Below are 70606 nucleotides of genomic sequence, written 5' to 3'. Positions count from 1 at the left end.
AAAATAAATTCCATATGGTTCAAGAATATTAATATAATTGTTCTGTTAGCCTGTATCTCTATTTTTATCATAATTCAAACATGATATCCAGTGACTGAGATGATCTGTGTATGACCGTTAAAGCCTTTAGACAGAGTGAAGCAGCAAACACTTTTTGTTTATATACAGATATATTCTGTGTATACCTGTGTGGCCTTGGAGTCCCTCTCCACGATCCTCTCCTTGATCAGTTTGATCAGTGGGGTGATGTTGTAAAACTCAGCCTCCTCCAGGACACCTTGTAACAGAAGAAACACACAACTCAGCTGCTGTGTGAGTGCTACAGCGCCGACTTACATGCTGTCAGATGAACTCAAGAACCCGTTCATCGAAACCACCCGTCATGTTACAAATGTGTTCATTTAAAAAGATTTTAAATTGGATACCATTTAAGTATCAGTGATATGTTGGTATTATGGTGGATACAAATGTTTTCATACAAGTGAAATGTCATGTTTTGGTTAAATTTGCATTCATACTACCACCACTTTGAGTGGCAGAAGCTGGATGTTTCAACCATTGATCCATTACTTTAAGCTAACAATTTTGACTGTTTATTCAGTAATTTTGGCTATTTCCAATATTTATACATTACTTTTAGTAACTATTTCAACCATTTATCATCAAGCTAACAATTTCAACTGTTTGCCATTTATTCATTGGCTACCATTTATCCACTATTTTTAGCTAACAATTTCAACTGATAATCCAGTACTTTTAGCTATTTAAACCATTTATCCATTACTTTTAGCTAACATTTAGGTAACTTTTCTATCCATTTATCCATTAAGCTAACAATTTCAACTGTCTCCATTACTATTATTAATCATTTCTAAATTCGCTATGTATTTCAACAATGTATCCATTACTTTTAGCTAACAATTTCAACTGTTTATCCATTAATTACTTTTAACGGTTTCTCTTTGTTACTCTGCTTGCTTGCTAACTTTTCTCGCATTCTTAGTTGCAGTTTGTCATGTTCAGGTGTTATGGTGATTCAATATGTGGAGATATATATATATATATATTTTTTTTAAAATCAATTTGTAATTTCTATCGCAGCAAATTACTTGAACTACTACACTTTCCATGTAAGTGCAGTAGCAGTAATAGCCTAACACTGGTTGAGAATCACTGCTGTAGCATACAACATTATTTATTAATCCTAGACAGAGTATTTTCACATTTACTTAAATAGAAAATATGGTGGTAAAAGAACTGACGTTACATGAGGCAGCGTGGGGGGAATTTGATTATTTACACCTGCCCAAAAATGAAACAAACTCATGCACCCAGCATCCATCATATGCATTATGAGACCTTCTTCAGCCAGCTCCTTGTTGTAGACCAGCTTTCCGTGCCGCAAGTAGTTGAGGATGGGACCGAAGTAGGTGGGATCTCTGTCGATCACATACGCTCCCGTCTCATCCTGTTACAGAGGAGGAACAGACAGAAAGTACACTGTCCATTAACACCTTTATCACATCAGGAACTGTTTTCACACTATGACACCGAGTCACTTTGAGCTCTTTCCTTGTGTTGTCACTAATGAACCACAGAGGGTTTTTGATGAACTAAACTAGTGATGTTCAATGCAATCTTAGTTATTCTATATAAGCAGTATTTTGTCACTTAAATATAACTTTTTAGTGGTCATGAGTAATTAAATGCTGTTTTTCCATGTACAGTATTTCTCAAACTTGAATTGTGCTACTACTTTTCCTTCCAACTGACCTTTTCTGTAATATATTAAGTATTTTTAGATACTCACTGGGGAATAACATCCTGGCTGGCTATTTTCATCTTGGCAGAGGACTTTGTCTCCAAAATATAAGTCTCCTGTACAGCGGAGGTTCTGTTGATGTTATAAGGATGTGATGCTTTTGTAGTTTTTGAGAAAAAAACTTATATCTTTAGAATTACCTGATTGATAAAATGTTTTTTGCAATATTTTTGTGTACAAAGGTACAACAACTCCCAGTAGTCAGATAGAAAAGTAACTTTTCCCAGCCCTGATTATAAAAAGTTCTGTGTTTCCCCTCCTTTTCCATTAAACCCTGATGCTTCCTGCTGCAAACACTGCTATTTGCTTTTCCCTTGAGAGCTTCCTGCCACAACAACAGCCTTTTGCAGCTGGACACAGAAGTTCTGGTTACTGTCACTCCAGAGTAGTTGTTGGTGACTTTATTATCCCACGTGTCCTTCTTCTGTCCCACTTCCAGGCTACTTCTGCTAAGCCAGCCTGGCTGTTAGCGTTACGTCATGACTACATACTGCCCCTCCAGCATACACACACACACACACACCACCCCCCTGCTGTTCCTTGTGATGATTGCTTGAAGCAGAGACCCCTTTTAGAGCTGAATTCACAAAAGAGCTAGTGCTTGAGAAATGCATACAGGCCTTTAGGAGATTCAAGCAGAGAGATACAGAAGGGGAAAAGAGCAGGAATTGTTGGGAAAATGAAAGAGGATGTTAAGAACTTTGGTCACATCTGCTGATTATGTGTCATTAAAACAGTTCAGTGGGTTACCTCTGTCGAGAGAGAAGCAAACTGGACAGGCAGATTTGAGAAATATTACATCTTTTTTGGGCAAAGTTTTTCACGCAATTATTTCCTACTGACACACAGGGTCACAAAAGTGTTTCCTTAACCAACCACCAACATTTGGCTGGTGGCATGTACATTCATATTTCAGTCAAAGACCAAAGAAATTGTTCAGCTTGATAAAGAGAACCTGCTCGATTCACATGACTGATTCTTTTTATGGCTGTTTGCTGAAGCAGCAATGGACAACCTTACCCTCCAGCAGCATCTTGTACAGAAGCATGTTATTGCTTTTGTTACTGGGTCCTCTAATCCCAACCTCAACGACTAAATGCACACAAAACATTTCTAATAAAAAAAATCTGACATTCCAGAGTCCAGTTTGGTGGTGTGTTTTGACTGCTGTAGATAGACGTGTTTGGGATTTTGTGCTTTCAGATATCTGAAGGGCTTAACTGGACTTTCAGGTTGTTCATGCAAATCCCAGTTTGTTCGTTTGGATCTGCAGCTACCCTCGATTTGAGAGTTCCTGATCTATTGTCCAACTGGACTGTAAACAAAAGAGCTGGCTTACAGTCAAGTTTACAGTTTGCTATCAGGTCAGTCTCTACCTCCTCCTCACCTCCTGTATGGAGGTAGAAGCTTTTTAGGTCACTCTGAGGCCCAAACCTGTGGAAGTGGTTTGTTCAACCCTGAGCCCTTAGGAATGTGTTTGCTAGGAGAAGCCTGATGCCTGTGCTTCGAGCAGCCTGGGCCAATATTATCATTGACTCTGTTTTTTCCTCCTCACACTTCTTTTGTGTAAAAGTGAGAGCTGCACCAATGGGGCTCTGAGGTGTTAATGGGGTATCAAGGACGTTGTCCCTCTCAATGCTCTTGCAGAACCACCCCAAAGTTAATTACCTCACCAGCATTTAAGATGTTTATTATTGATGACAGCAGCTGAGGTGGTGTGTGACTCAGGTGTTAGCTTAGCTCCGGCTATGCTGAGAAGCGAGTTTGAAGATAAATCCACTTAATCCCAAAAGTTGAAAAAATAAACTCCTCTCGCCGGTAAACTGCTCTGGATCAGAGCAGAATCGGGTGTTTAATCCTCCAGAAGATGAAAACAGCAGCAGCAGCAACACAGGACTCTTCAGCTCTGCTCCCTAGCTCTCTCCTATAGAGCTGGCTGGCGCTCAGCAGGCGTCAGTCAGCAACCAGCAGCTCTGTTGCCTGGTCCCGCCCCACAATACATACAAATTTTTCACCCTTAGCTTAGCTTAGCCAAGTCCCAACTGGCGCTTGCAAGAAAAACATGGCGGACCTCAGGATATTTAGTGGGTGAAGTCTCAGATAGAGGCATGGATGGGGGGGCGGTACAATTTCAATGAAGCCCCAAGTGATGTAACAGGGGGCATCAAATCTGAATGGCTTGTTGAATCATGTTGTCTTATTTCACAGTTTGTGTGTTAGTAGGCACATCAGAGACCCAAATATATACAAACAAGCACTGAAAAAGTGAGTTTTTTATAATATGGCCCTTTAAATTGAGTTAATACTTAGGCTAAGTGGATATTTACGCATCAGATCTTACATAGAGATTAGTTGCTACGAAATATTAACACCCAGTAACTGGGTTGCATAGCTAACGGGATTAACTGACAAATCTAACATTAGTTTGGTTATATTTGATCTTAGACTTAACAGTAAAACAGATAATACGGAATATGGACGACACATCTGACCCTGCATGTGATGAAATGCTATTTAATAATGATGCACACTTGGAAGATTTGAAATTATTTTTCACAAAAATTAAACTAATCTACCACAAATAAAGAAAAAAAAAACATTTCACAGCTTTGTTCTCGTCAACATCACTAACTCTCTTCATTCACTCTCTAGCTCGCTGGACCAACGCTGCTCTCTCTCTCTTCTTTTGCTCGGGAGGAGGGGCCAACTTTGAATGCTGCATGTTTACAAACACCAACCAAAAAATCCTGCACATTATACCTTTAATAAGAGCTTCAGAAGAGCTTTATGCAGAAACATTGTAATGGATTAACAAATAGTTAGTGCACTATAATCCTGAAAATAGACAGTTGAGTCTGAGAATAGGTTTGTTCCTTTAACAGTGAGAAGAAATTAATGAATGATTGACGGTGTGTTGTCAGCCCAATCTATATGGGGAAGAATCTCTTTCATGTCTTTGGGTCCAGCCAATCTTTGCTGGCATAGCGTGACAGGAGCTTCTGATGAGTTCAGTCACGCAGGAGGCGTTCCCAATGTGAGACATGAAGCGAATACAATGAACAAAGACACCTAGATACAAGCACGTCATTACCGCAAGATGAGGGAAGAATTAAGAGGAGAAAGAGACGAGCGGGAGACGGACCTGGAGAGATCGACGGAGGAGAAAGAGAGCAGGGTTGAAAGAAACAGTGTGATAAATAACTTCCTATTAGAAATGAAACGTAGATACACAAAGAAGCGAAGAGCGATTCTGCCGTCAAGACGGAAGATGAAGACGCGTGAGGTTTCTGTGTGTGATGGAGAGGATGGAGGGGAAGGGATATGAAGACTAGGAGGCAGCTGGTATAGACACAGCACTGTGTGTGCCTGCACTGAAAATCACAGTGATTAGAGTGTGTAGAGGCTGTGACTGCAGCACAGAGTATAAATGGTTTCACCCACACACACACACACCCCATCCTAAATGAGCGGAGCTGCAGTAGAGGACAGACTAACGCCTCGTCAACGTGACTTGACTTGACAGTGTGGGCTTGACAACACCAAGGAAAAGCTTCCTGAATGTGTCAGAGCCATAGTTTCTCTCACACACACACATACACACAATTACTAGTTATTCATTATGACAGGCATTGCAGCCGTAGGACAATGACTTCTAAAAAATTTGGTCAACTTGCTCAATCACTGATTGTATATTTTTTTACATTCTCCATTGAATGCAGTCTGCACGCCTTTTCACGCCACCGTCTTCTCTTGCTCTCATCTTCTGCTGCCTCTACGTACTACAGATTCAGTACTGCAGTACTGTATCACGGAAATTAAAAATACAGCAAAAACACAGCATTTACTCTTTTTCTCAGGAAATTCCCCTTAGATTTCCCCACAGGTTTCTCTGACTTCCCCATACAGAATGATTGTATCATGCACATATTCTGCATCTGCTTGTTGTGACAGTTGACGGAAGCTTTATGATGCTTACGGACTGAAAAACTCAACCAGGAAGCCATGGTGTATGACTCTCACCATTAACCCAAAATAAAAATTCTATATGTCCAATGCAATGCACAAACTGAGTCTGTAAAGATGTTCCCATGTACATATGACATTTTACTAGATTCAATGTATAGCTGGAGCGTGCTCACAAGATCATCTTTTTCTGTTACTGAGAGGACAGGAACACTGGTTGGTGAGTTAATGTTTTACAGAACGTGTGTTCAGGGAAATAGGATGTGACTCCACAACATCTCTCTGTAGAGGTGAGTACATCCCACAGGCTATCATCACCAATAGCCAAACAAAAGCCCCGTTCACCTCTAAACACGCACACACACACACACACACACACACGCTCGCCTGCATTCTGCTGTTTGCTTGAGCATGTGTCAACACTGTGGCTCAACTAACATTGCAAAATCTGTTGTGTATCCTGTTTAACTTCTGCAGCTTTTATTTGAAATTATTTATCACTCAAGAGGTAGATTTAAGAGAAAGAAGAACAACTGTTTGATTTTTTTGTTGATTTAACACAAAACCTACACATCAGTCACATTTCATCTATAGACATCGATCAATCCAGGCTTGGCTTACTCTTATGTCGGGCTCAGACTACAGGAATTTTAAAATCCTAACCGATTTTTTTAATTGGGTTGCTTCAGAGACATAAGGAGAAACTTCTCTCTAATCTCAAACACGCACACACTACAAGATTTGAAAATAACGGTGCATCACACACTACAAGATATTATTAAGATTATTGTACCAGAAGGAGCAACGCACCACCTCATGTGATCTCACATGATCTCATGAGGAAGCAGATGTAAACAAAATGAGAAAAAACTGAAGCAGAAGGCTAAACGAATGTAGATGAAAAAATGTTTGTGTAGACGTGGTCAACACGTGTTGTCTGTTCTTCAGCGAGAACTGGAGGTGAGATTTTAACTGTAAGTTTTAATATCTGTCAACAGTAGTATGCTAGCTAACGTTAGCCTCAAGGGCTAGAATGTTCACCGTTGCTTGGCAACACCATCTCCTTGTAGACTTGTCTCTCTCATCGGCTATTGTGGTCCCGCTCGGAAAGTAGTGACGTAATCATCCAGATTTTAAATCCTAAATATCAAACAAGTTTGAAATGATCAGGGTGGCCCTGATGAGTCTGTGAGCAGCTCTGGAGGTTTAAGATTGGATCTATAAACCACTCACATTACCAGATAATCTGGGCCGAACATCAGTACCAACCAAACTCCCAGACCAGATTTCTCCACCGATTGTCGGGAGGGGTATAAAACCCAAAACTCCTGAAGTCTGGGATGGCCACCTCCTAAAGGGGGCAGGAACGGTGAGAAAACTCTAGATGTGAGTGCAATCAGTAGGGCTGTAGTCTGCTGGTCGACTGATTAGTCAATATGCTCTCGTCTGACTAAATTCTCATTGGTCGAATAATCTCTGTGTTATTTTCATAAGGAGAAAAGTTCTACATCAATAGCTTTCCAGGAGTAATACATTATTTCCTGCGGCGGGAGGGACACACTAACAAATTACCTGTGAAAACCTGTGTATTCAAAACACCCCCGTTGTTTTCACAACTTTGAACTCGCCCAACCTCATGGAGACTGCTGGGTCTAACTGTACTCAACGTTTACTGAATCTGTGTTTCTCCATAATGACACAACGAGAACCCCCGCCAGGCCAAAAAAAATGTTTTTTATTATTTGATATGGAAATCGATATGGGAATCTCTGTGCAGCACTGTTCCGGTATGTGAGTCAACCTCTGTTGTTGCCTGGGAAACTATTGGTAGCGTGGCTCCATTAAGGAGTATGTTAGCATAGTGAGCGGGGCAGAGGAAAAGGTTAGTAGTAAGTTTTCAGTCTGGCAGTAAATGTACAGTACAGACTACAGTGTGTCAGTTAATAAATGCTAAAAAGTCACGTCTGTTGTTTCCCCAAATGCTGGAAAAGTAAAGGGAGTTAGCTCCAAAGTTAGCAACAATGGGTTAGCTAACCTGAAGACACAAAAACAGAGAAATACAGAACAGAGAAATGTGTGGCTGACGAGTTTACTGCGCACTCTGTCCCGTTACACCCCCCCCCCCGCGACTAATCGATTATTTGAAGATTACGTCCGATTTTAGTCGACCAAGATTTTCTTTGGTTGACTACAGCCCTAGCAATCAGCCTACTTTATTATCCCCGACATCACAGATGGTCTGGCTGAACTACTGACTTCTCAGTGTTTGTGACATTTTTGATGTCACAGCAGCTCCGCACCTATAAACGCATTTCATTTCATGTGGTTCTGCTCCTTGCTGAGTGAATAAAAACACTTTTGCAGATGTGAAAAAGTCCCCAAACCTAAAGCCCTACTGAAAAAAAGTCTTGTTAGTGAAATTCTCTCTTGATAGGTTTCATCTCTTATGAAAATCTTTTTTTTTCCAAAAAGACAACCACCTGCTACAACCTATATTACTTCAATCCAGTAGATGTAGTGATACTGTAATACTGAAACTGTGGTGATGAATAGCAGCATTTTCATGTTTTTCCTAAGAAAGGTGTGTACATTGCATACAAGGTCTATTTGTGTAGCCCAGACAAGTCTAATTTGTGTATCTTGATGGAAACAGAAACAAGTTCACACAACTCTGTACTATTTATTCAAATGAGAACTTTGGCTCTAGCGGGGTTTTTTTTATGATTTTTTTTTTTTATGATCCCTGGTCGCTGCCAATGCCTCTCTTAGCACAGATAAGGTAATAAAGCGAGTTCGGGCATGTGGTAGAATCCATGCTGACGCTGTGAAATTGGACAGAGAGTCTTACAGAATTTTAAAGTGAAACACAGCAGAAAATGTGTCCAGATAATCTGAGTCACAGCATTGGGTCATTCAAAACTCATCTGCATGATCCCTGTGATATTTAATATGCGTAATTCATAATCTGTGGTAATACGATTATGTGGTTATCATCTGCGACCGGCCGCCATGATACACCTGTTCAGTTAACATCACCTTGGTGTCAAAGCTTCATAATGTAATTGGCTTGGGACGGCGTGAGGTCAGATTGGGTTGTATGAATGGCAGAAAGCCCTGGGTTTGGTTTGGTGAGGGGGTAGGGCAGCTGAAGTGCCGTAATCTCATTAAAACAGTCGAACACAGCCAGACAGTGTGTGTGTGTGTGTGTGTGTGTGTGTGTGTGTGTGTGTGTGTGTGTTTAAGAACAGCCAAGAACCCCTGAGAAGAGACACGCTAACGCCAGAGGATTAGAGAGGGACTCCAGCGCGGATAAAATCAGCTTCTCTACTGAGTGAGACAAGAAAACCAAAGGCTGGACTGCTCCTCTGTGTCATTCAGCTTCAGGTTGTTCTGTGTACGAAAACAACCGGAGCAAAGGCTGGTTTTCAGCCTGGTGTCTGCTGGGTTGGACCCTTCACAGACACTTCCATATGCACTTCAGGCTTTTAAAGACCATAATATTAAAGTCCCCCTTCACTCAAAAATATGTTTTGCTTTTTGTGATGCCACGTTGATGTTTTATCTTCACTGTGCAGTTTGACACTAGAGGTCTGTTTTCACATCCATCTGCTGAAGGGGCAAACGTTTCTCTGTACTCACTTTATATCTGACATCACATCTAGTTTGGCCAATCGTGATCCAGTATGTGACTTATACAAGCATGATGTGGAGCCGTTGGAGCACAAATGAGGCAAAATGAAAGAGACGAAGTAGATGTAATTTTAAGATTTTTAAATAGGTTATTGAACTTTTTCGTGGGGAAAAAAAAATTATGTCAAAAATCATGTCTGGACGGGATCTTTAACTTTGTTTATATGTGGTGTACCACGTCACATATCATCGCACTCGTATAACCAGGAGAGAAATAAACTACACTTACTGTGAAATGTTTTCTCTAATAAAAAAAACAATGTTGCATCTTTTCGCAAAAATTTAAAAGACACTGATTCTCCCCCTTCACCCCCACCCGGCTGAACTCAATCTGTTGTATCATTCATGCTTGTGTGCACCCACAGCTGTTATGCTCAGTGGTCTGACTGATTCAGTCCGTATTCATCATGAGGCTTTTGAGGGTAAACCTGCCGAATGAAAACAATTACTTTGAACTTGGTGTCACTGATTTCATTTTTCCACAATAATTATTCACGTGACTTACATACATATACATACATATACATATATATACATACATATACATACATATCCAACCAAACAACATTTACTTTGGGCTACTGGATTGCAGCTTTGCATATATCTGACAACTTCATTAATATTTTTTGCTCAGTCAAATATGTGGTCCTCCAGTGACCAACATTTTGGTTGTGACTTTGAAAATGAGAGTCTGTGTGTAGAATACAAAGGGATTACTGCTTGTGCCAGCAGTGAGGGAGCTTCAACATCTAGGTAATGACATAAGTACACAAAGGAACAACAGACCAGGCAGTATATGATAAATATCTCTATGATCAACTGGCAGACAAAAACACGTCTCTCTGGAAGGGAAATATTTGCATTTCAAAAGCCTTCCTATAGTGTACCATCTATTTTAGCATACAGAGCCGTTTCTTGCATGTGTGTAGGGCCCAGAACGCGACTGCTAGGGGGGTCCCGGTGTGCCAACGTATTTTTTATCTCCTCAAATATAAATTGACACTTTTGGTAACTATAACCCAGTAGAGAAAAGAGTCCCATAAATGTTCCTATTATTTAGTATTATTTTCTGTTTTATGAGAAAATGACAGAGAGTAAGTTAACTCATCTGCGTGTCAGACTGATTTTGTTATTAGTTTAACATTGGTTAGAAAGTTCCTGTTGGAGGAAATATGTTAAGTCCCGTCCTTCCCTGCACTAGACGGTGAGGAAAAAGGTGATGAGAGCGGATGCAAAGAAGAGTGTGGAGTGAGTGTGAAACTCTGTGGGTAAATGTAAAACCAAGTCTTGAGGACAGAAGACAAATGGAGTGACTGAGTGACCAATCCAGGCGCCTCCGAGTCATGTGTTAAAGGACCAGTTTGTAAGATTTAGTGGCATCTAGCGGAACGGACTTGACAGAAATGGAATATAATATTCAGAAGTATGTTTTCATTAGTGTATAATCCCATGAAAATAAGAATTGTTGTGTTTTGGTTACCTTAGAATGAGCCCTTTATATCTACAGAGGGAGCAGGTCCCTTTCCACGGAGCCCACCATGTTGCACCACCATGTTTCTACAGTGGCCCAGAATGGACAAACCAAAAAGTGGTTGAATTGGTTTGAGTTATGTCTGTTATTGGTTTTAAAAATTCCAGCATCATTTTATTTTCTTACAACAGAAAAGATTTAATACAATCTTCTACTGAGCCTACCCTCTGGCTCCAGCTACTGGTTGAGTCCTTTACTTTTCTTCAACTCCTCCCTACGAACGTACACACTGGTTCGTTTAACTAGGTGTTGCAGGGGTTACGTAACCAAGCATTGTCAGCGGTCTTGCCATTATCATTATCAGTCATGCGATTGGCCAGCAGCTGTCCTACGATGACATCATTGATGACTTTGCTTCTAAAAAATCTTCAAAGTTTTGAAGATGGTGATGATGATCTTAACAATGCACTAAGTTCCTTAAATTAAAATAGGAAGCATTTGGTCTCATTTATATGCGTATAGAATATAATGCAAACAAGATATTGCACAGAGCCCTGAAAAAGCTAGAAACGGCCTTGACTGCATAAATACTAAATCCTGACTCAGATAGCTGTGTGACATGCCTGACAAAAAGCAGCTTTGGTGCTCCTCGCCTGTCTTGCTCATAAGTCACAACTCTCAGAGGATTCAGCTCCTTGCCTACAGCTCAGTTCCCGTTTTTAGGATGACAGCAGTGTGATGGAGCCAGGGAAACAAAAATTAAGTCTCTCCGTGTCTCTCTGGACTCAACTCAAAGAGTTTGTGATAGAGAGCGGATATCAAAGACGCAGACGAGAAAAGGACAAACATGGGTTAGGCATTCAGAGTGAGTCAGCTGCCGAGAGTGAGAATGACGAGAGGACGGGATAATGATGATGACGACAGGGATGGAAAGAGCGAGGATGAAGAGAGGAAAGAGATGTAGGTGCGTGTGTTTGTATGCGTGTGAGACACAGGGAGATACAGTGTGTGACTGTGTGTCTTCGGGCGGTGCAGAGGGAGCTCCTGTCAGGTCGCGGTTGAAGGTCACATGGGAATATTCTTTCCACAGAGCCTGCCGGTGCAGCAGGGGAACAGTCGCTGCTGCTGTGGAGCTGAAACCTCCAAACTCTGCTCCTCTGCAAGGTCACATGACTCTGTTTAAAACCCTCCGCTGGATAACGTCCAAGGGACACGATGGTGAAGTTAAACACAGTTTGTACTGTGGTTCAGTATCTCTGGGTGTGTTATGGGCGACGCTGCATATAAATGAGCAGGATGGTTTTACAGTATTAAAGGATTTTTCTATGATTTCTGCCAAAATGTGATGAAGTACCAACATTTACTGGGATTGAATTTTAAACAGACTTTCTTATTTGGTTATTTTATCCATAAACAATCCCTCAACTGATTAGAGTTACAACGATTAGTCAAGAAAATTAAACTTTTTTGATAATTGATTAATCGTTAGTAATGTAATCGTAATAAAAAATATCAAAATTCTCTACTTTTTTAAATGTGTAGATTTCCTGGTTTCTTTATTCTTCTCTGACAGACACTTCGGGTTGTGGACGGTCATTCAGGACAAAAGAAGACATCAGAGAACGTCACCTTGGGCTTTGGGAAGCAGTGACTGACATTTTTCACCATTTTCTGACATTTTATAGACAAAACTAATCAATTAATTGAGAAAATAATCAACAGATTAATCAATAATGAAAACAGTCGTTAATTGCAGCCCAACAACCACTTTCAAATAACCTTACAAGAGCTGCAACTAAAGATTATTTACATTTTCATTAATCCTTCCACTGTTTCATCTATCAATGATCAGGAAATAGTGAAAATGGCCGTCACAAGTCCCCAGAGCTCATGATGACGTCCTCAGATGTCTTGTGTAGTCTGACCATTAGTCAAAAATTCAGTTTCCTGTCTTAGAAGAGTAAGAAAACCAGACAATATTCACATTTGAGAAGCTGAGACAAGTGATTTTTTAAAAAATAATTTAAACAATCGTTTGAATTTTAAAAGCTGCCGCAGATTAACTGTCTGTCGATTGATTAATCAAATAATTGTCGCAGCTCTAAACTTTATTATATTGTGTGTCCTGGTTTAACACGCTGACCATGTAATTACAACATCAGGGGCCTTTATTGAATGTAATCCCCTTCTCTCTCTCTCTCTTACCTGATTTCCTGTCTGTCATACAACACCCAAAAAACACATACGTATCGACATAGTGGTATAAAATCGCATGTGCTGCCTTCCTGAGGCGGATTTCTCAGTGACATTTTGAAGATGAGAGGTTTTCGCCCAAAAGCAACCAAATGTCAACAGACAGTGGACTCCAGGCTGTGAGGAAGACCTACCCCGCTCTCTCTGTCACATGCATACATATCAAAGGCCGCAGCATAATAGAAATCTGCATCATTTATGAGTCTTGCCAGCCCTTACAGTGCGCTCAGACTACATGTGACTGGGAGACACATAATACATCTCTCTCCTCATAAGATGCCAGCTGTACAGCTACTGACTGTGCAGCTCCCTGCAGAAGAGGAGGCACGTGTTCATCCATCTGACCTGAGCTACATTCACACCACAAAACGATGCTGAGACACACACTCACACACACACACACACACACACACACACAAGAGAAAGAGCGAGTGGGAGCGCTTCATGCTGCACATACTGCATATCAGCTGGTCATTAGGCAACTCCACGCCCGCTCTGAAGCTGCAGGCGTGCATTTCCGGGAGCGGAGTTGTAGTAATAGGTTTTGTTGATGGCACACAGATGACAACAGATACATATTGTCGGTGCCTTTAAGCCTATGGTGATACATTAGAAGATATCTCTGGATAAATTACTCATTTTCTATCACAATCGGCTTTACTTCATGCCAAGACCTGCACACATATTATAATCCTTTTAGTCATGTTTGGGCAAATCCACCCTTCATACCACAGCAATGCCTTTGAAAATAAATCGTGTTAAGGTTTTTTTTTTTTAGACATATCAAACTATAGTTTGACCGCTTTTGAGTGTATAAAAAAACACAACAATGTTCCTAGTCACTGTGAACTCACTACTGGGAGCCACAGAAAAACTATGGGTCACTACAGGAATGTTATAAAATGTTATTGTGATTTTTCACCAGCTTTGTCTCAGTGTAAAACTGACAGAAGGTTCAGTTTCACATGCCCTTCAGGTTAGGCCACTACCAGCCTCCTCCTCCTTCTTCCATGACTGTACTCACTAATGAATATTACATGCAGACTAATGTACTGACAGATGTCCTAACTCGACTGCCCAGAGGAAAAGCAAAGCAGCGTCTAAGTCAGTGGTTCCCAACCTAGTCCGATCGTCAGAAGATTAATCAGCAACTATTTTGATAATCGAATAATTGTTTTAGTCATTTTTTAAGCAAAAATGGAAAAAAAGCTGGTTCCAGCTTTTCAAATCTGATGATTTAATGCTTTTCTGTGTTGAACATGATGATAAACTGAATATCTTCGGGTTTTGAACTGTTAATCAGACAAAACCTTGGACTGTGCGGAACTTTAACAGATCTTTTTCACTACTTTCTGACATGTTATGGACAAAATGATTGACAGATGAATCAAGACAATACTCAGTAACTTAACTGGTAGACAAAGTAACATGAGGAGGGGTCCCAGTTGCACTTTGCTTTATTTTAAGGGGTCACAGGACAATGGGAGTCACTGCTCTCAGTCACATAGAGCAGTGGTTCTCAAACTTTTTCACATCAAGGACCCCTAAATAGACACAAATTAGACCACGTACCCCCATTTGATAAGATCTTTGCTTTTAGATGTTTTATTACAGAAAGCTTATGAACCCCATGACCAGAGTAGTCAAACATTCTGTCATTGTGTTACTTATGGATTGAATTATAATGAAAATGAATTTTTCCCCTTTTTGCTGGGGACCACCTCAAGGACCTAGGGGGGGTCCCCGGACCCCACTTTGAGAACCACTGACGTAGAAGAAGGCCAAATCATCATCAGTAAGTGCCACAGACACGTGCAAAGCTCCGGTTATAACATTGTTATGGTTGTATTTGTCATCCAACTGGCCGGACTCACCGTGTCAGAGTGCAGGTCCTGCTGCTGGCACAGCCGGTACAGGAATGAAGTTTGCTCTTTTAGGAGCGTCTGTCGCGTCGTGAGGAACACGGTGCCGCCGACGTTCAGCCGGACCCACTTTCCGTTACTCCCCCCGCTGGGGTTGATGACCGAGCCGTTACCGATGCTCTGCGGCGCCGTCCCGCCGGGCTCGGTCGGGCTGGCGGTAGCGGAGGTCGCGCTCTCTCCCGCCTCGCTGTCTTTGTTGTTGTTGTTATTGTTGTTGTTGTTGTTGCTATTATTGTTGTGGTGGCGGCAGCCGTGGTGTGTCGGCAGCGCAGCGACGTCCGCCGGTTCCCGCTGGTCGTCCGCTGTCGTTGCCATTTGGAAAACCGCCGCTTTGACACACAGTGAAGACGTCCGTGTATCCGCTGCTGCCTCGGCTTTTTCTCTCCTCCGTCACCCGCCGAGCACGCTCCGCCCCGCACACCCGCACAACTCACACCAGCCATGAAGGTGCAGCAAGTGAGACATACTACATCCGAGAAATACTCTCACAATAAAGGCTGGGTCCCCTTCATAGCTGACAATTTACTCATACATGAGGTTAAAATGTGGAGTATTATTATCATGACCGGATTAACTTTCTGGGGGCCTTGCGGGCCCCTATTTGCCCCAGGATCCTCCTACTATGTACAGAATCAGAACCTGTTTATTAGACGAGTCTGCAGCATACAAGGCATGTGTCTATGTGTTTGCTCCCACAAAAGCAACATGGAAGAATAAAAGTAGAACATAATAATAATGATGAAATAAACAAAGTAGTAATAAAAGTAAATGAAAATGTTAAATTTTAAAAATGTAAAATCTATTTACAGAATTGAATAATAATAGTTGGGATATAAAATTTGAAATGAAGTATTGACTGTACAAAGGAAATATGAACTGTGCTATGGACAAATAAAGGGAGTGTATGAAGTATATGAATGTGACATGTACAAATAATTAAATTATGTAACAGTGGAGGTTGAATGCAATGCACAGTGTAAAGTCCAAGTTGATGAAATATATAAAAGTGACAAGTGCAGAGATTAAATGAGGGATGTGAAATGTAAAGTCCAGTTTGATAACAGAACAGTTCAGCTAACAGCTTTTAAAAAGCAGTACGAGTAATGAGGTAATGTAATTAAGCACTTCATTTTGTTTTATGCACCATGTCAGCACAAGATAAACTGAAATAATAAACCTGTTAAAACTAGATTCCGGCCGTTCCATAACACAGAGCCTCAATTTTAGGTAATAATGCTAGAGGCCCTATCATTTCAATTCATATTGCAATTTAGTGGTGCATACAGTATTAACAAACCACCCATTAGCACTTAATCATATTACCACAAATTGATTGCAACAATGGTGACCCCAGAGCTTTTGGGCCCCCTAATGGTCTGGGGCCCTGGGACAATCCAAGCTTGAGTTTTATCAGATATTTAAGAAGTCTATACGTTGTTATGTGGCTCATTTGTTCAGGTAACCCAACACCCAAAGACTGGACTTTCAAAAATACATTATAGTTTCAGACAATCATTTAATTCTAGTTCTTGCTTGACATATCGTTTATTACTGTCACAAATAACTAATTCTGTTTCATACTATTTACAGTGAATTAGGTTAATGGTTTAAATGCAGGTGGAGTTATCAGGCCACAATGGTGGAAAAAATATTCTGCAAATCAAAAAGTACACATGTCCCCTCCTACAAAGTACCAAAGTTAATTATATGTTTCAGTGGGAATGATGGAGAACCACATCTGTCATACAATCAAATGTTGTGTCAGTAAACTGTATTATACTGAAGTTATGAATGTCTGGTTTGTTTTGTTTTTTTTAGCAATTCTTTTATTTTGAAAGCTAAATTTGCCCAACTTCCGGTTTTGGTCTAGTTCTCATTTGTAGACTTGATAAAGACCAAAAGAACTGGGTTTTGTAGTTTTTAGCTGTTACATGGATTTAAAGAAGGTAGCGTCGGTCTGTCTGTTGGTCATTCAGCCTACTTTGGTCCAGACTGAAATATCTCTATAGCTATTTGATGCTTTGCCATGAAACTTTGTACAGACATTCATGGTTCCCAGAGGATGAAGCCTACTGACTCTGGTGATCCCCTGACTTTTCCTCTTGCATCACCAGCAGGCTGACTGATGTGCCTGAGTGCAGCCTCACTGAGGCTGTAGACTTTTAACCTTGTTGTAAAACTTCTCTGATTGCTTGAGCGGCGTAAACGCACCACAGTTTATAACATTCAAACACTTTATTACTGTTAATATTTACATAAAGTCTGTCAAATAATAGAAGTTCACACCGTGTAAACCTGAGTCAACATTGCATAGAACCTAAGACAAATAAATTAATACCCCCAACAAAATGTCTAAAATCGAACACAGTCTGAAAACATGTCTAATTAGTCAATTATCCTCATGTTAATTAAGAATGGACCCTCATCATACTGTCACTGTTTGCAGTGTTCTGGTTCGGTGGTGAAACAAGCATATTTATTTAGAAATGCGTTTTTAGGATGGTGTATTCATGGATTAGTAAATAACTTAGAAACAAACAGTAAACCTGGTGTCTATCTACCTCAGACTGACATGAATCATGAATAAATGACTTTAATGTAATTACACTAAATTTAAATTCAGTCAGACAATACACTTGACAATGGGGACATGAGGTTAACTAGACTGTCCCATGTCAAGACCAGCTGCAGTTCTGATGATGCACTGTGTCTGGGAATTAAAACTACTCGTATTTTAATATTTTTTCACCAAAGTAGAGGGACGTTTGTATAATATTTTATATTCAGTGTTGTGACAAAACATTTCAGGATTCCTGATTTGAACAGAAACAGTATCTTCCACCTCTGTCTCTCAGGGCCGGCACAGTGTGGGCCTCATGGTGACGAAGGTAAAGTTGTAGCTGTGTGGGAGACCCTGATGAGTGGTGAGGTTGAAGGATTGCCATGAGAACGGATGCAGACCCCCCTGCGTCGTAGGGCCATTTATTGCCTCCGTGACCAGCTGGAGAGCCATCTGGTAGTCCGTCACCTGTACCATGAGAGAAATGAGGAGGGAGGCGCAAGGGAGGGAGGGAAGGAGGGAGGGAGGGTTTTTGTGTTTGACGAATGTGGGTTCCATGACATTTTTAAACTGCTGATCATTTGACCTTTTCCATGCCAGAAATAAAAAGGATTCAGTGTTTTCCCTCTGTTTTTTGTTTTTTTTGTGGAAAGGCCTCTGAAGAAAGCCCCAGGCTAACAAACATGTCCATGTTAGCAGCTCTTTCAGATAGGGTAACTGAGTGTGCACATTATGAACTCTGGCATCTTTGAGTGAAGAATTTTAGTAATTTGTAGCCAGGTTCCCACAAAATTTTGTATAGACATTCACGGTTCCCAGAGGACGACTCCAACTGACTTTGATGATCCCCTGACTTTTCCTCTGGTACCAAAATAAGTTTCAATTGTGGTTTTGAGTGAAATGTCACAGAAACTACTAGATGGATTGCCATAAATGTGGTACAGACATTCACATCCCCCTAACCTCTTACCTTAGTGTCATAGCAACCCCCTGGGCGTGGTCTCCTTGGTCTTAGGTCGTTACGGCAACAGATGGTTTTACATGGATGGCCCTTGGAATAGGGATCTCTCCTGTAGTCTGAAACAGAACCAGTTTGACCTTACAGTCTGAAAACAGCCACAATATCCTGAACAGCACCAGAAAAATGAACTGTTTGAGTTGTCAGTCACATCTCTGAGAAGTTCGAAAGGCCTTTGAGTTCAGGAAAATATATAAAATGACTACTCTTCAGAAATGCTGAAATATCAGAAATTCAAAGTCCCTCAAAAGAAAAAAAAGAACAAACTGATCCTTCTTAATTTTCAGTATATTAGCAAAAGTCAACCTTCATGTTGAGGAATGAAGGAGTTAATGTTGAACCTACTGTTGTATCTCATGATGTGTTTGAGGGAGCTGAGGTCAGACACCTTCGCCTGGTCCCTGCGCAGGATTTTGGCTCGGGGACAGAGGTCATAGGAGAAGTCTTCTCCGTGTCTCCTCCACATCACGCCGTACCCACTCAGATTGTAGATTTCAACATGAAATGGTATATTGTAGGACGGCCAATACCCTATCAAATGTGGCAAACTGAAGGTAAAGGTTGTCCAGACACATTATTACCTTGAACAGCCATCCTGGTCAACACTGAAAAATCTATAGAAACAGACAATATGTCTTTGTTTCTTACCTCTTCGTAAAGCTTCGGTCTGGTCCGAGTGTATCACCTTCCTGGGAATCTGCTCCACAATGGTCAGAGCTCCATTCCTGATGCTGTGACCCAGAGAAACCCTGCTCAGGTCCACCACCATGTACTGACTGTTATATGTACCTGAAATACAGGAAGATAAACACCTTGCTCAACAGCATGTAAGAAACCCTGAATGAGTGAATGAGAAGACAATGTTGCTAGAAGATATTTTCTTTCGCATAATTTTCCTTTTGACCCACCTTTCTGACTGCTGCTTTAACAGATTAAACAGATGGACTACCACAACAAGGATACTTATCCACATTGGATTTGAAGGTCAGCATCACTTTACGCTAAAAGGACATACCTAAACAATGGTGGCTTTGCATGTTTTAACCCTTTAACTACAGATTACATCTTTTTTTACATATCTGTTTACCATTTTCAAACACACACTGTTAGTTGTTTAGCAAGTGTTTGCACTAAAAGCAACTTGCAGAGAGCTAAAGCTTTCTTTAAACCATCGCAGCAAACAATTTGTGTCATAGTTACACCATCATTGTGTGCTACTGTAGGTGCAAGCAGGGTTCATTTTCAAAACTCTTCTGACTGGCACTTTCACTCTGACAGCTGAGAACTGACAGTAAGCTGCTGAAAAGCAGCTGCGTTGTCAGAAAGGACATCCAGAAGATAAACAAGCAAACCTAGAAGTTGTGCTTCCATAACTCACATAAATAGTTTAATAAAATTTTTAGGCATTGCTCTCCAGATGGCAATATCAGGTAAGTCAGTCAGCCGGTTGGTCTGTCATTCGGTCAGTCAGTGCACCACTTTTGGTCCAGCCTGAAATATCTCAACAACTATTAGATGGATTGCTGTGTAATTTTGTACTGACATTCATGGTCCCCAGAGGATGAATCCCTCTGACTTTGGTGATCCCTTGACTTTTCCTGTTGTGCCACCAGCAGGTCAGAGTTTTCACTTATCCTTTGAAATATCTCAAAAAGTTTGTGCAGACGTTCATGTTTCCCAGATGATGTATCCAATGACTTTGTCACTTGACTTTTCCTCTTGCACCACCAGGAGGGTGTTTTTGAGTTAAATGTCTCAATAACTATTGAACAGATTGGCTTGAAATTTGGCACAAACGTACATGTTCCCCACAGGATGAATTGTAATCACTTTAGTGATCTAGTGGCATCATCAGGTCAGAATTTTCATTTGGCCTGTACATTGGTTTAAGACCAAATACTCAGCTGTACTTTGTGTTTAATGCTAATCAGCAAATGTTAGCATGCTAACACACCAAACTAAGATGGTGAACATGGTCAGCACCTGCTACATCAGCATGTTAGCACTGTAATTACATGTTAGCATGCAAGTACAGCCTCACAGAGCCTATAGTGTAGCTGAAGACTTGTTGATCAGCAGAACGGTCGACACATCCTTGCCCACACCAACAGGTAAAGTTAGACTGTCTACATTACCACCAATGGTAAAGTAACTTATGAAACCAGCAGTGTAGTGTTCAGTGTGACGGATTATATATCTACACACCAAGTCTTTGCAAGTACATTGAAACTGTATTGACATAAACTCCTGACTACCAAAGGAAGGCAAATCATTATAAAACTTAAAGTGACATTTGACAAATGAGCATTTAATATAAAACTCATATGATTTGGGCCAAAACATGCAAAAGCACCACAATGATTAAAGACCATTGTTTGGAAGTCTCTCTCCTCTTACAGACTTCATTGCTATCAGAACTAAAGTGGTTTTACAACAGACTCATCAATCTAACTCCAGCTGCATCTGCTTCTTGCAAATTAGATGGCTGGCACAGGAAAAATAACATGCACAGTCTTGCATGTGCCTTGGGGATCTGGAACTAGCGGAAGAAACACAGTAAACTTCTGGCTCAGGAGTTTATACTGACTTGCACGATAAAGCCCCAACTTAACCGTGAATGAAATGAAGACAGAGGAAAAAGTAAAGGCTCTTGTATTTACTGCCTACAGTTTGGAAGATATGAGAGCAGAGTCTGCTGGGTCACCAGAGGACTTTCAGTCTCAAGAACACTCTGTCCTGTTGTCCTCTGCCCTCCCATAGCAACATGATGTGAAAGATCAAAGCAGCTGCCCAATTAACAAACACAAGTGTTGTGCAATGAGAAGGATTGGTCTAATTTGAGAGTCTGATGAATCTCTTTGGAAATTTGTCTGTGAATTTTTACATATCCAGAGTTTTAATCCCAAACAAATGTAATCATTCAAACCCTTCTGCAAGTCTCATTTTCTTCTAATCTGCTCTTATTTCTATTATTTCTCTGTTCTGTCCCATTTTTTCTATCACTCAAATAGAAGTTAGTTTACTTGAGTTAAACTATTAAAGTAAAAATACAAAAGTAATTTTTTTCACTTAATCTGAGTAACATTTAGTACATTAAGATCTTCATTAAAGGGCAAGCATGGCATTATGACTGTAACTGCTGCAACCAACCCATCCTAATGATGCACTGATGATAAAAAGTAGTGACTATCTTTTTTATCTGAAAGGTCTTAAGAGGGAAGTGGGGTTCAAAGTAAATTTAAATGGAATATACTAGCGTAATCACATTCCTGGGTGGTGTATTTTTGTGTTGTATCTTACAGATTCAGTTCAATTTAAGAATCAAATTTCTTACATATTTATTTGAAAAGTGCGTAACCTTCATTCACTAACAAAAACCCCCTCCTTCACAACCCTCTCAACAGCATCTCACCTGAGTTGTATTTGGAGAAGATGCGCGCCCACTCCTCTCCGCTGTGCGCCAAGCTGTTGGCCAGGCGGACTCTCTGCCAGGCCAGCAGGCTGTGAGGGCTGAGCCGCGAGAACAGAGAGACGTTGAAGACACTGTTGGAGGTCTGAGTCATCAGCAGGCCGCTCCCCAGCAGGTAGAAATCATCGAGAGACATCAGGAAGCCTGGAGAGGGAGGAGGAGGAGGAGGAGGAGGAGGAGGAGGGAGTGGTGGTCATTTAGAAGCCAAGGTTAACAGCAGTGAGTGTAGGAGGATATTTTAGGACAAATATTGAAAATATAATATTTGAGCAGGGTGGGAAAAGTAAACAGTTGAGATTAGATATTTTCTTATCGTCAACTGTAACCCACAGCTTGTGTAACTATTTATCAGTGGTGGAATTTATACTCAACTGTTGTTTTCAAGCTACATTTTGAAGTACTTGTACTTTATCTGAACATTTCCAAATCAAACTTCTACTGCACCACATCAGAGGAAAATATTGTATTTTTTATGCTTTACTGGTTGTTTTGCAGATTATGATTTTTCAAAAACATATCAATGGGATGCTTGAAAATGTGCATGAAAGTACTAAATAAAATATTAGCTGCTTACATATTACATATCTTCCAGTATCGTGTTGGGTGCTTGCTAGCAGGTTTTTAATACTTCAGATTGCTGCTGTTTCTCAGTCCAATTTTGGTATGTTTTAAGGCTGTATTTTTATTTTCTCTTATATTATAATTTTATTATTTTATATAGACTAATGGGAGGCTGTGACAGATCTGTCTGTCTCACTTGTTTTTATGTTGCTGCCTGTCCTGGTACGAGGTTCTCCTGGTAAAATAAATATTAAACAAATAAAATAATTAATGAATAATGATAATGCAATAGCCCTAAGAGGAACTATTGTGCATAATGAGTGCTCTTACTTTTGAGAAATAAGTAAATTTTGCTGCCATTATTTTCTTACTTTTACTCAAGCAAAAATGTAAAGATCACTGCTATTAAGGTATTTAGAAGTATTAATAGCAGTACTGTGAAGACAATTACTGCCATTGTTGTCATTTCAGCCAATAATACTGTTATTAGTACTATTCATACTACTATTACTATTATACCTGCTGCTATAACTATTACAAATTACAGGGACAGAGATTTCCTTCTACTTCTTTTAATACCACTGCTACTACTAAAACATTACCATTAGAGCTGCAACGATTAGTTGAATTTGTCAATCAACAGAAGATGAATTGGCAACTCTGATTAAAATTTGATCAATCATTTATACCAAAAAAATCACTAATTCCAGTTTCAAGAAAATAATTGGTTACAGCCCTAATTAAAACGACTACTTCTGCTGCTGCTACTCTGCAGTTAATAATGAGTATACAACACTGCTGCTGCTATCAATAATAAACTCATAAGCAGAGGAATATTTTCACCACTACTACTACAAAAAGTATTTGTGAGTGTATTTCATCTTTTCTGTTGGCCCTGACCTGCTGTGTATGCTAAATGTTTCACATTGTCAGAGAAAAAGCAGCTTAAGAAGGCTGCAGAGGTCACACACTACCTCCGCTGGCAGGAGTGTATTTCATCTCTTCATTTTAATATAGTGAAGTGATATCCTTGGCCTGCCAGTCTCTAAAAATAGTACTTTAAACCACTTGTGTTGTGATAGCAATGGAGCCTGTAAGAGGATTTTTATGGCCCACACCACTCGGCAAATCTTTGTCGACAAAATTACTCAGCCTCCTCTGACTTGACAGTGAGGGAATACATTTCATCATGGTTCTGTTTGGGTGCACACACACACACACTCTGGGGTGGATGTTTCCTCGTCACTGACTAAGCTGTGTGCTTAGCAGAAGAATTACTTTCAGTAGAGACTGTTCATTGAGGATTTGGGTTAAGTCCTGCATGCCAGTGTTGATATTTTCCAAGATGAAAACGAAACCATGTGGATTAAGGACAAGCAGGTCACCTCAGCTCAGGGTTTCTTCCAAGAAAGTTGTGACTTTACGTTGAGGAACTCTGTACTGTTGAAAATTCAGGTCATGTCCTGAGAAAAGACAGTTTTGGCTGTCAAAACATCTAACAAGCTATAAATCTCACTTTTGCCAATTTTACTTTTGCCATGAGGTTCTTGTACAAGAAAGGCTCATGTGTGATATTGTACTTTGTGTGTATGGGAGTGTGTGTGTGTACCAGGGTAGCTGCTGAACGACATCTTTCCGGTGGCGGTGTGCATGTCAGACACCCTGAAGTCCCAGTGTTTGTAGATACGCATGGTGGCTGCATAAGTATACCAGCTAGAGTGGCCAAACAGCAGGTTCTCAAAGCCTGGCAGCACCTGAGACACAGAAAAAGAGAGGATGGGTTGTGGTGAGGGATGTGTGTGTGTGTGTGTGTGTGTGTCTGAAGGGGGAAGTAATAAAAAGGTTCTTCTTATTGGTCGGGCCATGTATGCTGTTTGTTTTTAAAAAAAAATCACCCTCAGTATCTCTTATCTGGATTTTTGCATGTGTTGAAGAGATGTTAGCCATGCTAGCGGTGTGTCTCTATGGACGCCAACATAGGACAGAAATATTTCAACAACTGTTGGATGGATTGCCATGAAATTTGGTTCAAATCCATTAAGTCAAGATGATGAATCTCAGTGACTTTGGTGATTCCCTGACTTTAGCACCATGAAGTTTACATTAGTGTTTTTATCTCAACAGCTATTGTATGGATTGTCATGTTCCCCTAATTTTCACACTTAAAATTGTAATCACTTTGTGGATGTTCTGACATTTTCTCTAGCACCATCATCAGCTCGAACTCACAGAACTATATTTCATATAAGGATCGAAATCACAATCCAGACTCTTTGTCTTTTGTAGTTCTGCGATGGTGGAATGAGGTAACCAGCTCTACATGGTGTGCTGACTCCCTTGGTGTATTCAAGAAACACCTGAAAACTCAGCTCTTCTGTAAACACCTCAACACTTGAGCCCTTTTAACTTTTTAGTACTTTGTTTCCAAAGATACCACGTATGCGATGCTGAATTACAGTGAAATGTTTTTAAAATTATGCACAAGACATCTAGTATTTTCCATTCCTTGTAATGGTGCAGCCATTAAAACTTTGTTTCAGATATGAATATTTCACTCAGTACTGGTAAATGTGATAACTTTTTGTTTAATGTTGGGGCTACTTAAGGGAAAATTAAATATAACAATAAAATAAAATCTCAATGTACTCAAAGGACAATAAAATCTCATAAAATGATAATGTGGAGTTTCTGTTGATTTGTGACACAAAAGGACAGATGGTATTGACTCACTGACACATTTAAGAGGAGGGAACCCATGCACAAGGATCTACAAGAAAACCAGTTAGGCCTACGTAGAGGTTTTCCAAGCTTGCTCACAGCTTGAGCTAAATGAGCTTGGCCTAACCTTTATGAGAGCAGTGCAGTGGCCCATTCCTGGCATTCTGAAAGCACTGGTCCCTGTGGAGGAGTTGGAGCGAGGTGTCAGAGCTGGGACGAGGTCCAACAGGTCACCGACACCGTTCAGGAACTGGACCGCAAACGCTGATAGAGGCTGGGCAGGGAAGGAGGGCAGAGTGGCAGAGATGAATGAAACGATACTGTGACAACTCTCTCACCATCTCTCCAACACACACACACACATACACACATACACACATACACATTCACACACCTCTCTGTGTTTGCTTTTGGCCCATTGTGCAGCTCCGGCGTGGAGCCCGTCCAGCTGGGCCAGGATCAGTCCCAGATGCTTCCACAGAGGGTCGCTGTTCCTCCGCTGTTTCACCTGCTCTCTGGCCCACTGGTCTTGTTTGCTGCAGATCATTAGGAGAACAGAGAGACACTTTGGACTGTTTCTCTGTGTGATGCGTGCAATCTGTTAACTTCTCAAATCTGCTACCAGATCTTACTATAAAATGAACCTAAAAATTACAACAAACACTGCATGCATAAATTCCATTTTTGCATTTAGTATAAACTAATGTCAAGACAGATGAGAGTGGTGAAGTTGATAATAGTTCACATTCAATACCTTAAGATTTTACTATTTCTATGACAAACAAACATAAAAAAAAATTGTAAATATTCCAAGAAACCTATATAGTCATGTGAAAAAGCCTCTGAAAAAGCATGTGAGACATATATATCAAGAGTGAACTAGATAAAATATCTGGCAGCATACGTGGTTTTAATCTTAGTTTAATCTAAGCCATAAAGATGAACAGAGAGTAAGACTGCACCTTAAAAACCTTTTCAGGGGATTCAGAACCTTCTCATCTTTTATCAGCTGAGGATACATGTTGGAGTAGTGACTGAACATCTGTCTGCGTTGGAGAAAGAATGACAGTATTCAGTATGTGTCAGCCACTTACAACAGCCTTGTTGAGTGATATTTATATTTTCAGAGATAGGTATATTATAAGCTACACAGTCAAAATTGTAATCAGAAATGTCACATAATTATTAACATAGTTAAAATAAAAATAGTCTTTTGTGTAACATTGTATGATAGTATACAACAGGTGCCACATTTTAAAGGGCTCTTTCAGTTTTTTGCTAGTATTCCCACAATTAATGTTACTGCATGCTTTCTTGGGTGTTTTAATTTAGAATTGACTGTTTTTAAGGAAAGTAACACAGTATACAGTCAGAATTCTTAACATTTATAATATATTATAATACACTGATACAAGTCAGCTACTTGGTAATGATCTGAAAGACTTTAATATGATAATTTAGAAAGTCGTTTGTGTCGGTTTTCTCTGCCCTGCATTGCAAGGTCATTGAGTGTAATAATTTGTAGAGATAAATAGAAGTTATTCTTTATTTTCCATGGAAAATAAAGAAAACATCTCATGTTGAAGAAAAAGGAATACATAAAATATGCTTGTTCGTATGCAAAATCTGAGACACCACTGATCGTTCAAAATGTATTATATTATAACTGCTGCACTTGACCATGGAAAATGATGCTGATTCACCCAGACAAAGACGTCATTATTCATGGTAGATGAATCAGGTGAGTTCGACTGTTGATAGTAAACTAGTGACTGACTCTGTAGACTCAAAGACCTGAGGCACGTATTGGACTACTCGCCCAGCAGTGAGGTAGCCTTCCAGGTAGCCAGCGAGGAAGAAGGTAGTCTCATCTTCCTGTGTGATTCCTCCGTAACCGGCACAGATCTCCAAGACGCCCCATCCAGAGAGGAGCAGAGTGTCATTGAAGTAACCGTAGGCTCCCCCCTCTGTCTCCATCACCCCCTCCTTCAGGATCACACTTTTCTGGGCAGCATCCCAGGACACGGTGGCCTCTTGGAACTCTACCATTCAAGGAGGATGGACAGGGTTACAGGGCTGAGGTTGGATAACACACATTATGTAAGATAACGACATGACACCAATAGAAGGAACTATTGGGAGTGTTTTTACATTCTTGTTGCTTCGTTCAGTAGACAAATGAATATTTATCTTTATAGACTATCACAAGGATTCACATTGATTATAGGTGTAGTTACTTGGACATAGTACAGCTATTATAATTTTCTATTTGAAACAGAATCTGATTTATTGAACGGGTACGTTGACACACACAAGGGAACATAGATGGTTTGCTCCCAGTAAACATAAAGTATATACAGTATACAATTTCTTTAATATACTGTATATTGATGTTTAATTTTGAAGTATATATTCTAATCACTATCTGTCATTTTCAATATGACAGAATATGAAAAATGCTTTAAAAAATAAAAATTTACATTGCAATAATATAGTCTGTGTAAGACAGAACAGAATAGAAACAACATAGAACAGACAGAACAAACAAAAAATAGCATTTTATAAAATGTAATATGGGAATGGTTGCCACCATGCTGTTTCCATATAAACAAACAACCTTTCTTTTTTAGCAGTAGGTTCAACTCAATCATTATGGATTCAAAATTAGTTTCCGTCATGTTCAGATACACCACACCACCGTTACTCACGGTAAGTTTGCACCGATGCAGCCAAAGTCAGCAGTATGCACAGTTTCATGCTCTGCTTCTCCATGTCAGCTGATAATTTCCTGCAAATTTCTGCCTCTCATGAATTTCAATAAATAAAAATGTCTTATTACGGTCACTTCTGTATTGAGAGCGACGATGATGTCGTGCGATTCCGCCGGTTGCTGATTTTTTTAGTGGGCTGAAACATTTTTCGTAAACATAATTAACGCGAATAATCCCTGTATAAAGTTCTTCCTCCACGAGAGAAAAAGAATCATTCACCCCAGATGGGACTCGAACCCACAATCCCTGGCTTAGGAGGCCAGTGCCTTATCCATTAGGCCACTGGGGCTTGATGAGAAAGAGGCGTGGTCGTTGTTATTTATATCTACACATCTAAAGTACTTAATACATCTCAGTTTTAGCTGTACATTTAGCATCCTTATCGCACAGGACATTGCAAGACATTGCTTTTGACAAGTAAAGTTCCAGAAACAATATTTACTTCATTTTTTCTGAATACACAACAAGAGCATGATAATAAACCATTGAAAAGGCCGAGTGACGCGATCACCATGGTGATGCGCCTACGTTTCAAGGATGGTTCTACTATCTCTCCCACATAGGGGTATTTATGTTATTCAAATGCCACAGTGATAATTAAAATATGCATACAACGCCCTAAATAGAGCATTAAAGCAATAAAGTATACCTTAAATTTCTTAGATTATGTCATATTATGCAAACCCTTCCAACTGCTGTATAGTTTCACCGTGCAATAAATGAGAGTTGCCTATTTTAGACAAATGGAACTTTCACACTTGCGCAGTAGCAAGCATGGTTTTGTTTGGAGAGAAAAGAAATTCAACCACCACGTTAAGACGTTTAATAAATAGTCTGTATGGAGGTAAATATATTAGCTATATATTTTCAGTGACACTACAACCACTAACCCACCTGTGAGGCAGTCGACAGTTTCAATTAAATGTCAGGTATGAGTAGAACTCACAGCGAGTTTGTATTAGGTAACTAGCATTAGCATTAGCTCGGTATGTTAATAACGATAAACACATAACTGTGGCTGCCTGATACTGATTAGTATATCTAAAGAAATACTAATGCTGCCATTGGTTTACCATCTGTTATCCAGGATCTTAAAAAATCACTGAAGATGCCTCTTTTTGGAAACACATTCAGCCCGAAGAAGATTCCTCCTCGTAAATGTGCATCTTTGTCCAGCCTTCACGCGGTGAGTTTAGAGAACAACTGATGGTACTAAAGACATTATGAAGTGCACTGATGGGAAGCCAATACCCTCATCTCCTATTTGAACTCTTATTAAACCTACTCTGATGACTCGAGGACATATGCAGAGAATAAACAAAAGCTAATTAACGACGTTGAAGTTAGCTTCCGACTCGAGGTTGAGGGGAAAGTTAAAGGAAACATAAATAATTATATTTAGTGGCGGACTTTTTCACCACTTACACTTTTGAAAAAGTTTTAGACATCGTAGCAAAAGCCGTAAGCCAGTTTAAACCCACTTTCAGATTCATGAAACCTTTGTTTTGCTTATGAAAAATGAAAAAGGGGCGATTTCACTGCTTTTCCCCCATCCAGACCACATTAGACCAGGTCCAGATAAAAACTACTATATCTAGACCTTTCAAATCTGGACTAGATTAACATGGAGACTCCAGATACTCATTAAAACACAGGCTCAGATTTGTGAAACCTTTCTATTTGTGAAAAATAAAAAAAGGGCGATTTCATTGATAATTCTGGTCAGTTTAAGGAAAGGTGAGACTTTTTGATTGATTTATTGAAATTATTTATTGACAATATAAAAGTTATATGATATATATAAATAAATGAATAATATATGGACAGCCTCAACCAGGAGGCATAATTTCTTTGTACAGTAGCTGTCGAAAGGATAAAACACAATAAAGCTTAAGTACTTATTTCCATTGTGGTCCTTTGGGTGCAGGTGTGTGTTTGACTGTTAGTATGTAAGTGAGTATATGAGCCAATAAATATAAGTAAATGTGTGTGTGAGCTTAATCTATACTTAAATAAGTCAAAATCAATTGGACTTAAAAACCATATGTTCTCTTAACCCAGACACAATTACTCTAGGAATGCATGAACAACAATCTTTTTCTATTCAAAAGAAAAATTAGAGTGAGTAAAGAAAATGTACTATATATATATATATATATATATATATATATATATATATATATATATATATATATATATATATATTGTGATTGTATTTCAAAAGGTAAAAATAACTTTCTACCTTTGTTTCTAAGACAGGGAATCGTGCTGTGAATTTCCAGTTGCAATATCAGTGAAGTCACCCTTTTTTCATTTTTCACTTTTCACAAATAGATTAATGGTTTCACAAATCTGAAACTGTGTTTTAATGAGTCTCTAGTCCAGATTTGACAAGTGCTAATATAGTGTTTTGTGATCTAGACCTGGGTGTATTCCAGAAAGCAGGTTTAGTGAAAACTCTGAGTTTTTAACCCCGAGATGAGGGAAACTTTGGGTTTTCAGTTCCAGAAAGAGAAGTAACAAAAACTTGGGGTCAGTTACCTCAGTAACTGACTCTGTGAAGCTAACCTGCTCACTGGCAGGTTAATGTACAATATATAATCTCAGTTTAAATCTAAAAAATCAGTATGAAGCTTTAGACACATGGGATCAATGAGTAATTATCTCTATCACTCATGATGTGATTGGTCGCACTAATGAAACATCATTCCTATAATATTGGAGATTATATGTTAATACATCTGAGCAGGTTGGAGCAGCATTGCTGAAAGTTGTTGAGCAAAGATACAAATTGATGTCTAAAATTTTAAATTTAAATTTAAATGATGAATTAATGGACAACACTGAATAAAACTATATTGTATAAAAAGATAAATGTGCACCGTCCACATACACATGCATTAATATCTCTACGTCCACTGGATTAAAATGGAGGCTCCGCCTTTTATTTACCTGTTGCCATAGTAACTCATAGTATTGGAGCTCTATTGATGATGGCTTTTTTCTTTCATCATGAACACGCTTAAATCAGAGTAAACATACTCAGAGTTGATTGAACTGACTCTGATGGAACCGAAAACTCTGAGTTTCCCATCTCGGGGTTCATCAACTCAGAGTTCAAGGTTAGACTCAGTTTGATAAACCTGTTTTTTTCTGTAACGGACCCTTGGTCTAGTGTGGTCTGGATGGGGGAAAAAAACAGTGAAATCGCCCTTTTTTCTCATTTTTCATAAGCAAAATAAAGTTTTCACAAATCTGAAAGTGGGTTTAAACAGCTTTAAGGCTTTTGCTACAATGTCTAACACTCTTTCATAAGTGTAAGTAATAAAAAAAAACAGAATCTGCTGCTTTATATCAATATTTATGTTTCCCTTGACTTTTTCCTTAACCTTGAATCAGAAGCTAACTTCAGCATCGTAGCAAATTAGTGTTTTGAGACTGCTGAGATGTGGATTGTGCATAAGGGGCTGCAGCTTGACATCATGGTGGCTACTAGTATTGTGCGTTTGGCAAACATGCAGACTTATCTGTTTTCTTTTCCTGTCTCATCCCTTTTAGTTGGATCGCTCAACAAGGGAAGTAGAGCTGGGCCTCGAGTATGGACCTCCTGTAATGAACATTGGAGGCCAGAGTTGGAAATTTGAAGAAGGACAGTGGATAACAGGTAATGACTTCCATCATGTTGAACACAGACCGGTGCAGTGGCTGTGTCTGCAGATTAAGTGCAGAGAACTTTTTTTGCTCTCATGTGTGTTGCAATATCTGCTGGATAACTGCCTCCAAATGTCCCAACATTCATGTGATTTTTTTTCTGCATTTGTTAAAACCAGAATCTGGTGGGAATGGGTCCAGTAGAGAATTGCAGCGGCTCAAGAAAAGAAATGTACAGCTGGAGGAGGAGAACAACCTCCTGAAACTAAAGATTGAAATTCTCCTGGACATGGTGAGAACTGAGCACACATTTGAATTTATTAAAGATGTAATATCTGCATACATTGAGGCAAGAAAGTTTGTTTGCAACATAGGTTTAGCCCAACACTGCTTGGCTTTGTTATAAAAGCTTGCTTACAACATGTTAATTATACCCTTAATTACTAGTGTACGTGATGTAATTTACTGTCTTACCAAAGCTGTTGTACCTGTATTTAATATTTCTCCTCTAGCTGACAGAGACTACAGTAGATAACCACATGATGGGGAAAGAAGTGGAGGAGATAAAGACTCAACATCGAAGGAAAAAATGACAAATCTGATTTGATGCCTTCATCATAGGAAATGTTCTTAAAGGGAGTTTGTTGTTGTAAAAAAGGTCTTACTTTGTTTTCTTTTCAGCACAGAGATAAAATAAAGGTCTCTTAATTTTCTCAAAGATGAGGACTGTTGTGTTACAGGTTGTTTGGCTTCAGCTGTAGAGCAAAAGTACAGCTGAATCACTTAAGGAACTACTTTTATCTGCTCTATAGCATTTGTTGAAGTACATCACCCTAAACATGAACAATCTGTGAACATCTTTGTTCAATATACACATTTTCTTTTTTATATTTCTTTGTATTTACTGTATTTTCTATTGAGATTAAAAGTAAAATCCATCACAGGGAAACAGGTGTTTTTCTTGTTTTTTTCATTCACAGTTTTTAGAACATTACATTAATCCTTTTTGTATATAAATCTCTTTTTGAGTTGTAACCAGGGACACATTCACAAAAGGACAGAAACTTGAAGACTACCCAAGATAAAAGCTTAGTTTTTAGAATAGAACAGAATAGTCCATCTCCACACAATATTTGAGCTGTGATGTTGAAAATCTAGTAGTTATACTGTATGTTGCCTCATGGTCCACATATAAAACCATGTATATAACCCTTGTAATCTTAAAGTTTATTCTTGAACTTGGGAAAAGTAGTTTCAGTTGCATCATGAGTTGCTTTTTTTTTTAGGGCTACAACTAACAATTATTTTCATCATCAATTAATCTGCTGATTATTTTCTTAATGGACAAATCTATAAAATGTCACAAAATAGTGAAAAATGCCTGTTATAATATCTTAGAGCTCATGGTTGCATCTTCAAATAACTTGTCTTGTCTGATCAGAAGTCGAAACTCCAAAGATGTTCAGTTTACTATCATATATGACAAAGAAAAGCCTCAAGTCATCACGTTTGAGAAGCTTAAACCAACAAATTATTGGTGTTTTTGCTTTAAAAAAGTGACTGAAACTATTATAACATATTTCTATCCCTCGTGGTATGTAGTTTGTTTGTTTTTCCGTCTATTTATAGAAACCATCACTTACAGCATGTGACATGAAGATAATAACAGAAACACTTTGGCATCAGAATGAAATAAAGATAACAGCATGACTTCACAGTGTCACTGAGAGGCTAAAGGACTGCATTTTCAAATCGATGTTGAAATTCCATTTTATTCATTTATCAATGTATTTTTGAATGATGTACTTATTGACTATTTTATGTTGTTTTTGTAAATCCCTCTTTAATTTGAATGATTTATTGATGGATAATTATTTCATTTGTAAATTCTTTTTATAATTCCTCTTTTTATTACCCATTAAAATATCAAATAATGAATTGCTTTGTAATTTAGTCTCTATTTATGGATACATTAATTGATTTGTAAACCAATTTATTAATTCCTGTTTTTATTGTACTATTAGTTATTAATTAATGATATGCTTTATTACTATATCCATGATAGTTGTGGTCCTCCATACAAAATACTTTCTAAATTCAGTCATGAAAAGTTTAAACGATGGGCGAGACCTTGACAACTTGGATTTATGGATGTTAACTTTTTTTGGCTCATTTTCTCAAAACTCTGAACACAAATTCTAAACACAAAACCACAAACACAAAATGCATAACTACAAAGTTTTTGCATCAAAATGACACACACACACACACACACACACACACACACACACACACACACACACACACACACACATGCCATCACATGAATAGGTCTTTTTACCAACTAAAAACACACGGATGTGCTCAACACAAAACACTACTATGAATATCTTATCAGTAGGTTTATGGCTTTCAGTGTTACACTGTAGACGGTTGTAAAAGGTGAACATACACAAATGCAATACAGTAACCTTTTTTTTCCTCCCCAAAATGCTGTATTTTGGAACACTTGTCTTTTGTTTGTCACACAACAGGAGAAAACCAGAAAAAACGCATAAGCGTTGCTTTTCACAGGAACGCAAGAGGTTTTAATTTTGTATGTCGTGCCAAATGTAGAGAACTGTGTGCAGTGTTTTGCAGAAAGTGTGATTTAGAATTGAAAACTGAGTGTAAACCAGAAATTATGATTGCAATTTTGCAAACTTGGTTTAGGGATTTGCTGAGTTTCAGGTTTCAGTGACTGCGTTTCAAGTTCCAATTTCAGTGAGTAGGCAATTGTGAAAAACTTTGAAGTATTCCTGTCAATGAAAGGTACCGCCTTGTATGCGTCATATTTTACTGTCTTTAGCTAATTGGTGGATATACCTGTCAATCAAATTCTCAGTGAAACGATTGGTTGAAGGTTTCTAACCAGGCATGCGCAGATAGGTGCTAGTGAATGCGGTGCAGCGACGTATGTGCTGCCGACAGCGGGAGACACGAAGCCGCTTGTAGCCTTTTCTTCTGTCGACTGTTCAACCTGTACGACTGTCAAATTATTCAGCGGTATAATAGTGTAGATAAGCTGTATAAACGTGACTCTTCATAATGCCACGGGGCGGTAAGTATCATTGTTCAAAATAATGTAATGTTCATTTTTTTAAGCAAGCTAGCCCTAGCTAGCAAACTGTTAGCTCAGGTCGTACGAATTCCTGTTGAACTCTCACATGCTTAGCTTTTAGCGTGCTAACCGGTTAGCAGAGCGGGGGAATTGTATTGACGACCCGGGAAAGCCCGTAAATGTGCCAATGGGGGTTCACTTATGTTCTTACCTGAACACAGCTGTCATTTTAGCCGCTTAAACGGTTTGAATTATTAGATTTTTAACCGTCTACGTTTAACCGCCATGTGCACAAGAGGTCCTTCAGCTCACTTCTAACATATTTATAATCATTTATTTTAAGTCCTGGCATATGGCGGTTATTACTGTCACCAGATACGTTCACAAATACTTGTATCAAATGTTCACTAGCTCCGTATTTGGCTGTATTTGTCTTCACTTGTAATGACACTTACGTTACCTCACCCAGTTAACGTCATGTGTGACTCATCTCCAACCAACCACACACACACACACATACGATCTCTGCGTATTTTCACTCTCTGCAACAGCGCTTTGAGTGATGAGACTATAAATACAAGTCTGAACTGACCTGACCTGAACTGTATTGTATGTATGTATTGTATCTAACATCACATCACTTCAAACGCTGACCTCAGAAATGACTGTGGTGTTTAGTTCAGGCCTCTCATTAACAGCTAAAAAGCTTCATTATGGTGTTTTTTATTTTATTATTGGCTACTTTATTGAATCATGTTGTGTTGTTTAGGTGTAGCTGTTATTGTGTGCAAAGTTCAAGAACAGTTAGCTGATTTGACAACTTTGACAATTGTGTTGCAGGGAAAAAGGGCCACAAGGGCAGAGGAAAGCAGTTCAGCAATCCTGAGGAGATTGACCGACAGATGAAAGCACAGAGAGAGCTGGTGAGTGAAAGACCTTTGTGGCAGACAATGGGTGCGCCTTCAAACCTGCTCTGATGTGATTGTCTGTGTATGTTCATTGTTGTTATGTGGGCCTTTTTACTACTGATGTCATTTCACTCGCTACTGTTGTTCCTTTCACTGTAATTTGTACAGAACTTTGGACAACTCCAGTTGTTTTTAAATGTGTCATATAAATTGACTTGACTGTGTTAACAGGAGGCAAATGCTGGTGTAGAGAAGGAGAGCTCTGAGGATTCAGAGGAAGAGAGCAGCAGTGATGAAGAATCTGAGGTGAGTGAGGACAACGATATATTATTGTCTGAGCAGTGGAACTACTTGGTCTATTTTATTGGTATTGGGTGCATATTGGAGAGAATTTTTAAGTGAATTATAAGCTTTTGGGTGATTTTAGGATATCCCCTGTAAGGAAGTATAACTTGCTACTCTTTTGGACCTGCTTTCCCTTAAACCGCCTTTGTGCCAAAGTAAGAGTAGAGAGAGAGCAATACTGTGGTGCCCTAAGTCCAATTGTTAAAATTTCTATACAGTAAAAAAGGTTTGAGGCCACTGTTTGAGATTGATTTGCCATTTGGCATGTCACTGCACAGATGTAAACAATAAAATAAATGATAACTGATTCATGTCATGGCATACTGGGAGACTTGAATAGAAAGGAGCCATGGTTAAGGTTATTAGTAACACCTGTGCTTTTCTACACATGAGGAAAAATATCTGAAGATAACCTGTTATTTGAACTGATGGCTGGACTCATCTTTCTGTCTCACTGATGTTAAAAAGGTGTTTGTTTTTGCACACAGTCCAAGAGGAGGAGCGGAGTGGAGGGGCTTATAGAAATTGAGAATCCCAACCGTGTGTCTCAGAAGAGCAAGAAGGTGTCTGAAGTAGACGTCTCCGCTCCCAGAGAGCTGTCCCGCAGAGAGAGGTGGGTGTGTCTCAGTCACTCAGAAAAGGGATGTTTAATTTGTTATATTACTTTATGTGGCCTCTGAAATTATACAATGCTATCAACCCTGGTTGCTGGCAACAGGTTGTTTTTTCTTTTGACTAAGTATCACATTATCTTGTGTTCTGTCGGTCAGAGAAGAGATAGAGAAGCAGAAATCAAAAGAACGCTACATGAAGCTCCATCTTGAGGGGAAGACTGATCAGGCCAAGGCTGACCTGGCCAGACTCGCCATCATCAAGAAACAGAGGGAGGATGCTGCCAAGAAGAGAGACGAACTCAGGAAAGGTGAGAAGATGCAAAAATGGCCACAGAACAATTCTGGTAGAGGTCAAACAAACAACGACACAAGATTTGTCATTTTTTAAAAGCAGCTAACATTACACACATCAGAAAGCAATCGCATCATCATCAAAATCTTATAGCACAGCTTTTGGCTGTCTTCAGTTCAGTAGTTCATTCTGTGCTGGTTCTGTTCAGTACAATAATTAGGCCTGTGTAAGCATGAATCCACTTATCTGCAACACAGTAATTGCATCATGTTTTTCTTTCAACCAGCAGGTAATATACTGTATGACAATAGGGCTTTAATCACCCGTGAGGGAAGCTCCATTGCAAAATATGTCATAAAAGATTTGTTTTTACATGTACAGGACAGCTACTGTATGAACACTCTGACCTGACTTGTAGGGCAAGAAAATACACATGTGTTTAGTTAAGAAAAGAAGGTGGGAACCTCTTACAAACAGTAATGATGTCATATCTTGGCATCATGTAAGATTTGCCTTTTTATGAGGTTGTTTGTGTATGTTCTCCTCATAATTTTAATGTCTAACAGAAGACTTTATGACTCCAAGAAATTATTTGTCTTTGAATTTTATGGAAAGTTCTACTGTTTTGAAACTCAAAGCCTCACACTTTTCTCTTTGTTTCTCTTTTTTTACCAGAAAAAGAAGCCGAAGAAGCCAAAGCAAAGCGCTAGTCCTCCACTTCAAGGCTTCAACATGCACATCAGTCTCAGAGTGATGGAGAAAGATGGGAATAAGGAGATCTGGAGAACATGGAGGGAACCAATACGAGTGGCGTCAGATCAGGGGTGCTCCTGAGCTCCTGTCCCTCATTTTAAATCAGAGGGGCGTGGGTCTTCATGACGGTGTGGTCAGGACAGGGAAAACGGGTGAAGCAAAGCAAGATGAAGAGGAATGCAACATTTGGGATGCCTCTGATTTTGTTTAAAATTCCTCTCGAAGTTTCAAGAGGAGACAATCGCAGGTTTTCCAAGTGCTTCAGAGCCTCTTTACTCTTAATCACCCACCAGGGTTTTAATTCTAAAGCTGCTGAAGTTATTTCCATTCCTTTTGATTCATACATTTTTACAAGGTTACTTATTACAAGTTTACTTATTGACTGAACAGGTATCACAAGGAGCGTGCATGAGGATTTTTCTTGGGTGCTTTACTTTTTCTTCTATCTATCCTGTTTTTGTAAAAAGGCAAACCAGAGACAGATGGAGAAAAGAACAATATTTAGAAGATAAACTGATATATAGGAAATATACGATGTAGATTAGTATTTTGTTCTGGATTAAAAATGGCATGCGGCACCGCAGCTACATCTTTCATGAATGTAGTTGTGTGGATATAAGATATTGGTATACATTTCTAAAGATTTTCTTTACACACCATCGAAAAATAATTTGAATGTTCGGCTTTTCCCACCACTTTATCTTTGTCTCAGTGTAGGTATTGCCTTATTTTCAGCCCCCTTTTTTTGAATTGGCAATTTACAGAGTAGGAAGACGTAGCTGTCCTACCTACCACAACACATGTAGAAAGTAGTAAATGTTTAGTTTGTTTTGGTGTCTCAAATTTACACTTTTCTCCCTAGAATCCACTTATTGCTGTCAGTTCAAGTGTATTTCAAAATGTGTCTTGTAGTCCTTTGCTTAAAGCATCATGAATATTACTTGAATTGCCTAAAATAAGCATTTGGGGTTATTTTTAAGTTGTCAAACCTCAGTGTTGGAAAGCATTGTCTCCAACTGCCTCAGTAACTGTGGTCTTGGCCTGTTTCTGATGGGATCCTCTGTGGTTCTGAAGGAGGGATTGTGTCTTTTGTTGCCTTGTCAAAGTTTACACAAGACCAGTTCACTGTCTTTCTCCTGTACTAGAGCTTTTTCACAGCAGGCATATTGACATGTCATAGCAGTAAAGGCACAGCTGTAATTAATAACATGAACGATTGCAGCGTGACATTATGGTGTTGCAGTTCCAGAGCCATGCTGCTGTGCATGTTTGCTTGCTAATATTCATTTCATGTTCTTAGTTCCACCTGCGCATTTCCTGCCTTGACAAGTCAAAATGTCTGCTGTGAAAAAGGACAATTAGAGTGCTACAAAAAGCCTACACCTGAGTTAATTTATTAGGTACACTTAGAATCTAATGCTATCCAGCACATCAGCACCACTAAATGCAGTTTCCACAATGATCACAGACAGCTCAACTCCTCTCTGATGGTATAAAGTAAAACTGAACATGATAAACTTCACAAAAATTGGATTTACAGCAGAGCATTTGTATGGTTTAGACTGCACAGGTGTACATAATATACTGGTAACTCAGCATGTGGTGGATTAGGAAATTCCAGGAAAGCAGTATTCCCTATAATATGGAAGTAGTTCAAAGAACAAACTGTTGAAACCACAAAGTGTGAGAAATGTAGCCACAACATACAAATGAATTCCTAAGTTTTCCATCATGTATTTGAAGTCATTTTTAAAAATAAATTCATTAATAGACAAATTACTGTGTTGTGTTTTCATATTCTGCACTGTTAACATGAAGAAAGACTGATAGGAGACAATGATGCTATGTATTAAAAGAGTACAGCTTCTTGTGTGTGATGTGCATTTTGCTGTTGCTATCACTAGACTGCAGCATCTGACCACCAAGCACCAGAGTTAACACCTCCGTCTGTGCAGCTCATGCACTGCTAAGATCTGAAGACGGATGTTCAGCAATGCATTGATTTGAAAGTTCACCTCAATCCAACATGAGAGTTTACACAGGAGATCAGATATTAAGAGAAGCAGATGATAATTTACCAACCCAAAACTTGTCCTTATAAATCTACAGGACCTTGACTGGTAGTCTTCATTAAAATGTTGCAGGGCAGAGTGATTGCAGGAATGTCACAAGTGAGCTCCTCCCATCACATACTGGATGTTTAATTGTATTATACACACATAAACTCTAGAAAGTTTAACAGGGGTTTTTGCAAAAATGAACACGTAGACAAGTGTTTACTACTAAAAAATCTAAGTCAGTATGAAATAAATGCTAATATGGACAAATAGAACTTCGACCTACACACATTATTATCTCTCTTCACCCCAGTTCAGATAATGTTTACCAGCTTCATCTGAGGAGCCATGACTACACATTATTATTATTATTATTATTATTATTATTATTATTATTATTATTATTATTATTATTATTATTATTATTATTATTATTATTATTATAACAGTAACATCAGTAGTGCATTGCAGCATAGAACAATAAATAATCTCAAAGTTTTGGGAGGTGACATGATTTTATAGACAACTGGCAGGTGTTCTTTGGGCATAATAACTGGATACATTTGGGCAGTGTTTATATGGCTACTTGTATGTTAAAGGGGTCACTCATAGTGATGAACCCACAGAGAATTATTACCAAGCTCTGCAGTAGATGCTATAAAGCTCTATGGAGCTTTAGTGACTTTCAGCTAATTGTTTTGTTTTCCAGATCTGCAACTTTACTATTCTGGTTGACTTTCACAGCTCTCATAGTGGAGTTTTCAGCTCCACCAGGCAGCTGTGATAGATAGATAGATAGATAGATAGATAGATAGATAGATAGATAGATAGATAGATAGATAGATAGATAGATAGATAGAGAAACCCATGCAATTAAAGGCTAAATTATATACAATAACTAAATAATCTAACTAAACTAAATAGACTAATTCAAATATTTAAAAAAATTATCAGAAAAGAAAGAATTAAATGTGTGAAATAAACACAAAAAGTCCAAAATACACCCAAGTTAACAGAAGTTACTGCAACAGGTGAGAAGAGACACAACTCCAGGAGTGAATTAATGTTAATGTTGTTTCCTACTGCTGGATGTGTAAATTAGCAACTGTGTGCTAATACGTTTAGCATATCAACTTAAAAGGTGATAATATTTCAGGGTTGTGTTTACAGCTTGTTTTTGCTGCCCCCAAGTGGAAAGAGAAAACCATTTGCAGGGTAAAAATAAAGGAAACAGTAATGATGTGAAGAACTATGTTGAAAAGGCCTACAATAAAAAACAACAGAGGCTTGAGATCAGCCCCATTAAAATAAAAATATGTTTTTAAACCGACTAAAAGAAAAATAGTGTGACAGATAAACTACATAAGAGTTACAGCAGCATGGATAGTTTCCTCTTTTGGACTTTTCACATCCTTTTAACTCTATAGCACATGTTAGCATTTACAGAAGTACAGATTAACCAACAGACCTGCCAGAAGGATATCTTAAAAGAGTATAAGCATCAACAACAAGCAGATCTGCAGCACAGTATTGTACAAATTCAGGCCTTTAATGAGCTGTCAGTATGCAAATATCGTATTATTACTATCCAGAAGTATTGTGTAGAGAGTTATCTGCTCATGAAGTTGGAGGAAATAGTACTTTCTGTCTGAAAAACAGAAAAAAAACCCAAATATTCTGCTTTAATGCTTTGAAAAATATGAGTTAACACCATGTCGTTTGGCATTTTCACTCTCTCTGAATATATGTGGTTTAGGTTAGTGCCTTCACAGGGTGACTATTAAATCATTGAGTGACAGAACTGAGAAAAAAAATCTCTCTCTTCCCCCTAACGCTTCATCTGTTCAACTTCCTCATTCGCTGACTTGTGTTAAATGTGACCTAAGAGACACGCTTCTGAAACAAGAACGAAAACCGACGACCAAAACACGCAGACAGCAACACACAAAGGGACGCACAGACACACAGAGGCAGAGGCAACCGGTCTGTACCTTCTTTACCTGATGAAGTGACACAGCTGGACCCTGTGTGGACGGTTTTTTTTCGGAGCAGGAAAACTTTAGGTTGAAAGAGAGAAGGTCTTCACAGCCAGCATGCTCCGACAGTCTCTGAGCATCCTGAAGCAGTTTGGCTATGCTGTAAAGTGAGTACTTATCTCCTCTGATATCTGTAGAAACTGTCCCATACACATCAAGGCTCTAACACTGAAATCTACACTGAATTCAATGGCTTTCAAATCTGGTTTTTGTGGATAGGATGTTGGTCAAAACATTTTAATTTCTCAGTAGTCACGGTGGTTTTAAAGTTACACTGTGCACATTTTGAAAGAATTTACGCAATCTTCCTTTTATGAATGAAAAGTTGAATTTGTAAGAAAAAACAAAACCCACGCCCTTGCTCAGATCAGTGCACTTAGAGCTTTTACCGCCACAGTCTCACGCCCTTTGTTTGTCTCTCTTTAAGCTGCTACTGATTCTGTTGATCTCGGGCTGGATTATTTCACTTATAAAAACTTTCAAGGCTCATTTTATTTCTCTTAAATCCCAAAATATTTACAGGAATTTAAATCCTACGGGAGCTCCTGTGCATGATTACCTGCTGAACTAAAGAGGCTGACATTTCACTTTGATATTCTGCTATGAGGAAACGATTGATTTCATGTTCTTGTTTTCACTGTTGCAAATACGGTGTCGAAAGGTGTGTAAAGCTGGCATGCTTCAGTCTCTGGTTCCTCTTTAAAGAGAAATATACTTTTTGGGTTTTGAGGGAAACCTCAGGCTCCTCTACATGTGACAGCCAGAGACGTGTTGGCCACTGAGGCTCAGAACACTTGAATGGACAAACTGTCTCCAGGATGTGCTATCAGCAACACTGAGGGCAATGGTAGTGACGGGAGGGTGGTATTTTGTGTGGTGTTGTGGCATAATCTCTAAGATTGAACAACACTTTGACATTTGTTTGACTTTTGTTTTTATGTCTCCTGATAATCAAAAAACCTTAAATAAGAGAAAAAATGTTTGCTTTTGCTGCTTATTACCTCACAAGCAAGTCTAACTTTGTTTTAAGCATTCATGAGCTAAAAAAATCGAGTATCTCTGACTGATATCTCTGACTGAGACCAAGTGACACGCCTACACCCTCTCTGGTTTTCTTGGTACAAATATGCATGCAGCAGGGCGAAAGGAGTGTGTGTTTGCAGGCCATGCTGCCTCTACCTCTGACGCATTCGGGTTTAATAATAAACCAACACAGCATGCATCTGCAGCAGAGCAACATGGACTCCAAACTACCACAACAGCACTTAACCCAGTTCTTAGTTTGTACAGACACTGCCTGGGTGACCTTTGATTTCAGATAAACATACATTTACACGCACACACACGCACAAAGTATTTACATGTACAGTATGTACAGTTTATATGGATAGAGGACAGTTTCATTGTTATATCTCTTTCAATTTAAACCATTAAGTGTAACAATACAGATTCTGATTGATACATAATCTTCACAACCTTAATTATGCCAGCACTGACTAATGATCTGACATACACACAGCCACAAACACACACACTTTTACTTTCTAAATAAAGCATGCAGCACATCTGCTCAAATGTTCTGATGTAATTTTACTCTTTGGGGAATGATGATAATAACAATAATAATAATAATAATGATAATAAGGCTTTTTTCTGTCCCAAAGGTAAAAGTTAAAAGGAGAATCAGAGAGTTAAAAAAAGGGAACTGGCTTGTGGTTCAAACACACTGGGGATTTCTCCTCTTGTGTTTTCATATGTTAGGTTCACTGTGGGAAACATGATACTACACCTCAGAGGTTCTGAAGCTTATCTGACCGCCTTTTGAACTGGGTTGGGCTTCCTCCTGGTGTGACACAAGCTTGAAGATGTTCAAAAAGCTGCAGAGAAGTTGAGAAGCCCATCCCTCCTCTGAACTAAACCACAGCCGCCTGTGCTCCAGGTTTAGGCTGTTGGCTATTTGTTGCATGTCAGTCAGGCCTAAAAATGTCCTGACATGTCAGCTAGCAGTTATACTGAGGGATGAGTGCAGATGAGGTGCACTTGGATTTTAAACTACAAGGCTTCTGCAGTAGTTTTGTTGATTAGTTACCTTTCAAGGTTTAAAGGGTCGGCATTATAAGCTGTGGTTTCAGCCTGCACCTTTTTTTCTGGACTGCAGAAAAACAAAACTTTAAACTGGGTTATTGTGCTGTTTTGAGCTGCTCTATTTAGTTATCTGTCTCTTTTTTCATGCATGAATGTATGTATAAAAATGGATTTGTATATGCAGACCGGAAAATAAATTTTAACTGTTTATACTTGATTATCATCTGTTATCATTATCTTCATCATCTCCAAAGTAGGACATGATTGTAATGCTTCTTAGCAAACAACTTATCCTTGTAAAATCTGTCCCACCAGCACATGCATGCTGCACAATAGTTGACTTCTTTTTGTATTCAACATATAACATAAGAACAATTTATACTTGGTGTGAAAATATTTGGTATTTTTTAAAAGTTACCATGTGCAGTGGCAACCTTTGTACTTTGCTAACATGCTAGCAGGTTGGCTCTACGACAATGTCGGTCTGTCGGTCCAGGCTGAAAAACCTCAAAAACTATTGGATGTATTGCCATGAAATTTTGCTCAGACATTCATGGTTCTAAGAGAATGAATCCCTCTGACTTTGGTGATCCAACCTGTACTCAATTCTCTGACATTTGTGGTTACATTTGTGAGTGTTAGCATGCTGCCATTGGCATGTGGTTAAAACCTGCCATGGCTAAGTACAACCTCAGTAATCCCTGGTAGTTTTCTTGTTTTCACTTTTAATTCCATTTTACTGTAAATAGATTTGAAATATGATCACATATGTTCTTTTCACTCTCTGTGAGAGACTTTAATGATATTTGACACAAATTTCAAGTCAAACGTCACTTCTCTGCCCATTTAAAAGACACTCTAACATGTACTGTACACTTCTGTCTAGGGTTGCAATAAACAATTTTCATTTTTAATCAATTAATCGTATTATTCTGATCTTTTTTTGATGAACCACTTTGTCATTTGGTCTATAAAATGCCAAAATTTTTATAAATGACCATCATAATTTTCCATAGTCAAATCTTCAAATTTCTTGTCTTATCTGGGTCAACTGTCCAAAGATTTATTTATGTTTTATTCAGTTTACAATAATACAACTCAGTGACAGCAAATGAAAACCTGAAATCAGTAAATGTTTTAGTATTTTTGCTTAACATATGTTAGTTAATAAGAAAAGATTAATCAGAAACCAGCACCACTTTTGACATCAGAGTTATTTGTATATTCACTAACCAACATAACATACACACCTGCAGGTCACAAGATGCCACTGAACTTCTACATGAGGACCTCGTTATGGTGAGAAAAAGAGAAAATTTTGTTTCATCCCTAGAGTTCATACTTTTCTATTTTAACTTTATTGTGCCATGAGCAGCGAAGGATACACCTGCTATAACTTCGTTGTCAGTCTCACATCATTCCTTGATATATAAAATTGATAACACTACATTTTTGATCCTGATGACATCAAGGAACACATTTCTGCTAAAAGATTTAAATGTGAAAAGAGATTGACTGTGGTTGGTCATTAACTCTCTCATTAACAAACATAGCAGAGTATCATGCTGCTGGTTAACAGATCACATTGTTTCAGCTCTAAGCTTCACTGTATGTGTCTCTCTGACTGAATGAAGGTGGAGCAGCGGGTGGAACCGGCCAAGAAGGCGGCTCAAGTGCTGCATAAGAAGCTGCAGTGCTGCATGCAGAGTCAGACGGGGCTGGAGGCTGAAAAACGAATGGTATTAAGACTTTTTCATCCATGTGAACACGTCAGAAAAGTTTTCGATCGGTGATTGAAAGGTGTAACATCTGCTTGTGTCTCTGCAGAAAAAGCTCCCTCTGATGCTGCTGTCTATCAGCATGGCAGAAAGCCTCAAAGACTTCGATGCAGAGTCCTCTATCAGGTGACAGGTTTGATCCTCAACAGTTAATCTTCCATCCCTCCGTGCTCTTGACCTGAACAGCTGACTAACAGCCATGTGATTACCTCATGACTTTAGTATGTCAGTTTTCATGTTTTCAGTTCTGGATGAAAAAGGAAGAGGATCTCCCACAATGTCTAAAGCTTGTGACTAAAACCCTACATCTCTTTTATATTTCGAGGCTCAAACAGACTTAGCAAAAATATCAAGTTATAGTTTCAAGCTCTCCATAGTGTGCTGGATCCTCCTCTGCGTATGTTTAATAGTTTTTCTTCCTATGTTCTCATAGTTTTCAGTTCTTCCATCATATATAATAAATAAACTCAAAAACACAATCCCTAAAATAACATTTTGGAGACAAGATTTGGCCGTGAGCTGTGTGTGTCTGTGTGTGGCAGGAGGGTGTTGGAGATGTGCTGTTTCATGGAGAAGATGTTGGCCACGATGCTGGCAGAGTTTGAGATGAAAGTAGAGAAGGAAGTCCTGGAGCCGCTCAACAAGCTCAGCGAGGTGAAAATGTGAAAATGTGTACTTGTGTGTTGTCAAACAGAAACTACTATAATACTTCTGATCTCTGAACCAGCCTGTGCATATATACCACAGCTGCAATGTTTCAAAAATGACACACCAGAACATATAATTTGAAGGGGGAGGTGTAAATAGAGAAATGTTAAATATAGGTTGGTTTTATAGATGAGAGATATGGCTGTGAGTGGAGTGCCTAAAAATGTAAAGGAAAAAAAAAATTTATCTTTTAGTTCACATCACAGTACATACCAGTACATGCATTGTATTGTCAGCAATTTATGTTATTTGTACACCCTGTGTAAGAGATGCACAAGATGTGTTTTTGATCATTTCTGTCTGTGATCAACATCTCATTAAATGCACTGATGTTAATCCATTCAAATATAGTTTTTCCACAATTTTCTTACCATATTTATAATTTTCCTTTAAGGATGATTTACCAGAGATCCTCAAGAACAAGAAGCAGTTTGCAAAGCTCACTACAGACTGGAACAACGCAAAAATCAAGTCAGTTACATGGCCTCAGTCGGGGCTACGAGTGGTACAATTTCTCCATGCAACAAGTAGCCAATTATACTTATTACAACTGTGTGTGTGTGTGTGTGTGTGTGTGTGTGTGTGTGTCAGGAGCCAGGCCAGCACTGGTCCCCAGGCAAAGCAGGATGGTCTCAGGGAAGAAGTGGAGGAGGCTTGGAGGAAGCTGGAGAGCATCAAGGTACCAGTGTTCACTCTTTCAACACTGAACCTCTTCCATCTCTGTGGAATCAGTCTTGATCTTGACCTCTCTGCCTTTTCTTGTCTTTCCAGGACCAGTATTCAGCAGATTTGTATCACTTTGCAACTAAAGAAGATGATTACGCTAACTACTTCATCCGTGTGAGTTGAATTTGCGATGGCCTGATTTTTTTTTTCTTCTTCATTAATTCAGACAAACTGAATCTTGTGTGAACAACAGATGTAATTCTCTTGTTCCCTCAACCGTAGCTTCTCGAGCTCCAAGCAGAGTACCACAAAACTTCACAACAGTTCCTTGACAAAAACATCAGCGAGCTCAAAGAGAATCATAGTCAAAAAGGTGAACTTAGTTTGCGTCAGTTTGTGTATTTCTCTGTTGTGGCATTATTGCAGTATTTCCCATGAACTTCTTATTTCCTCTGTTGTGTGCTTATCTGATTCCACAGGGCCACCACTATGCCTCTCTAACCAGAAGGTCTATGGGGAGCCTCTGCTCTCCCATCTGTCTCAAAGCAACAGAGAAATTGCTACACCCATCCAGGAGTGTATTCACATGCTGCTGAGAACAGGCATGAGAGAGGAGGTAGGACTGACAGTGATAATCTTAATGCAGTGTGCACCACCTCAGCATCCATTTATGTTTTACATGAGTCCAGTCTGCAGGCCGCGTTCATGTGTTTCGTTCTAATGTTTATTTTGATGCTGACTTTTTCCCCCTTAAAAAAAGTGTCATTTTATTGATGTATGATTTAATTTCCTCCTGGCACTGCAAAGAGATTTCCCAATAGAAACCAGCATGTTTCTGGTCCGCAAACTTATACAGATAAATACATGTTGAAAGGTAAAGGACAGAGCAGTTTCCCATGTAGATACATAAACATAAACATTATCATTTAAATTCGAAAGATAAAGTACTGTGGTTATTATGTGAAAAAAATAACTAATCTGGCTTCTAGGGACTGTGGACCTCACAGGTCTAAGACTAAACACAGAAAATTTCAACTTCCAGGAAACCTGAGATCTGCTCCAACTCTCATTTCTTACACTTTTCTCTTTTCCAGTGCAAGTTAAATTTGAGATTTATTTCTCACTGTACTCTAACTTTCTATTCCTCTGTTTATTCTGTTTTATTACATTTTAGCTTATTTTTATCTTATATGATTGTAGACATTTTTATAGTTGATCTTAAATGTTTATTTTATTCTTTTTAAATCCTATCATATGTCGTCTTTTAATATCACTTTGTGATTTCTTATTATTGTCTTAATGATTTTTTATGTCTTACTGTATACAGGCTATTTGAATTTGCCTTGTTGAAAGGTTCATTACAAATAAAGCAGCCTTGCAATGTACTGTAGGTAGCTGTGAAATACAGGAGGACAATGCAAAGAGTCCATAGAAGATTACATTTGCAAAACACTTTAAATTCCTCAACAGATTTGTCTCAGCTCATTTGTTATATAATCAGTGGAGTAGAAGAGTCACAATTACTAATCTGTTTTTTTTTTTTTTTTTACTGTGCACCAAACCTTCTGTAGATTATTTATTACTTTTTTGTTTAGCTTGTCTGTGGTCTGGTTTCTCCTTGGACTCAAATTCCACCAAACCTGTTCTTAGAGTTGGTTGAACTTGACTGCAGTCCACAACCATCACCAGCTCTCCAACTTAATCACTCTTTTCCTCCGTTTCCTTCCTCCTCCTCTCCCTCCTTGTCCCTCAGGGTCTGTTTCGGCTGGCGGCGGCAGCCTCGGTGGTGAAGAGGCTAAAGACTTGTCTGGATCAAGAGATGGTTGACCACAGCGAGTTCAGCATGGACCCTCACGCTGTGGCCGGTAAAGATGTGTCCACTACTTTTTCCTTTAAGTAGTGGAGTCTGAATTTATGTCGTGGGCACTCTTCCCCCGTCTGTTCAGCCATCGTGACTTTCGCTGTATCCAGTTCCTCTTCTGTTTCTGTTTACTCTAAACATGGCCTCATTGCATCTTCCAGTAATGCAGAATGCATCATATCCTGTGCACTGACTGTTAAAATACTATATATATAAAAACTTTCATGAATCACTAGTTTCTCTCCACCAGTGAGAGAAAACCGCACACGTTTATTCACATGACAGTATCCTTGAATGTTCACCTTTTTATATCTGATTGTTTAAACTAACTGTAATGATGGGTATTTATGTGACAGGAGCTTTGAAGTGTTACCTGAGAGAACTCCCTGAACCTCTTATGACCTTTGAACTCTACAATGACTGGTTTAAAGCAGCAGGGTGCGTATAATATCTACACCACTCTTACATATTTTACACAGTGGTTTCAAGACATTAACTTGAGTTTGATGTTTTTCTTCACAGGGAGAAAGACTTGACAGAGAAGATGGAGCAGTTCAGAGTACTGCTGAAGAAACTGCCGCTTGAAAATTACAACAACCTCAGGTGTGACCTTACTGGTGCACATTGTTTTTTACAGTATCCTCTATATGCTTTGGTTATCAACTAAACAAGATCAAATGGCTCTTGTGTTTCTGGTGTTTTACTGTCTCTGGTGGTCACAAATTCACTTCTGTTGGGTGAAAACGTATCTCAGAAGTGTCAACGTTTCATCAACAAAGAAGAACAGTCTCATATTTCTCTTGATCAGAATGAATTTTTATTCATGCTAACAGCGTGGCTTTAGTTAGTCCACCACTTTGCTCCAGACTAAAATATCTATTTGATGGATTGCCATGAAACTTTGTACAGACATTCATGGTGCCCAGAGGATGAATCCTACTGACTGTGGTGATCCCCTGACTTTTTCTCTAGCGCCACCAGCAGGTCAAAGTTTTCACTTATCCAGTGAAACATGTCCACATCTACTATTGGAGCAAAATTTAGTACAAACAGTCATGGACTCCGAATGATGTATCATAAGAATTTTTGCTCCAGATGGGGACATTGGTGGTTTTTAGTGCAATATCTTGACTACTATTGGATGGATTGTCATGAAATTTGGTACAGACATTACTGTTTCCTGCACGATAAATTGTAATCACTTTGAGGATCCCCTGACTTTTATTCCACTGACACCATGAGGTCAACATTTTTATGATATTTTTTTTAATTTTAATTACATTTTTTTTTTAAATTAGTAAATGGTAAATGGACTGCATTTATATAGTGCTCTTCTAGTCTACCGATCACTCAAAGCACTTTATAACACATGCTAACAATCACCCATTCAGACATACACATTCACACACTGATGGCAGAGGTTGATATGCAAGGTGCCAACCTGCTCATCAGGATTGAAATAGCACTTTACAAATGTTTCTAATGCTCATTCACTCATTCTGACACACATGATGCAGCCATCAGGAGCCATTTGGGGTTCAGTATCTTTGCCCAAGGACACCTCAACATGCTGATGGGGGGAGCCAGGGATCGAGCCACCGACCCTCTGATTAGTGGGCACCCGCTCTACCTCCTGAGCAACAGTCGCCCCATGCATGCAAATATAATTTGCATGCAAAACTAATTTCACCCCCCTCGACTAATTTCACCCCCATCGACTAATTTCTTAGTTTTACTTTGTTTTTCCAAAGAGTTTTGAAAGGAGTTAAAACATTTGGGTGTCTGAGTTTCACCTAACAGCATCAATATGTCATATTGTCCATAGGACAGCATAAGTGTTTATTGTGACACTGTTAGAGCATCCTCAAATCATTTTTCATCCAGCTGTGTATTCCTCTGTTTAATTAGTTTCTTCCTCTTCCTCCCTGTCAGGTACCTGATCCAGTTCTTGTCTCTGTTGTCGGAGCAGCAGGCTATAAACAAGATGACCCCCAGTAACATTGCCATCGTCTTGGGGCCCAACTTGCTTTGGCCACAAGCTGAAGGGTGCGTACTGATCAGCTTGCATTTCTGTCTTTACCCTGCATATCACCACACTTCATTCACTCATGTCCTGCCTGCTCTTTCTCTGTCATTAGCTGTATGTCTCTGCATTCTTTCATGAACCAGCACTGGTAGTCACATGAAGCTAAAAGCTAATACTTTTTTGGCGCGTTAAGTGCAACAGTAGCAGCTTTGGTGACATAAATACTCTCAGTGGTTAAACCTCAATGGGGAGTTTTTTGAGTCCGAGTATTTTTCTAGCTAAATAAACCGCTATTAGCAACGTTAGTTTTTACTTATTGTGACATCATGGTTGAATTGGCCTATAAAAAGTAACTTGTGACACATGCACTGGCTTTCTCAAACCATGAAGTATAGAAATAATGTCAACATATTCTGCGGTCTGAGCCCTTATGTGTCTCACTTGTGTTTCTTCTCCCACTCTCTGCCTCTTTAGGGAAGTTGCTCTGTTTGACATGGCGTCAGCTTCTTCAGTCCAGGTGGTGACGGTCATTGAGCCTCTTATTCAGTACAGCTCCAGCCTCTTTCCTGAAGGTATACGATCACAGACGAACCTTCTTAATTTGACATTAGCTTTCAGTCTTTTAAGGATAATTCTGGTTTATTGCATCGTGGATTTTGGTTTTGTTGTTTGGGCATTTCGTAATTTCTATTGTTATGACATAAGTCTCCCCAAAATAAAAATGCTGAGCTCTGAGAACGCAGCAGCATTGCTACAACACAGTCCAACCCCCCATTTCTCCTACTCAGGCATTGTGTATGTATCAGTTGGTAACTACTAATTAGTTTGTGGTAACTTGATTATGCACAAATATATTAAGATTATGCACCATGTAAACTCAAGGTAATCTGAAATAACATAGGTTTAAAAATTTGATTTTAACTCAGGGCCCCATTTCAAGGGAGGGCCTCAAGATCATGTACTAATGCAGGTGCAACCTCAAGGCCCCTGACATTTCTGTTTATGTTATTTTTGTGGTGCAGACAGTATTACAAAACAAATTTCAGATTAATCAAATTACCAGACACACCACACAGTGTACCTGGTGCCTTCAGGTCTCCTGATAGTCTGGGGCCACTTTTTGTAGGATTTAATTCTTTTAGATGACTATTTCTAACTGTAGTGCATCTGGAAAACTGAAAAAACTGTGTTGCGTTACTATGACAACAGGCAAATGACAGCTGTTATGCCTTTAGCTGTGACATAACTCCATATTTAACAGGGTTTTTGATATGATTTTGGTGATGGTGTTGTACATGTTGCCTCATTTTTATGTGGTGAAACGTTATGTGAATGTGCAGAAAAAAAGTGAAAATGAGCATCAGCACCCACTATGGAATTTTATCTCAAGGTAAAAGTGAAAGTCAGCACACCCAGTAAACATATATTGCACAGGAAACACAAACAATTACTGCAAGGACACCAGGTCAAAGTTTAACCAGGAAGTTGGTCTGCAAATGTGATGAATGTTTACAACAGAAAGTCTGTTTGTTTATTGTCTGTCTGATTGTTGACCGCTCATATTTCCTGCCCCATTGGACATTTTTTTTGCAATGTCACTGTTTTCAAAGATCTCAGCAATTAACTTGATGAGTGCAATGTTAGTATAACTAATGGGAATGATTACCAAAACTACAAAAATAAGAACAAAGTTATAATAAACTGTAATTTTTCTTTAAATCTAATGCGGTCAAACTGATGTAGATGTCATGACTGACTTTGTTTTGTTTTGGTCAGCTGTATCCTTTGAGATCCCAGAGCTTCCCGAGGTCCAAGATGTGACCCTGTCTGCCCCTGTTACCCAGTGTCTGATGTCACAAAAAGAGAAACTGAACAGAACAGTGTCCTCCTCTTCCTCCACTGCCTCCTCCTGCTCCTCCCATCATGTCCTTCTCTCCAAGACAAACAGGTACTGCTCTGTAAGGAAAGGATTCACAAAGTGTAGCCGTGCAATACATTGAATCTCAAAGTTTTTAGCTCAACGTTCCTCTCCGTTGCTGTAGTTTTACAAAAAACTTCTATTTATTCCCAATCAGCACAGCCTCTCAGGACAGTGGCGGCTTCTTCTTGATGAAATCCGGCTCTGTGAGTCGCAGTGGCACCTCCACATGGGCCAGCCCTACAGCTGAGTCGACGACCCCGGCCCAACAAAACACAACACCCAGCAGTTCATCCTCCATCGATCCCATCTCCTTTCTGGCCCCTAACGCTTTCACTGCCTGCAGCTCAACAGCAAACCAAAACCCACCCCCACCTCCCACAGCTACAGGATCAGTGTCAAGCCCAGGTCAGACCTGGACTCCCACCCAGAGGCAGTGCTCAGATCAGGGCCAGCTGGAGCCAATATTGGAAGCACCTCCAGATTCTCCGAGAGCCTTTGTGAAGCTCTCCACACCGTATAAACGTAAGTCAAAATCCTCTGAGCCCAATGAAAATCTACAGGTGCATCCAAAGATATCGATTTATGAATACTTTACTGAAATCTGGAACATTTTAGCCGACTGGCCCACGTGTGAACAACGCTGTTACAAGACCAAACACTTAATAACCACAGCAGGAAATGCAAAACAAGCTGTAGTTTGTTGACTTACTCAGCGCCACTTAAGCAACCCAAAACCTATTTTCCGACAGAAGCAGCAGCCCCTTCATTCATTGTTGTTACTGGGCCGAGGGAACAGACCCGCCTCATTATTTATACGTCTCTTTCTATTGTGTAATGTCCTGTGCAGATTCTTTACTTCTACCCCTTTCCTTTCACAAAGTTAAAGTGAGGGCTTGTTAGTGCAAACCTACAGAGAGAAAATAAATCTACCGCTTTTGCTGTAAGAACCAGGAAGTACACAGGAAACAGGAAGTCTCACGCCACTGACCAAAATATCAACCTCTTGGGTCGTGCGTCATCTCTCACATTGTTATAACTGCCTCGCTGTCGGACAGAGGCTGAAATACTTTCCCTCATAGTGAGTCTTCTCATCCTGATGTTTGTCTGCCCATTTCTACTTTAAGTTAACTTATTAAGCAGTAGTTTCTCACTCATTTCACCATCACAACCCATTGACATATTTTAAAGTCAATAAAGCACAAAATCTCTGCCAGTAAAAAACATTTCTCATAATTTGATATTAGTTAATCTTTCAGATTATTTTTCTAACAACATAGAATATAAATATACAATTGTTTGACAGCCTCTAGTCAGACTAATGTCAGACCTTCCTTGCACTTGAATGCAGCTACAAATAGTCTAAACACTGATAACCGTCTAAAACTGGAAATGCCACATCCGGACTGACAAAATCAGATCGGCTGATCCACCATATTTCATACTAAAATGACATTGCAACTTTCTTGTTAGAGGCAGTAAATATAAGTTCTGAGATTCACTGTGGATATCAAATATCTTTAGATATACATATCACATTGGACTGTATTAATTATATTTATCACAATATATTCTCTGACAAAAGACTGTGGATAAACTGGTACCAAATGTCACTGTTTCTGATGAACAAATTGATTATGAATTGTACATTACAATTTTTTATTTTTGGTTAATTGAATTTATGCTTTGTTATTTTAAGTTTTATGTCAAATAGGCAGCATATGTGGTAACAGTTGCCCGTTGCTTCACATTTCTCTTTAAAATTCAGTTTACAGAGAGGTTATGTAACTTTTGCAAAAGCAGCAACCACTGTAGCCACATGTGACAATTATCAGATAATGGTCAAAGCTAGTGTGTAGTGTGACAGTAGTGCAAGTAGAGAGGAGTCATAGAGTCAGCAAACTGACTCGTAATGTCAGTTATACAACAATGTCTCTCTGTTACACTGAACTTCATGCAATGTACATGACTTTCTTGCAGTATATTGTATATAGATGGCTTTTTAATAGTGCTACTGTCTTCCATTTCTCTTCTTAAAGCAAAGAGATCTTTCAACGTGAACAAAGATAATGAGCAGGCCACAGTTCTCTTCTCCAAACCGAGAGCCCCAGCGCCTTCTAAACCCCAGGCCCCGCCGCCACCCCCCCATTTCGGCTGCGCCAGCAGACACTAAGACCCAGCCGACGCCTGCACCCCGAGCTCACCCGGCCATCCCCAAGAAGCCTCCGCCGAAAAAGCCTGGACTCAAAGCCCCAAACTGCCCTCCACCACTTCCTCCTCCATCACAGGCAAAAGAGGTTCCTTCTATAGCACAGTGAGAAACGTTATGTATGTGTGACTGTGACTTTTTGTTGTTGTACATCTTCAAAAAGGTATATTGGCTGTCTAGCACAGTTGAAACACTTGCGATTCGTGAAAAAATCTTCCCTTTTATACATTTGCATTTTTCACTATTGCCATTATGTGTTGTGCAATACCTTCCAGGATGTATTTTGAGGTGAAGAGTTGCAGCTTAATTTACATTTTTTTGGTCCACTCACCTTTCTGTAATCAGTATAATTTATTTATTTTTCAATTGCCGCTGTGCCACATTTCCCAGAATGCAAAGTACATGCAGGAAAGTGAGTGTTCCTGGTTTAAAAAATAATCAGACATCCAAAACAAATTGCTACAGTTGCTGTTTTAAAGTGTTTTTAGGGTATAATTTTCTATAAATGTAATAAAGAATAGTATCCATGTCAGCTAATAAAGGATAAGAAAATTATTTAATGAAACTTGAGACTGCATTTGGGTTTCTGTTGGGGACTTTTCAATTGTTAACTGATACTCCACCAGAGCTGTGATGATCTTGAATTCATGTCAGATACAACAAATTCCAAAAGGAATCAAAAATAATTCACTTTTTACAAACACCTTTCAGGATTTGGGTGGGAATATCACTTTAAACTGACCATAAATGTTAAACATGAAGCTGTACATAAATAAATGCATATTCAACCTATTTAAAAACATATTTATTGTCAATTTATAACATCATAGTATATCATTGGTATTGACTGCAGCATATGGATGTGAACTGCACTATGTACTGAAGGTGCATATTTATAGGAGGTCAGTTGATATCTTTATGTACATTTGTATAAAAGAACATATAAATGAGGATTCTTCTATAAAAAGCCATACAGGAGTCAGACTTCATAATCATAAAAGGTGCACAGAGTATTTATATAGAAGGTCTGCAGCATAAAATGAACATTTATATGGTTCAGCCTTTAGTTGCAACTAGCAAATACCGGTATTACTTGTCATATTCCCTCAGTCCGTGTAGTTTAATAACTGAGATGTTTGCATTTTCCTGGTCTATCTATCTATTAACAAATCCTGAGATTCCAGATCTCTCGTTAATAATCTTCCCTTTTTCTTTCTTGTTAGTGTATTCCTGAGTGAAAAGTTGACAAGAGATTGTAGTGATGCCAAAAGGTTGGAATTAGTTTAAATCTCCCCACATCCTCTTCTTTAGTGACATGGACTTGCGCTGAGAATATTTTCCTCTCATATGAGAAGAAGTGTGTGAAGCATAAAGTGAATTACAAGCCTTACAACTTCTACATTGAGTAATGTTGGTGTTTCCTTTGAGTCGCTTGCGATCTGACCACATTCTCTGGTACATCCTCACTTTCTATGCCTCCTCTTTGTTTGAGTCATAACCTTTTAAAAAGAAGCTGTTTGTCTTTTTGTGCGGAGCTTGGAAGAGTCTTTCACTTCTTTTAGATACATTCAGAAACAGGTTTGCATCAAAATTGTATATCCTTGCAGTGTCATTGCATAAAAGAAAGGGTTCCACCGAGCCAGCCTCATTGACCATAATAAGATTTTAGATGATTGATTGGAACTAAAGAGGAATCATACATCAGAAAAAGATTTTTTAGTTAAGTGTCAAAACTTCTCCAATTTCCTCAGCTTAGACCTTGATTTCATCCTCATCATCCATGTAACTGTAGGACATTTTCTTCTGTGGCTGGCTGACGGTCATCCTCTCTGAATCAGCAGCCTCCATCCTGCTCTGTCCCTTTAAGAGGCCGCTGACCCCATAATGGCGTGCAAGCACATCTGTGGCGCTCTGGAACCGCTCACTCTCCATCGCCATCCCTAACCTCACCCGCTCAGGTGAGCCCATCACAACATCAGGTACTTTAACAGAAAGCCCGACTCCGTTCACCTCCGTCACACTACCCCCCTCCTCATCCCATTCGGCCCCGTGCGGGCTCTTCCTGCCCCCGCAGTCCTCCTTCAGCAGGGAATCCACGTATGAGATAGTGGCTGAGTCCATCTCCGATCCATCGTTGGTCAACCCGCATGCTGACCCCAACTCTTCTCCCTCCCAGGCGTGGCTATGCTCCTCTGGTTGGCTGTCGATTAGCCCAAAAACCTCACTCATGAGGGAGGGGCCGAGGTCAAAGGTGAAGGTGTCCAGGGAGGTGAGGGAGGGAAGGGAGTCAGAGTAGGCGGTGGTAGTGGGTTTGGGGTCGGAGGTCACAATCGAGGCAGAGCAGGTGGATAAGATGGCATCAGTGGGGTCGGTCAGAGAGCCGCGGTGGATGCCAGGGGAGCAGGAGATGGGGATGGAGATGGAGGGCTGCTGACGCTCAGAGCGGGAGAGGCGAGGCAGAGTGACGAAACCAGACTCCAGCCCTGAGGAACAAACACAGATATCAACACATGAAAGTCATTCAGTGTATTTGAAAAAGTGTACTTTTTCAACTTCATCATTCAAATTTTTAAAGGAACTGTTCAACATTGTGGGACATACACCTATGTGCTTTTTCGGTGAGAGTTAGATGAAAAGATTGATACCACTCATTTCTGTTCATTGAGTATGAAGCTACAGCCAGGAGATGCGTAGCTTAGCATAAAGTCAAGAAGCAGGGGGAGCGGGCTTGCCTGGCTCAGTCAAAATCTGTCTACCAACACCTCTAAAGGCGTAAATGTAAAAATGAGAAATTGTGGTTTTACGGGGTTATGTGCTAAATTATTTTTTGGCAGGGTGCACTGACTTCCTAAAGTCTTGTCAACATGAGGTTGCGAGGCAACCAGCAGAGACTCACTGCGGGGTCACTGTGGCCTGCCTGGAAGTAGTCAAGCCCATAAAACCCTTGTAAAACCATTTATAGACTTTTTTTTTTGTTAATTAGTGAGCTTTAGATGTACTGGTAGGTATATCTTGTTATTTTTGGAAAGTCAGGCTAGCTGTTTCCCTCTGTTTCCAGTCTTTGTGCTAAGCTAGGCTAATCAGCTGATGGTTGTAGTTTCATATTTCAGACATAAGAGTGATATTAAGCTTGTCATCTAACTCTCAGCAATGATGAACTACTCCTTTAAGTGTATATGAAGAGACACCAAAAAGACTATAGTTTTCACAAATCAAAATGAGCTTTAGTTATTTTATTATCCTCACATAGGTGTTTTATTTAATAACTTTATTTTTTCTTGTTATAATATTCTTTTTTATTTTCTGCACTTTGAATTGCCCTGATATGAAACATGTTATATAAAGTTGCCTTGCCTTTAGAAAAAACAACTTGACACAAGAAATTTTTGATGTGAAAGACAGCACCCTCCTCAAAGGAGTGGACCCTTGCGTGGAAAAAGTGAGTCCGATTCATACATTTGGATACAATTTCTGATGTTTCCTCTTTCCATACAATTTGTATGGCTTTACCATGTGGTGATTTTTATGTGTTGTGACCTAAAACCTTTTAAATGAGTTGAGTTGGACAAGATTCAAAAACCACAGGGTATTGTGCTATTTTTTTCTGTTACCTGCTTTGCTCTTATGACTTTCCATGAACAATAACTTTATGTCTTATCACAATCACTAAATATTCAGATTCTTGTGCAGTCACACTCATAGAAGGACTAGCTTCATTTAGCATACAGTTCCAACAGGGGGCGGTATAAACTCATCAGAGAACATCCTGTCTGGTGATAACAAGCCAGCAATCTTGTCTGCAAAGTGCTGAGTTGTTCTGCTCTGTGAACATTGAATCATCTGCCCGACCCTGCCAGATCACGTAACAAGTCACACACTCTCACACTGCTGCCTTCATGATCTAAACTGGTAGATTACCGCAACACTTCTCAATGCCAGCCTCCAGTCCGGGGAGTGGAGGCGGGGGGGTTCATTCCAACCAAAAGAAACAGCATCTGATTTCACAGATTAACATAGTCCAACCAGAGACTAGGAAAGAAGTAATCTGTGGATCAGTAATCAGCTCCTGGAGTGTTTGGTGAGATGGAGATCTGCAGACTCTCAGACCTCTATGTGTCATGGTTGATAACAACTGGAGAGTGTAGCCTCAGTTATCACTATAAAAGTGAGTTGTGTATTACTTTTTGTCAATAATTTGAGAGGAAAAATGTCTTTATCAGGACATACACACTCTTTAATCAATCATTTATTGATGAGCACATATTGACTGAGGTCCCCAAAAGGCTCATATAGATGGAAATGTGTATTATCTCACACTTACTAGTTACCACATCCAAAATGTAGTCACATTTCAAGGATTACTAAGTGAAGTCATGTATTCAGATCACTTCCAGATTATTGATTGAATATATAGATTGAAGCTACAGCCAGGCAGTTAGCTAAGTTTAGCTGAGTTTAAGACTGGAAGCAGGAGGAAATGGCTAGTCTGGCCTTGTCAAAAGGTTAAAAAAAATCCATCTGTCAGCACCTACAAAGTTCATTAATTAACACGTCATATCTCCTTTGTTTGATGTGTGCAAAAACTGAAGCGTGAAAATAGTCTAGCTAGTAGGCCAGCTCTCTGTCACATGCTGAGGTATAAAATAAAGATGTTAGCGTTAAAGCGAAAAATAAAGTTTTAGAGAAACTTTTCATCTGTATTGCATTTACATAGCTACATCAAACCCTTCAGACACAGCTGGGAGTCCCAATTTGCACTCTTTGTTGCATGTCTCTTTGTGTTTATATCTAATCTAAGCTCATAAATAAACTTGTTTATTTTCTTCTCTTTTTCTTCCTCTTCTTCTTCTTCTCTCTCTCTTACACCCACACACACACTTACACAGGGGATGTCAGATTGCGTGAGCCATGAGTATGGTGTTAATGTGGGTCATTCAAACAGCCTCTCAGACAGTTTGTTGCCAGCTCTGTCTGGATCTCTGTGTTATCAGTGTGAGAGCTGCTGATTATGAGCCAAGGTGATTCATAAGGACATCTGGGGCAAATCTGTCTACATTACCGGGTAGAACTGATGGATGAGTTTCACTACAGCTCCACAGATGGTGGCCACTTCTCTGGAGTTTCCCGTTAACACGAGTTAACTCATTTGACCTTCTCCCATGTGTTTGTTTAGCAACAGTAACGTTTAATTTGAAGGAAGAGCTCTACCCTTAATCTTAGGGACAATTTTGGGATTTGGTGGAGTACTTTGCTCCTTGAATAACTGGGCAAAAATACATGACATGACATCATGTCAAAAAATTTCCACTGAAGATATATTGGACTTTGTCGGTAATCTAAAAACCTGATTTGAACCTCAGGTTTAAAGAGCCAAGAGAGCAGTAACGTTGTGTAACAAGAAGAGAAAACCTCAGTTTTTCTCCTACTATGCTGCTTTCCATCTACACATACTGAATACAACACATTCAGGCAGCAGCTGTAATAGAAATATACAGGCTGGATGAGTTTGTTAACCTGCATTAACTGATTTTTTGGCCACTTGGGGGCAGAGGAAAAAAGCTGTGAACACCACATTGACATGTAAACAATATGTAAACAATATGTAAAAATACTCATTATAGCAGCTTTAAAAGGCAAAGATATCACCATGCTCACCATAAGAGCTTTTCTTCTCCTCTGGAGTGCTTTGAGAACTGGGGAAGAGCACTTTGGTAGTGGGACTCCCATTGGGCATATCCACATCCAGCCTGGGGAGGGAGATGGCGTTCTTGATTATGGGAGAAACGGCGGGAGGCGGCGGCGACAGATCCTTGGATCCTTCTCTGGGTCGGTTGTCTGAGCTCCTCCTGATTTGACGGATGGTCCTGGAGAAGAACGCCCCGATCTTGTTGTCAGGGTTGGAGATAGAATCCGTTTCCGCGTTGTTCCCGTTGGCTGTCCCGCCATGGTTGCTGAGGAAGGAGGTGTCCCCGAACACATCGCCGCCACGGCCAACGTGCATGGTGTGGCGGAAGTCACCCAGAGGGGGGCTGATCATGTCCACCGTGAGGTCGCCTTTAAAGCGGCGCTTGCTATGAGAGACAAGACCTTTAAGGCCTGAGAGCTTTTCCTGAAGATTCATGGTCACGAAAAGTGAATGGCTTTTTATTTCTTCAAAATACACCTCAAACAATGTCTGAAATTGCCTTTAATCCCACTGAATGGCAAAACTGAACTATAAAGTTCAACTTTTCTCCTCTTAGATTTATGCCAAAATCAAGCTCTCCAAGGTTATTCCAAGATCTTGAAACCATGTAATTTCTACGGCTGAAGAGTTGAACTCCAGGCCTGCAGCGCCAAATAGTTCACTGGAATATTATCTCTGTTTATCATGTGCAAGCCAAAATCTGTCCCACTCTTTGTAGCTTGTTGTTATGCATAGCTGGCTGAATTAAACGGACATAAATTGAGGAGAACACTATGCAGTTGTGTTCCTGGAAGCAGCCGAGCCAGTTGGAGTGTGGTCAGGTCGCCTGGTTTCCCCCACTTGCTTTGGGCTTTGGCTTTGTCGACATGAGCTCAGAAATAGGTCCGAGTCCAGCTGCAAACAGTTCTGTGGTCGCACCATGGAACCATCTATCGAGAGTAAAAACAGGGAAAAACATCTATCTTTAAAATGTAGACAGGGATGTATTAGATTTTGAGAGATTTTGAGAGAAATTGGTGACATTTGCAGTTTATCATTAGTAGTTGAGAAGCTGAGATTCAGTGAGAGACCACGACAATTCCCCATTCTGAATACTGTATTTAGTTGTAAAGTAACCTCACTGCATTTTGGACAGATCTGTCTTTCCGCAGGTTTTTAGGATTCCGCGTTCCAAAGGTCCGCTGGTCTGGAACCATCTAATTTTAGACCAGTCACTCCTGTGTGCAACAAACCAAAGTCTGCCTCTTGTCCATTAAAATAGGTGGACTTTCAGGGAATTCCTGCTACCATTTTGTCCCGCTTTGACTGGCATGAAGGTTACACAAAGTTCATTCTACATTTCACTGAGAAAACTTATCACGGTTTTAAAGCGGCGCTGCAGCCCTCATTCAACAGGCTTGGATTTGTTTATAAACAGGCAAAGTATGCTCAGCGAGACAGGAAGAGATAATGAAAATTTCCTGATAAGAACATCGCTGATGTACTGCCACACTGCCTGTGTATGCAGACCCCAAACCAACCGAAGACAGTAAAAGGTTATCAGACAAGACAAAAATGTAACAGAGTATATGAATTAATAGTACTACTAATAGTTAAATAATTAAAATAGAGTGTAAAAATAAATGTAAAGCTTTATATGTGATGAAATAAATGAATATTTAACATATTTTACTGTTCTAGTTATCTGTACTACTTCATTTTACTTTTCAATTAGTTTACATTTTTTCAGTGCAAGTTTAATCATTTATTCCCTATTTTCTTCATGCAACGTTTCATTTTTTCTTCAGCATATTTCAAATGAGAAGACAAAGTGGCTAGCTAGGTTAACTGAAAATGCAGGTACAGCTAACATTTGGGCAAGTGAAGCAGTCATACACCGTATACTGCTGTATCGTTACTGTATACACTATTAAAACAGTAGCAAAAGAATTTTAGCTGCCAAACCAATGCTAACAAAGCTAGCTAACGCTAATTAGCAATTCTCAGATAGCATACTTCTGTCTCCATAACATTATCTTACATTAGCTGCATCATTAAGGCTTTTCACCAACTGATTAAAAGTTAAAAGGAAAGTATAAAGCTTTATAATTCTTTTGACAACTGATTACACCTATTTGTTTAACTAATTGTATTATGAATTCATGTATTCCATTATATTTTTTGACTTGTCTGATGGCCTTTTACTGCCTTTTGTCAGTTTCTGAGCTCTGACTCTGTAAGTCTGTAAGTCTGCAATGAAGCCAGACAAAAAATTGGCCTTTTCTCACATGTTGTTCTTTGCCAGCAGAGTAATGGATATCCAATTCTAAAATATTTTGATAGCATAAGGCAGCCTTGACAAGGACCTCTGGTTCTCTTTAAAAGCTTTCCACTGCAGCAGCTAAATGTCGGCAGGCCTCCCACGCATGCACAACCCCGTCTGGCTTCATTAATGACCTGCTATGGTTCATGAGATGGGGATTGCGTCAGGTCCAAGGCAGCCCTTCTAATTTGCTGCTGACCGCAGTCCCAGGCCCTCCGCTCCACTTCCCCTGGCTGGCGTTTTAAGAGGGGCATCTGGGAACGGAGAGGAAACGCGCCACATACCAGCGCTGAGCAGAGCCATATCGAGGCTCACAAAGGGACGCGAGGGAACAGTATACCGAGGTGTGATGTCGAATCTGAGATGGCGAGAGCCTTTAGGGGCCTTATGCACGTTCCCATGAACGACATTGAAGTGACAGGCCACCTCTCTGGTTAAAACAACTCCCCAGTGACTGCAGCCGCAGACACAAAGGCGGTTATGCTTTTCCCAACAAGGGAAAAGGTTTGTCTTGCTATATCAAGGTTAAAAAAGAAAAACCGCAGTTTAATTGATAACCTAAAGGATTACAGGAATGCACATGGGGCCATTAATTACTCTGACTGTGTGCTTACGGAAAGCTCTGGTGTTTTGTCTCTGCCTGTAATCCTGTTAAAGACCTTTGACCACAGCTCAGAGGGGGTCGCTCCCTCCGACTCCTCTTATGTGTTTGGACCCTCCGGGCAAAGCTCATTTTATCTGCACATAGACTCCTATCCAACTGAACTCTCTTTCCCTCCTCTGTAGACCTTCTTTGCACTTGCTCCTGAGTTCTCAGAGTCACACAAATACAGAAGCCAGAAAAACAGAGTCTTTAAAAAGTAATAAGTTTAATGCTATAATCCCAGTAGCAGCCTGCCTGCCCGCGCTTTGGACATTGGAAAAGAATAGGGGGACCTCTCAACAGGGGGGACATGGACGTACCCTGGATTATCCCCTAATCCTTCATCGTCTCTGTTACCCCCGGTTGGGTGCTTCTCTTCTGGAGCAAGGCTTGGCTGCTCCAGCTCTGGTGGGCTGGACCAGTGGTTCAGTCAAACTGATTCCTGCCAAAAAGAGAGGGAGTAAAACAGAAAATGAGTTTGTAGAAGGGAGAGAGTCGATTTAAACTGAAGCAAGGCAGAGTGAGAAGTGATGAAAAAAGTTAAGTTTCATTTTTACAAATAGGAGTGAAGGGGGATGATGGCAAATTGGGAAAGAAATAAGGGTGAAAGGAATGGATGTAGAGAAATAAGAGAAGAGAAGAGAAAAGGTCAGATGAGGAGAGGAAGCGAGAGGAACAAGATGTGAGGGGAGGAGGGACGAATGATGGAAGGACATGTGAGAGGAGAAAAGAAAAAATACAGGCTGAGGAGGGGTTATGCAGGCTCAGACATAGAAGACCCAGAAAGGTCCCAGTGAATGGATCCGATCAGAGAAAAATGCATATTAGGAACATTTAATCATAGATTGATCAACAGCATCTTTGATATTAGCTTCACTGACACCTTATTCATTGTTTCTTTTCCTTATAATTTATGACTTTTGTTGTTTTTGTACCATTTATGTCGGTCATTTAGTCCACCACTTTGGTACAAACTGAAATATCTCAACAACTGTCAGATGGATTGTCATCAAATTTGACTTTTCCTCCAGCGCCACCAACAGGACAAAGATTTCTACATCTAGTAAGATATCTCTACAGCTACTCGATAGATTGGAGAAAGATTTTGTGCAGACATTCATGGTTCCCAGATGATGTATCTTAGTGACTTTGGTGATCCTGTGACTTTTCATAGTGCCATCATGAGGCCTGCACTTGTGGTTTTGATTGAAATATCTCAACAACCATTGGATGGATCGATGTGAAATTTGGCAGACATTCATGTCGCCCTCAGGGTAAATTGTAATAACTGGTGATCCCATAAAGTTTCATTTATTGCCATCATTACGTCAAAAATTGTAATTGTCCCAAACTTTGGTTTAAAATACCTGCAAAACTAATGTAATTCCCATTAGCCTCAACTACACTTCATGTTTATCACAACGTTAGCATTTAGCTCAAAGCGGCACAAACTCCCAGAGCCAGATTGTGACTTTTTTTTAACAGTCAAATTCCTCTTGATTGGTGAGATAGATACTTTTATGAACCACTGCATGGCATTTTTAACAAAAAACGTTTGGCTTAGTTCAGCTTTTCGCTGCAGCTTTGCGTTGCTTTCTTTGGGCAAGTCACCGTTCAAGGGATTTCGGAGCATTCATACATCACAGACTGGCTCAATAAAATATTTCCATGTCACTGTGTACAGTACTTGCTTGAGGTGGCCTTGCTGGATATAAACCAGAGTAACCACAGTCTAATAGGAGCCGTGTGTGTGTGTTGTGTGTGTATGCGAACACATTCCTGAGCAGAGCATCGGTCGTTGGAGTCTTTCTCTCGATTACGACCATCAAACATCCTTCTCAACCTCAGTGCTGATTGAAACCACGTTTGGGTCTGAATCTCTACTTCTTCTTTCGTTCTCTCTCCTCCTCTTTCCTCACTTTTTTCTCTTTCTGCTTCTCTCAATTCTTTCGCTCCTTTTTCCATTCTTGCCTCTGAACATTACTTTTCTTCTCTTTGTCCTCTCTTTCTTTCCTTCTTTTTCCTTCACTTTTCACCCATTCTTCTCCCTTTTTCCTCAGTCTTCCCTCTGCTCCTCTCTTTTTTTGCCATTCCTCTTTCTCCATTCCGATTTTTCTTCTCATTTTCTCTCCTCTTTCCTCTTCATTTCTGTTTTTGCTTCCTTTTAAGTGTCTTGACAGGCTCAGGAAAGCTGAAAGCAGCTGTTGGGGCCACATGTGCAAACAAAATTGTTATTTGTGTTGACTGTATCTCAAAAATGTTTACTCTACTATAGGTCCACTTGAGTAAAATCACTGTTGGACTTTGACTTTTATCTCGGGCCTTTCCCTCCCTTCTCTCTCTCCCTCTCTCTTCTCATGTCCTTCAGTCACTAACCCCACTAACCAGGTGAACAAACATACAAGATAAGGCCACATTTTTTAGACTCACCCTTTGACTTTCAATTACGTTCCTATTTTCACCATCCTTGCTCAGTCTGAATCCAAGCAAAACACGGCTACACTTCCTCTTCAGCCAAGAAAACATTTTCATGCTTCAACAAATATCCATACTCTCTGAGGCTCTCTGCTTCCTGCATCTGCTGAAGCTGGCAGTCCCAATTTGCACTCTTTGTTGCTTCTCTCTTTGTGTTTATGCCTAATCTACACTCATAAATAAACTTGCTTCTTTTCCTCTTCCTTTCTTCTTCTCTCTCTCAAACACACACACACACACTCAATTCATTTGATATTTTCCATGTTACAGGTCCTTAAAGTACGTTTTACACTTACATGGTCAATTTACCTGATGAGAGCATTATAGACACTACATCCAGACTGATAGATTGGCACGATAATGAGTTGAAGATATTTTTGAGGTAATTTAGAAGCGTTATTATTAGTTTGTTGAACATGAAGGAGGACAATTTTAATTTTCAACTTTAAAATGTTCATATCTATATCATATGTAGTTCATATCTTAGTCACAACTTACAGCATTAATAACCAAATGTCAGGAATCCTTATCAAAAATGTTTGTGTTAATGTTAAAAAGTAAGTATTGGCCAATATTGTTATCTGATTTAAAAATAAATAAATATATAAATAAATAAATACCTCTCCTGATATTTGCCGATAAAATCATTAATTGTCATCAATTATTGTCGGAAATGGTGCAACAGTTTTGGAAGAAAACCCATTCACTTTTTCCCAGAGAGTTAGATGAGTTAGATATGACTAACTCTTGGCTGGGAGCAGCCCCATCCCACACATAACCCTCGTAAAATGGTGAATTAATGTCTTCACATATTTGTTTTTGTACAGATTAAACAAACAAGATATGATGTGTTAATTAGTGAGCTTTAGAGATGCCGGTACATGGATTTTATTACCTTTGGACAGATCCAGGCTAGCTGTTTCCCTTAATTTCAAGTCTTTATGCTTAGCCAAGCTAACAGACTTCTGGCGGTAACTTCATATTTAACACAAACATATGAAAGTGGTATCAATTTTCTCATCTAACTCCCCAGCAGAGAGCAAATAAGCTTATTTCCCAAAATGTACACCAAATCATCAACGTGTCCCCTGGTGTATATTTCACTTAAGCACTCTAGGCTGAATCTAAAAAGTTAGACCTCTTCTTACTGTATTTTACTTAATAATGCTACTTGCTTGCGGTCACTCAAAAGCAACGGTGCATTTGTATAATTTTGTTGTCTATGTTCTCATCACATACACTCAAAGAATACAGAATATCACAACAGCCAGGAGTTTCAGGGACAGTGGCGAGAGTGTGGAGGCTAGCCAGAGCTGGCAAAACTTTGCAATTGTCCACATCGATTGTCATCTGAAAAGTTCACATGCAGTCAAATTTTGGGCAGCAGCCAATCAACAAACAGACACGAGCTTACCCCTGCTTTTCAAACTGAAAAATCATAGTGGCTTGGTCAGCAGCTCTTTTTTTAACCTACAAAGTCCAAAAAAAATCTGTTTCTGCAAATATCTGAAGTGACTTGTTGCATATCGAGTCGTTTATAAAACTATGAGAACCGCATGTAAGGTTTGTTCACAACATTTGTTGTCCAGAGCAGTGCGTTTGTTCCCTCCACACAGCAGCAACCAATCAGATGGGGTGCGTGACAGCGCTGTTGATGAGTTTAACGAGGTGTTGGATCATGTTGGCAGATGAGTGAGTTGTGACCATTTGGTGACGACAGACCATGATGGAGCAATTTTCCTAATGTCACCATGTGTGGCCAAAAAAAGACCACAAAAAAAAGCCAGGGAACCCTGTGTGTGAAAACAAATAAAGCAGTCGGATTCAGAGTTCGCACCTCTGCTCCTGACCCTTTCCTGGTTGGTTGCGTCAATGACACCTAAAGGTCATAGAGGGTCCCCCTCAGAGGAATGTAGAACTCAGGTAAAAAAAAAAAAAAATGAAGACAAGGAATAAAGAGGAAGAAGTACAGGCGACGTCTGCACACGTTTACTTAATCAAGTGCTTTGTACTGTGTCATTAGTGTAAGTTATGAGGGAATGTACTGGAAACATATTACATGCATATGTTAATCATCTGCTGCTGGCTGAGCTGAGTGTATACACGAGTGAGACATGGAAATATCAAAGCATGCACTCAAGAAGGATATACTGTACGCCTACTCTGGGGAAACGGACAGGGGGAACTGCAGAGCCAAATAAACATGAAAAAGTCACACACTGTATAGATCCACAGTAAAGAAGCTCATCAATGCATGTTGTTTATTGGATTTTATGTTATAATCACTAAAGCAGGCTAGCTTTTTATTGATCACCAGTGTGCGTGTTTGTTTATTGGCAGGTTTGAGCGAGCCAACAAGCTCTCCTATCCATGTGAGCGTGTGTTTGTGTGTGTATGTGTGTGTGTGTGTGTGTGTGTGTGTGTGTGTGTGTGTGGTATTTCACACGGTGGCCTCCCTTGTGGCATGTTGGCAGGTTTCAGGGGTCAGAAGGTCACTGCCCCCAACGTGTAATGAGTCCAACACCCTTCTGCCTGTTTGTCTCCATAATTAAAACACTTCAAGGCCACTGACTTCAACTTCACCATGTCGAGCTCCACTGAATCTAGCGTACATCGTAGTCATTTCAGTGACATGTATGAAAATTGATAGGTTATGTCATGTTACTGCTGTAATTATAAGGCAGAGTGATAAAAATCAAAGCACTGACAGAGTTTATTCTGACCAAGGTTGCAGTGGGGAAATAGTAATGATATACTGCTGCTGCTGCTGCTGCTGCTGTTGCTGAGTATAAATATGTTGCGGAGCAGATTGAGTTTCATGTCAGAGATCTGAGAAAAGACTCTCACAACAACTGAAACGACTTACACAATATGACCATTACCACCATGTGTGGTAACAGCTTACAGTTAATATTTTTACAAGTCTTATTGTGTTGCCTTATCTGAAATCTAATGTGTTTACTTTCTTTCTCTGGTCAGCAGGAGTCTTTTTTCCTGACAATTGACCTGATGATAAAACGTTTCATTTGAAAAGAAGAAAAAACGTCATTACTGATGATTAATCCTACTGTAATGCAACTTTGACATCAACAGGCATTTTCCAGTTATTCTCACTGAACAATAGCAAAAGTAGTGGTAGTGAAAGGATACAATACACATATAACATATAACAACACAAGGGGCATTTATGTGAATCTTTTACAAAGATTATTATATGAGTATTATACAAACGGTGGAGGATAAAGGCTATAAATCCCCATAGTGTTAAAATTACATGAATAAACAAGTTTTAGTCTCTACAGAAAACAAACACACTCAAAGTCTCTGTATGATTATTATAGAAACTGCGATAAAGTCTCCATTAACTTACCAGTGAGAATAATAGGCTCTGCACTCTTTATGGTGAATATTACAGGAATATTTAAAACAAAGACTCACCTCAGGAAACTGCGACACGAGGAAATGGAGAGGAGTTGACTCCGGTTTAATTATCTTTCCAACAGAAATATATATTTGAAAGTTCGTCGGGTCGGAGGGAGCCGGTGGTGCAGCCGGACTGTCCCGCTGGTGCGCCGGGTGTGCGGAGCGGCGCCGTGCGGAGGAGGGAGGGGAGGGGGCGGGCCGTGGATCAAATACCAATGAGACTGTCAGAGGGGGCTCCCGCACTGCTCCATGGTTAATAACACTTTAATTTCATGTCTTTCTACAACATGTCAATTGAGTTGTCAACACGATTTGAAGCGATAAGTAAACACAGGAGTGACAATGGCGTAAACTAGAGGGCGCTGTAAGACCTTCTGAGGTGAGATAAGCTGCATTTTTAATAGGTTGCAATAAATAAATTGTTATTGGTGGGAGTTTATGTGGAGTCTGTTACAAAAGAACATTGTAAAGGGTTACAGTAACATGATACAGATGTGCTGAATATAGGATTTCTAGTCAAGGCAACCCCTGTCCCTGGGTAGGCTTTTAAATGTTTAAAACATATAATCATTACCAAAAGTACATTAGTTATTATGTGCTCAATTTAACTAATGTACTTTTGGTAATGATGATACGTTATGACCATTTTTAAGTAGAAAAGTCTAACCAGGGACAGAGGTCACAAATTAGCCTTGGCTAGAAACCCTAGACAACACATCTGTATCATGTTATTATTACCTGTTACAATGTTTTTTGTATTGTCCCTGACAAATAAAGTAATAAAATAAAAAAGTATTTCATCCTGTTGGATAAACTCAACATAAAGACTTTTCCCTGTTGAAAAGAGACCAG

The 70606-nt window shown here is 39.5% G+C and overlaps 6 protein-coding genes and 1 non-coding gene across 14 annotated transcripts in view; 3 read left to right on the top strand and 4 right to left on the bottom strand.

Moving 5' to 3' along the window:
- kctd17 (potassium channel tetramerization domain containing 17) overlaps positions 1–15531 on the bottom strand; it is a 21049-nt gene extending 5518 nt beyond the window's left edge. For 3 of the 5 annotated variants that reach the window (XM_042396876.1, XM_042396881.1, XM_042396878.1), the window contains exons 1-3: positions 15074–15528; positions 1360–1468; positions 186–277 (exon numbers count right to left, since the gene is read on the bottom strand). In XM_042396876.1, the coding sequence (XP_042252810.1) occupies positions 186–277; positions 1360–1468; positions 15074–15436 (564 nt within the window). In that variant the 5' untranslated portion in view covers positions 15437–15528. Of the gene's footprint in view, positions 1–185; positions 278–1359; positions 1469–15073 lie in introns of all 5 variants that reach the window. The other 2 variants (XM_042396877.1, XM_042396879.1) reach the window with 2 other exon arrangements.
- A 1031-nt stretch (positions 15532–16562) lies between these two features.
- LOC121887603 (phospholipase B-like 1) lies at positions 16563–28379 on the bottom strand. Of its 2 annotated transcripts, none has more exons than XM_042398510.1 (11): positions 28156–28379; positions 27267–27489; positions 26410–26493; positions 25842–25983; positions 25575–25721; positions 24339–24483; positions 22112–22312; positions 19348–19488; positions 19045–19230; positions 18652–18758; positions 16563–18149 (listed from the first exon to the last, which is right to left on the bottom strand). In XM_042398510.1, the coding sequence occupies exons 1-11, from the start codon at positions 28217–28219 to the stop codon at positions 17973–17975; spliced, it is 1617 nt and encodes a 538-aa protein (XP_042254444.1). In that variant the 5' UTR covers positions 28220–28379; the 3' UTR covers positions 16563–17972. The 2 variants fall into 2 exon arrangements, with proteins under 2 accessions (XP_042254444.1, XP_042254445.1); XM_042398511.1 differs by lacking the exon at positions 28156–28379 and adding an exon at positions 27599–27624.
- On the top strand, positions 28061–32587 carry cby1 (chibby homolog 1 (Drosophila)). 3 transcript variants are annotated; one of them, XM_042398513.1, is made up of 5 exons: positions 28061–28156; positions 29306–29404; positions 31777–31882; positions 32049–32161; positions 32382–32587. In XM_042398513.1, the coding sequence occupies exons 1-5, from the start codon at positions 28100–28102 to the stop codon at positions 32460–32462; spliced, it is 456 nt and encodes a 151-aa protein (XP_042254447.1). In that variant the 5' UTR covers positions 28061–28099; the 3' UTR covers positions 32463–32587. The 3 variants fall into 3 exon arrangements, with proteins under 3 accessions (XP_042254447.1, XP_042254448.1, XP_042254449.1); XM_042398514.1 differs by lacking the exon at positions 28061–28156 and adding an exon at positions 28955–29062; XM_042398515.1 differs by lacking the exon at positions 28061–28156 and adding an exon at positions 29056–29147.
- On the bottom strand, positions 28435–28507 carry trnar-ccu. The gene has a single exon. It is a non-coding gene; the product is annotated as a tRNA-Arg (tRNA).
- Positions 32588–34794: 2207 nt separating the features above from the next.
- On the top strand, positions 34795–39657 carry pdap1a (pdgfa associated protein 1a). The gene is made up of 6 exons (XM_042397178.1): positions 34795–34969; positions 35810–35892; positions 36109–36183; positions 36711–36835; positions 36993–37144; positions 37804–39657. Exons 1-6 carry the CDS (start codon positions 34957–34959, stop codon positions 37836–37838), a joined length of 483 nt encoding a protein of 160 aa, XP_042253112.1. The 5' UTR covers positions 34795–34956; the 3' UTR covers positions 37839–39657.
- A 1930-nt stretch (positions 39658–41587) lies between these two features.
- On the top strand, positions 41588–55933 carry sh3bp1 (SH3-domain binding protein 1). The gene is given in 19 exon segments (XM_042397782.1): positions 41588–42081; positions 45316–45358; positions 45694–45798; positions 45887–45963; positions 46380–46491; positions 46940–47016; positions 47137–47224; positions 47317–47385; positions 47494–47584; positions 47691–47827; positions 48965–49076; positions 49429–49510; positions 49595–49675; positions 51005–51118; positions 51573–51670; positions 52875–53046; positions 53174–53541; positions 55056–55156; positions 55158–55933. Coding segments are annotated over 19 exon segments (2154 nt in total). The 5' UTR covers positions 41588–42031; the 3' UTR covers positions 55335–55933.
- An 82-nt stretch (positions 55934–56015) lies between these two features.
- On the bottom strand, positions 56016–69906 carry cdc42ep1a (CDC42 effector protein (Rho GTPase binding) 1a). Its single transcript, XM_042397783.1, has 4 exons — positions 69770–69906; positions 64177–64298; positions 60881–61840; positions 56016–57708 (listed from the first exon to the last, which is right to left on the bottom strand). The coding sequence occupies exons 3-4, from the start codon at positions 61344–61346 to the stop codon at positions 56978–56980; spliced, it is 1197 nt and encodes a 398-aa protein (XP_042253717.1). The 5' UTR covers positions 61347–61840; positions 64177–64298; positions 69770–69906; the 3' UTR covers positions 56016–56977.
- Between the last annotated feature and the right edge of the window lie 700 nt (positions 69907–70606).

The sequence above is a fragment of the Thunnus maccoyii genome, chromosome 20 (assembly GCF_910596095.1).
Source record: "Thunnus maccoyii chromosome 20, fThuMac1.1, whole genome shotgun sequence".
Classification (NCBI taxonomy): domain Eukaryota; kingdom Metazoa; phylum Chordata; class Actinopteri; order Scombriformes; family Scombridae; genus Thunnus; species Thunnus maccoyii.
The sequence above is the reverse complement of the archived record's forward strand: the minus strand, read 5'-3'. Positions and strand labels throughout refer to the sequence as shown.

Excerpts from the sequence above, each read along its gene's own strand:
- cdc42ep1a (XM_042397783.1), bottom strand. The coding sequence starts at position 61,346 with ATGAATCTTCAGGAAAAGCTCTCAGGCCTTAAAGGTCTTGTCTCTCAT. Across the intron at positions 57,709-60,880 it reads GGAGAAGAAAAGCTCTTATG|GGCTGGAGTCTGGTTTCGTC; the intron begins GTGAGCATGGTG and ends TTTGTTCCTCAG.
- pdap1a (XM_042397178.1), top strand. Across the intron at positions 35,893-36,108 it reads TGAAAGCACAGAGAGAGCTG|GAGGCAAATGCTGGTGTAGA; the intron begins GTGAGTGAAAGA and ends CTGTGTTAACAG. Across the intron at positions 36,836-36,992 it reads GAGCTGTCCCGCAGAGAGAG|AGAAGAGATAGAGAAGCAGA; the intron begins GTGGGTGTGTCT and ends TCTGTCGGTCAG.
- LOC121887603 (XM_042398510.1), bottom strand. The coding sequence starts at position 28,219 with ATGGAGAAGCAGAGCATGAAACTGTGCATACTGCTGACTTTGGCTGCA. Across the intron at positions 27,490-28,155 it reads TGCATCGGTGCAAACTTACC|AGTTCCAAGAGGCCACCGTG; the intron begins GTGAGTAACGGT and ends CTTGAATGGTAG. Across the intron at positions 19,489-22,111 it reads CTTCTCCAAATACAACTCAG|GTACATATAACAGTCAGTAC; the intron begins GTGAGATGCTGT and ends CCTGTATTTCAG.
- cby1 (XM_042398513.1), top strand. The coding sequence starts at position 28,100 with ATGGATTCAAAATTAGTTTCCGTCATGTTCAGATACACCACACCACCG. Across the intron at positions 28,157-29,305 it reads CCACACCACCGTTACTCACG|GATCTTAAAAAATCACTGAA; the intron begins GTAAGTTTGCAC and ends TCTGTTATCCAG. Across the intron at positions 31,883-32,048 it reads AGAAGGACAGTGGATAACAG|AATCTGGTGGGAATGGGTCC; the intron begins GTAATGACTTCC and ends TGTTAAAACCAG.